A 72,089-nucleotide genomic window follows, 5' to 3' on the forward strand; every position below is an offset into this window, starting at 1 on the left:
AAAACATCCTAAAAATTCCCAAATTTAGGATAAAAATGTACAGGCAACTAAATAAACTAAAATGAATCTAGAGGTAAAATATGAAGAAGGGGCAGTTTATCTTGTTTTATTTACCACTGGAACAGTAAATGAAACAATTGAAGGTTGCTAAATAATGTCTTGGTCTTTTTCTCCCTGCTCCATGATCACTGTCAATATTGGGGAAGGCATTGAACGTCCTTTGTCACAGTGTAGTTAAGTACTTTTAGCTGGGCTTACATGAATTCCACCTGAAATCATTCTTTAAATGTCCTTTTAATGTCTTGGTTCTATAATACATCATCTTGGTAGACATCAAACTATCGAAGTACAAAACGTTAAATTACAAGCATTTCCTGAGCAAAAAAAAAAAAAAAAAATGAATAGTGGCCACTGTACATAAGGAGAGAAGGATTAATTCTCAGCCAAAGGGACAAGCACCCTCTAGCACAAAAAAAAAATATTTAAGGAGAGAGAACATATATGCAGTTTGTAAAACTCAGTGGGGGGTTTATCTATCTATGCAGAAAGGTGGGTTACTCTCTCTGCTCCATCTTCACTTTGGGTGGTTTTAAAAAGGTCCGAGCCTTCTTTTCTTTTTTCTTCCCTTTCGTGTGGGCTTGAAAGTTTCTCCAACTGTCTACACGTCCATCACGACTTTCCTAGAAGAGAAAACAGGTGAGTTGGGACAAAGACAGATGCCATGAAAATATATCAAAGTTCAGACCTACATATCTGGACCCCATTCATATCAGTAGAATTGGATCTGAAAAATAATACACACATCGATAAGATAAGGGTATGTTAAGCCTCAGTAAGCATGACACTTAATAAATCTATGTGACAGAACCTTACGCCAAAGAGCTGTTTTTAAGCTCGATTTCTGATGACCAAAGTTCACAATGATGTCCTGTAACCTGAGCAGTTGAGATACAATTACGTTGGTTGGAAATATATCCATGCAACAATAAATATCAATCACCACTAAATATTTTCTATTGTTTTAATAGACTGGTCAAAGATCAGCACAAATGGTCAACTCAGTATTTATGTACTGCCATAATAATGCATGAGATGTCACCAAGAAAATCACTGAGCAGTGAACCAAGAACAAAGCATTGTGGGTGCATGTTCAATCCACATGCCGACATTAATGAAGTTTATATCCCACAACCAATACTTTGATTTATGCATACTAGGACAATGTAAAAATAGAGTATCTGTTTGAGGCTTGGTTTCCATTGGGGTTTTTTTGGCTAAAAACGCCTATAAAAACGCCAATAGCGCCACCTGGCATTTTTTTGTGAAAAACGCATGCAGCCAGATGTTAGCTGTAATTCAATAGGAAATCGCAAAATGCCATTTCCACTTGGCGTTTTTCTGTTTGGCGTTTTTTCAGTCCTCTTTGGCGTTTTTCTGCTTTTTTGGGCTCTGTGGCAGTTTTTCAAAATCGCAGCATGTTGACACTCTGGCGTTTTTTGCAAGAAATCTTGGCTTTTTTTCTCCAATAGAAGTCTATGGGAGAGAAAAAACGCCATGAAAAAGCCATGTGGGTTTATTGCCTTGGCGTTTTTTATGGCGTTTTTTCCACAGTTACAATGCAGAGGATGGACCCAGTATCTGTGTGTCCTACGAGAAATAGGCTGAAAACAAACACTTTCACACAAAACAAAGTCCTGGACTGGTTCATATTGAATTTTACACCATTTGGAACAAACATGCCATTACAAACAAACATACGCGACCGGATCCTGCGTGCCAAAAGCAACAGCAAACAATTTGCACCATCATTTGGGGCCAATCTTCCCAGAGGAGCAGACATTCGAAATAAAGCATGCCTTACAAAGCACAGAAAAGAGACAAAAGGGTCTACCAAGTAAATGACATCAGGAGAGGGCAGATACTTGCCATTTATCCTAATCCCTTTTAGCTGGGTGAAACATCTAACTTGTAAAGGCTGGAAAAACTGCCCAAGGTCAAAAAAAGCAATTTCCACAGAAAGGCTAAAACGCCAGAAAAAACTGCAGAAAAAACGCCAAAACGCAGGTAAATGCAGCGGCAGTTTTCTTGGCAGTTTTCCTGGCGTTTTTCATCAAGAAAAAAACGCCGGACAAAAACCCAAGTGGAAACCTAGCCTTAAGGTGTCATCGTATTTGCTCGATTATAAGACAAGGTTTTTTCAGAGCAAATACTAGGGCTGCAACTAACGATTATTTTCATAATTGATTAGTTGGCCGATTATTTTTTCGATTAATCGGATTAAAAAAAAAAAGTTTATTAAATTATTAAATTATTTTAACCCCTTAGTTCCCCTATAGACCACAAAGAAACCCCTGCCGCTGCCTGGACTCCCCCCTGGACTCCCCCCTGGCACCAGAAGCCGGCATCGCAGGCTTTCTGCTGCCCGATCTCCCATAACAGCTTCCGGCATGGAAGCCGGTAAGCTGTTACGGTTGAAAGTGCCCGATCGCGCAGTTGCAAACGCGCGATCGGGCATTCCCTTCCGGGTTACGTCACTGCTGACGTAACCCGGAAGGTCATCGGAGGACAGGATATCCCCTGCGGGGATATCCTGCCCTCCGATGAGGCACAGAGATGCTGCGATCTCTATGCAGGTCTGTGAGGACCTGCATAGAGATCACAGTGTGATCGGTGCAGGGGGATCGCGGGGAGGGAAGTGAGAAACCATCTCTCTCACTCCCCCTCCCGTCCTGTAACGGAAAAGCTGGAAAAAAAAAGTTAATTAATTTAAAAAAATATATATTAAATAAATCATTAAAATAATAATATAAATAATACAAAAAAAAATTATAATGTGAGCTGTGATGTCATTGTGACATCACTGGCATGTTCAGGAGGTCCCTAGGAGGACCTCTAACCATTTCTGTGTAAAAATAATATATAAAAAATAAAAAAAAATGTAAAAAAATTTAAATAAAAAAAAAATTACAAAAAAATATATAAAAAAAGATAATAAAAAAATTATTAAAAAAACCTTACTTCCCATTGCCCTAGCATAACATCTAGCCAGTATAACCCTTCTGCCCCCGTTCACAACCCCCAAACCTGTTAAGCCATAGGCATAAAAATTATACAAAATTGTACACCTAATAGTATGCTCACTGGTGCTGGGAAAGTCTGGAAAATCTATATAAATTAGGTATTTCTGAAATCAGGACACCTGAATTAATAAACTTGGAGGGGATTTTCCATCACTTTACCTAATTTTGTGAGGATTCAGAGGGAAAATGTAAAAAAAAAATAGTTTAATTTTCTAATCTTCGCTAGTTTTTACTAAATTTCTCATTCTAAATTTTCAGCTAATTATCAAACTATGGTATCAAACGAAAGCTCTATCTCTCCTTGAAAAAACAATATATAGTTTATATGGGTACACTATTCACAGGAAAAGAGAAATCATCGCTAAACCGACATACCCCAAAAATGGCAAAATTGCTCTGGGCTTTGAGGTACCAAAAACCCCTGGGATTGAAGGGGTTAAATAAATGAAAAATTTACAAACAGGATGTTAAAAACAAACAGCAGCCAGTACATGCTAGAACCTGGGCGTGATAGGAATCTGATTACAGGCTCCCTATGCCATGCTATCCCCCCCCCCACACACACATCCATGCCATCACACAGACTCATTAACAAACATTCATCCACTCGTTTTTTTTTATTTAGGCATTTTGCCGATAATGCCCTTTTCGGCCACCAATATATCGGTGCATCCCTAGTTTTTATTAAATATGAAAAATAGTTTACATGTGAATATTTACGGGTGAAAATTTTTCCTATAGGGTAGTCTTATATTCAGGCTTTTTTTTTTCTAAATGAATATTCAAATATTCATCTTGTAATTGAGCAAATACGGTATATATATATATATATATATATATATATATATATATATATATATATATTTTTTTTATATATATATAGCGATGGGTAAAATCTTCATTTATATTGTAATATACAGTATATACATATATAGAGTGTTTTTCTGCTATGTTGTTCACTGACTTATGTAATAATGCAGTCCCAGACTGTTCCCTACAATTCCTATACATTTGTTATTTAGTTCTCTTAAAGCATTTGAAGGAGAAGGTCATGCTACAGTGTCTCCATATAAAGGATACCTCAAAGTTTTTCTGCCACTCTCTGTCCCGTTTCGCTTTCTCTTGTGCTTCAATTTCCTCTTCTCTCTGCCTTTTCCTGAAAAAAAAAACGTAATAATACTGTACACTAGCATTAACACAGTCATAAGATAAAACAGCACAGCATGGCGAAAGGTTTACTGAAATTATATTTGGGGAAAGCTCATTTTCACATAGTCTATAAGACTTTTCTATAATGCTCACTCAAACTCGTACAGCTCAGATACAAACCTTTCATGCATTTCTTTTGCCTCCCGCTCTTTCCGTTTGATTTCCAGCTCTGCAAAGAGTTTCATGGTTTGTTTGTACACAGCCTGTTTGAACTGTGGGCATAAACAAATTTAGGTTTATACCTATAATCTACATATAGAACCACTTTATGTCCCAGACACTAACAATGAATAAATTAAAAAAATCTAATAAAGGAAGATGTATATAATACCCACTTACAATCTTCAGCTGATGGCGGTATCTCATAAAAGGAAAACAATAGAAAACTTATATATAATGGTATTGAAAAATGAGAGACTCTTACAATATATAGAGCAGTCACTGCTCTAATGTGCAGGCTCAGGACAACTCTCAGCAATCAAGTCAGGTATACCACAAATATCCACAATATGTTCGATGAGAAAAGCAGAGGACTGGGGTTAGGAAAAAATTATAAAGTAGCAGCAAAATATCCACTCTGCTCTATATATTGTAAGAGACTTAAATTGTAATACCATTATATGTGATATTTACTACACTATGGGCTTTCTATTGTTTTTTGTTTTCTTTTTATGAGATAGTGTCATCAACTGAAAATTGTAAATGGGAAGCATTATATACATCTTTCTTTATTAGATGTGTGCTTATACGGTTATTATTGTAAGTTTGTTTGTGAGGCAACTGTGGAAATCTCGCCTCTTTCTGTTGCAGCGGCACTCGGATGATTTTATTTTGACAGTGAGTATATATTAGCACTGGAATACCACACAAATATTCTGCACTTATTAGGACCCATTTTCTCTTATACTAACAATGAATGGCCTTGTTGGATTGACTACCAGTTTTTTGTTCTTTTAGCAAGATCCCACTTAGATTTATAACACTCATGGACTATAACAAAAAATCCTAAAGCAAATCCAACCCATGACCCATAAGCTTCTAGATGTACAAGAGTTTTAAGCAAATAGATGTAAATAAGGATACAGTTAATGTGAGGACCTACATTCAAACCCCTTCACTCTACTGAAACAGCTCTAACAAAAGTCTCCAATAACTTGCTCTCTGCCAAAGCAAAAGGTCACTTCTCTATTCTAATACTACTGGATCTCTCTGCTGCTTTCGATACTGTTGATCACCACCTTCTTCTAGACTCACTTGCTTCTATAGACATTCAAGATACAGCTCTCTCCTGGATCTCCTCATATCTGTCTAACCATTCCTTCTCTGGCAAGACATCATCGCCCCTTCCACTATCGGTTGGTGTCCCCCAAGGTTCAGTCCTTGGCCTTCTGCTGTTCTCTCTTTATACTTCCTCTCTTGGCAAACTAATCAACTCATTTGGCCTACAGTATCATCTATATGCAGATGATACCCAAATCTACCTGTCTTCTCCTGATCTCTCTCCATCTCTCATGTCCCGTATTACCAATTGCTTGTCTGCTATTTCTTCATGGATGTCACAACGCTACCTGAAACTTAATCTTTCTAAAACTGAACTCATTATCTTCCCTCCCTCCATCTCCACTCCACTACCTGAATTCTCTATCACCATTAACACCACAACTATCTCTCCTACTAACCAGGCCCGATGCCTTGGGGTCATCCTTGACTCAAACCTCTCCTTCATCCATCACATTCAGTCCCTCGCCAGATCCTGCCGCTTGCATCTAAAAAACATCTCTAGTATCCGGCCATTCTTCACCCAAGAATCCACAAAAACTCTGGTTCATTCACTTATCATTTCCCGTCTTGACTACTGCAACACTGCTTGGCACTCCATTGTCTCGACTCTCTCCTCTATAGTCTATCCTAAATGCCGCTGCTAGGCTCATCTTTCGTCCACGTCGCTCATCTTCTGCTTCCCCCCTCTGTGAAACCCTCCACTGGCTCCCAATTACCTTTAGAATTAAATTTAAGATCCTGGTGCTGACATATAAGGCCTTCCATAATACTGCTCCTCCATACATTTCTGACCTCATTAGCAAATACTCTCTTACTCGATCCCTACGTTCTTCCCATGGGCTAAGACTCTCCTCCTCACTTATCACCTCTTCCTTTTCCCGTCTACAAGATTTCACTCGAGCTGCCCCTTATCTCTGGAATCTACTCCCAAGGAACCTTCAGCATTCACCCTCCCTCCCGATATTCAAGAAACATCTATAAACTCACTTCTTCAGAGAAGCCGCACCATCTTAACCGCTAGAACTTCCTTGTCATTGATACAACCCCCACACTACCTCTCACCCTTTCTCCATGCCTTATGTTTGTCACCCCATTTCCCTCTAGATTGTAAGCTTGGGAGCGGGGCTCTCTCCACCAAATGTATCGGTTTGTCTTAGTCTGTCAATTCTTGTCTTGTCATATACCTTGAATTTATGGATTATATTAAGCGCTGCGTAAACTGTTGACTCTATATAAATAAAAGATAATAATAATGATTTATTAAAGAGATGGTAAAATGTTTTTTATCTTAAGAAACATGATTAAGGCAACCATACACACTTGCAAATGCATTATAAAGAAACCTCATTTTTCTCCTCCCCTGGCTGCCTCTACTGAAAGCAGGAACCCTACCTAAAGGGACACTCCATTCTGGAAAATGCCCTGTGCGCCAATTGCATTGTCTCTGTCCCCATCCCCTTGGTTTGCAGGAGATGTTTTTGGGCAAGGATCTCCTACTGCCTGAAACCATGTGGTACACTCACCACCAGTCCGATCCAGTGCTAGCTCATTAATGGTTCTGGGGGTCTATTAAACAGCCAGTCAGCGGTCCACAGAGGAAACATTGCTCTGCATGTCTGAAGGTCGGTGCTTTCATATCCATGTATAATGAATACATAGTAAAGTACTTAAAATGTACTTTAATATGTATTTGTTGGTGAGGGTGGCATGAGACATTAGACTCTCCCTTTATGTGCAAAGCCTGCACTTGCTATTCAAAATCAATGAACGCTTCAAAAACTAATACCAGGTATGCTAGCTGAATGCTGTGATAGTCTGGCATTGCTCCAATTGATTGAAACAAGACATCCCCTCCAGTTACTTCAATGGGAGCACTATAGGGCATGAGCAAACAGCGCACCCAAGTGAATCCCCTGCTTTCACATTAGAGGCAGTCAATGACAGGAGTAAATTCTGGTTTAGCCGACGCCTAGTTTTAATGACTGTGAAAAAAAATCATTCATATAACACTTACCACTTCTTGGTCATCTTCCTCAACTACTAATGGCTTCCCTTCTTTTTTTAACTGCTTCTTCTTTTCTTTGACCTGAAGAACAAAAGCAATGAGAACTATCCTAAATACTATAGATTGAGAGACAGTTGGGAAGTGAAAAGCCAGCTCAGACTTCATTTATTCTTATCAGACTACACCACTATTTATTAAATAGAAAAATACAAGATCAAAGCCATTTTGCCTTTCGTGTCTGATCATAGAAAATGTCCTTGTTGTAGACGAGTTATAATTGGGCGGGGGACAAAAACCTGGAACAATGGGAAAACTCATCATCTACAAATCATCTACAAATAGGGATGAAGACTATTTGCAAGGTATGTATGGGCTTAAAACTCAAATACAACAAATCAGATTTTAGTTTCTTATTTTTCTTTCTTTTGGGGATTACATTAACATATAACAGCAGCTGTTGATAACGATGCATTGCTACTCACAATATGTTCAACATACTCCTGTCCAGCCTGGATTACATCTAGCGCCCTCTTCTTCTGCTCTGGGTCCAATAAACGTTTGTATGCCTTGTCTACAGCTATAGTTTAAAAGATGGGATTAGATAATACATTTAAATGAATTAAATACACAATAAACATTTGTTTTTTTGTGGATGATGTAGAATCAAATTACCTTCAAATGCTTTCTGGGCTCTGTCTGGGTCATCTTGATTTTTATCTGGATGGACAAGGATTGATAGCTGTAGGGTGAAACAAAATGGCCAATATTAAAAAAAAAAACAGCTCAGTCTTTTAATTGTCTTTTTTCTGGAAATGAATACATGTACAGCGTATGTAAGAGAGGGTCAACAAATTTGGTCTATATCTAGGAGCCAGACAAAAAAGTTAGGACCCATCTTTTTTTCTTCTTCTCAATCATGTTTTTATTTTGCTGGCGTACAAGGTTTGTCGAGCATGGCCATACATTAACATGCATTTACACACTCTAACACAGTAACAGACACATGCCAATATCTTATGCTCACAAACACCAACACCTCACAGTAACACACACACATTAACATTTTATGCTCATTATTGTACATTACTGTAAGAAATACCACCATAAACCACATACAAACAGTATACAGCATATACACACAGACTCTAGTACTATACATTTACACACACATACTGACACTACAGTATACATACACTGAATCTAGCACTATACATATAGACACAAGCACACGGACACTACTGTATACATACACTGATTCCAGCACTATACACAAACACACTGATTCTGACAGTATAGCATACACACACATTTACATACAATGCTACTAATTCTCCTTTGCCCTCCCAGTCACACCGCTGCCTTACATCAGGGCTCGACAAACAGTGGGCACCAGGTCGCCATGGTGACTAGAAATCACTTTATGGCACCCACGGTTTTGCAGGGCTGCCATCATGAACCCAGTACCCTATGCTTTCCTGGGGGCATGGTGTAGCGGGTGCCGCAAGGCTCCCAGCTGGGTCACATAATGCACGTTAGTTAAGGCAAGCAGAGAGATGTGTAAACAGCCATTCTATCATATTTTAAAATATCTATGCTTTTAGAGACAGCTTGTTATGAACTGTCATTGTCCATTTAACATGTAATATTGCGATAGTTCATTGTTTCTATGTATCGTAGTCTACACATAAATGTCTTCTAACTATGACTGAAGGGGTCAGACAAGAGGTACACAAAGCAACTTTGTTAGGAGCCATATGTGGACTACGCTGAAGGACTGGTTCTTTAGTGCTACTGATCGGAATATAGTGGATTTTCATGGTGAACATGAAGTTGATCAATTACATATTACATGTATAACATGATGTAACTACCAAACTAGCATCAGATTCTAGGACACAAAAGAACTACAACTCAAGCAATGAAGAAGTTGTCTCTAACAATTAAAAAAATTACGAACGAGGCTCAATTTTGACAAGATTTAACATTTACTTCTGGAATGGAATGACCCTAATAAGTTTTAGCTTAGGTTTCAGTGAACAGTTAGATGAAACATTTCTTGTTATCAACTAAGTACAAAACTAAGACAGTTTTCCAATCTTTAATCACAGATTATTAAACAATGTTTCAGATTATATATACCTGTCGAAATCTCTTTTTGATTTCCTCATCTGTAGCTTCAGGGTCTATTTGCAGAACCTAAAAAAAAAACATACTGCTAATGACTAGAGGTGATATTACTTAACAGGTACCAGGTACATAATACATATTTTATTTATAAATGTAACAGTTGACTCAGGCCGCGTAGGGACCTCCGACACATGAGTATTTCAGTTTTTTTTTTTTTAGAGGATCCCTATTACAAGGCTTTTGAGACCAGGGTCCACCGTGCAATATGTTATCATCAAAATACATAGATATAATAATAATAGAGTGTTATTTCACTAAATGCGGACTACCCAGTTGTCCAAACAAAACATGGACAAATACTATGGAGAATACAACAAGGCCATCAAATAATAACTTGAATAAAATGTGCATATCATATTTTTTGTATTTTAAAAAAAAATACAATATTTTAAAGAAATGTAATTAATTAAGCAGGTGTTGACATTGTAAATAGAACTGTGTTTTAACCACAAACAAATACCAAACTAGACCCGATAACTATTACCCTAAAGGGTACACTATAAAACACTGAAATAGAGGGAATGAGCATGAAATAGAGGGTTATATATAAGGACAATTTTACCTCAAATGGGTTTAAGTTGAAATATGATGAACCAGGCCTGAGAAGTCTTTCTATCTGCTGCTTTGGAGTAAAGACCGAGTCACGCTTCTCAATTTGCTTAACCTGTGAAGGACACAAAATGTATTTTATATTCGGTAAAACAGTTAAGCAGATTTAAAGGAAATGTCCTTTTGTAGCAACTGCAAGACTGTAGAAATATCAGATGTGAGAAAAGAAAGGTTTAGAGCCTACAGTGTAGATCAGGGCCCAACCCTTGGGCAGGGGCCAGCAGGTCTCCTGCCCCAGACCCACCATTCTGTTGCTCCCTTCCTCACACTCGTGGTTTCTGCAGTTCTAAGTGAAGTGAAGCAAAGCGAAGCGCTGGCATACCTCAGCACTCTGCTTCTCTCAGACCAGCTGAGAATACAAGCATAGGGGAACTGCTGCCTCGTAAGGGTAAAGGGGCCCAGTAAATCCTTCTTGCACTGGGCACTGCAAATCCGAGAGCAATCTTAGCATTGATCTAGTAGCAATATAACTGCTTGACCAAAACTTGGTTACTAGGACTGGGTGCATTGCACGTGGAGCATCCCCCTCAGCACACGCCTTGCAGGTTTTGAGAGAGCAGGGATGCCGGGCCTCTTGTTTTGCTGGGCCCAGCGCACCCAGTACTACAACATTAGGGGAGTGCAGCCCCTAATGGTAGCCCTGGCCAGTATTCCCTGAATCCTGCAAAATCCTAGGTACCAGGAATTATTTCTTGTCGATATGTTGGCCTTCGGTTTAACGAGGCCTAATATTCACACACAAACTATATGACCAATAGTAAGGTTACCCACCAAAACATTCTCACTGTCCTCTTGTCTGCCATGATCATTCTTTGTTATGTAAGTGCATTTTTTTGTCATTACCACAATGCCTATATAGCATTAAACATGTTTTTGCACAGCATTTTTATTATCTGTGGTAAGTTGTTTTTTTTTCTATCCACTGTGTGCATCTCCTTAACGTACACCCTATTCCAAAACCATGGGTATTAACATAGCGTTGATTCCCGTTCACTCTTCTGGGAAGACTTTCCACATGATTTGGAGTGTTCCAGTTGGAATTTTTGACCATTTATCAGTAGAGCATTTTAGAGGTCAGGCATTCCAATTCAGAGAGAGGGACTTTTGCAAGAAATGCTGCTAGCTAGCCAATTACAACACCATACCCAATTTATATAAAATATTGTCTGTGTATGTTGAGAAGACTCTGCTGGCACACCAGACACCATGCCAAACTGACTTATCATTCCAGTCTCTGTCCAGTTGAGGTAATGAAAGGTGGTAGCAATGGCAGAAAACATGCTTACTTGACTAGTCAGAAACGATAAGGAGTCACTTACTGACATTACTTTAAAAAGTTTGTGCTTACTGCAGTAATTATGCCTTACAAGTTTCTTTTTCACTGTGTTTACAGGGTTTCTTTATAATTTTAACAATTGATGAGAATAATCTCTTGTGCATTCAAAATGTCAGAAACAGCATAGCTTTCAAGTGGTGTAATATAATGACCTACATATAAATCTGTGCAGCATAACCAGCAGTCTGTGGATTCTCAAGCTCCTGCCAGCAAGTGTATTTAGTCTTTTAAAAATAATAGAATATGGGAATAATCTCCTGAGTGTGTCTTTTTGTAAGAATGACTTGGTACATAACAGTCTGTGTGGCCAGTGAAGGAGTCGCTTCAGCTGCCTACCATTGCCAGTCCGCTTACCACTGTGCCAACCAGCTGATCTCGCAATGGATCAGTGGGCAGCAAGCTGCCACTTCAATTACCCCCCAAACCAAGGTCTGCAAAAATGATACCTAACAGCCATATTAGTTTTGTTTTAAAAAAAAAATCAGAGAAGTAAGATGGCGGCCAACAGTGCAGTGCCACCACCATGGGGTACACTTTACCAACCACACATTACATAGTGTGGGACACTTTGTCCCACCAAAGTGTGTTACGTTATTGGATCAGTGTTAAATGTAATTATGAATTTGCATTTTCTTTCTGATATCACTGTGCTAACAGAACCCCAGCTCACAATCTAAATGTCTTCTGTGATTGTATGTATGTTACTCTTTAAATGTATGAACAATACCAGTTTCAGATGTACAATAAACCTGAAGACTCCTTATTTGTCTTAAAATCTTGCCATCTAAGGCTATTCAGTTAGCCACTAAATGTATTCTGGCACAGAAAGAAACTAGTAGTAGTAGTAGTAGTAGTAGTATTGAGTAGTGTTTAAAGGTCTAAGGAACTATGGCTTGTGAAACTGCAGAAAAGTGGTACAATGCCATGGAGCCTAGAAAAATATGTCTGGGTATTGCTTGTTAACTGCAGGTCTACTGTTAGTCATGATACTGAACCCACATTTGGGGTGGGAATAAATTATTTATATATATAATACTTAGTATGCCCCTATACTATATATTGTCTTTTATGCTACTAAACTACTAAGTGTGAGCAAATGTGTCATTATAAAGATCACCGTTCCGGATGTTGTAAACCTAAACGAAGAAGGGGGGAGAATACTGATTCTATTCTTCTTTTTAGCCCTAATCAACCATATGAAGCTGTATGGGCACTACAAGTCCAGTGCCCTCCATCATAATACCCAAGACAGAACGAATTCAGCCAAACGTATAGCTTCAGCCCCGCGTATTCAAACATCGAATGCATGAGTCTTTATTAGCCCGTCCTCTCGAAGACGGTTTCCCGTCACACATCGTATAACAGCCCGGACAACCGGGTCTCCAGCCCACCAAACACATGCCAACAATAGCTGCACAATTCTCATTCTAACCCCTTCATGATGACGTCACCTCGCTGTAAAACGTCGAGAACGATTCCTCCACCGGATCAGCAGAACCACCAGCGCTGGGAGCCGCCATTTTTCCGCTGCGCGACGTCGTACGTACGTCAGCACGTAATCGCACGCAGGCAGCAAGCACACAGGGGGAGGGAGTGGAATCGCTCGTAATGACGTAACGTAGATGGAGTGACTGCTTGGCTGCTAAACAGCGCCATCTGTCGTTAGTGTGGCGGTATGGCGATCGCCAGTGAAATACAACACACTTATTATACAGTGATTTAGATGTGTGTGTGCATGAATCAGTAATTTGATTTGTGTAGTTGAGCTCCTCATAGAATTAAATTTGAACGATTTGACCATTTTTTCGCACTGTAAACATTTTTCATTTTAGGTTTGGCTAGCTTATATTTGATTCATGCTATAGGTTTTCCATATTTTATTACCATCTTTGGTTGATTTAAACCTTTAAATGCTGTCGTTTATATTGAGTGAAATTATTATAAGATGCTTACACTTTATATAGTGTTAAAACCTAGTATTGGGGCTTTTTTTTGGGGGGGGGGGCCTGCTTTTCAAAAATACCGAAGTTGAGTTAAAGAGGAACTACCATAAAACTGTTTTGTTACTAAACACTTTTTTAATTATATATTGTGCTGCTTTCTTTTTCAATAATTGTAGTTTCTGTATAATATAATGTTTTTCAGACAACTGCAAATTAGCCAATCGTACGTGTTCTAGATATCTTATCTTACTAGGTGTAAAAATATACATATATACATATAATTTTTTTTTTTCAAAAATATCCCATCATATGTAGCCCTATACAACGTTTTAAACACATCCTTCCTATGCCCTACAGCACTCCCTATTTACCTAAAATAAATACAAAAAATACACTTTGCTGACATCTGTTTTAGGGAAGAAAATAATATGGGGTACTTGAATTGGGGCAGCTAAACGAACTTGGGGGATATTGCTGAACATAAAATAGTGTTTATGATTTGATGAGTTTTCAAAAATATATGGCTTGATGGGGGTAAATTGAATTGGTCAGCTTCCAGGATGTCCAATGTACTTATTACTATAACTTGTTAAAAAAGCAAAAATAAAAACATTGTGTACTAAACTCAGGACAAGTATTATATATTATACTTTACCTTATCCGCTTAACCTAGTGATACTGTGCCATTGCTGCTGTGTTTTTATTTTTTTTAGCTATGAAGAATTAAAGAATATTTTATGATGAGCTCATTTATGTCCTTGGAAATGTGAGCCCTGCGCGGTACTGCTTTTTTAATCCCACTCCCGGCCAATTTAGCCCACCTCCTTACCTGAACTGCAGATTTCCCGCGCAGTCCCGCAAGGCTGCCCTCGAGTTGCTCTCTCACAGCATCTCTTCTCTTGCTTCCCCCAGGAACAAGGCGGAGTCACGTGAAGTGACGTCACATCACGTGACTCCGTTTTGTTCCTGGGTGGAGCAAGAGAGGAGACACCGTAAGGGAGCAGCGAGAAGGCAGCCTTGCGGGACTGCGCGGGATTACCAGGACCCGCAGGTACAGTGCCTGACCGCCCGATCCCGCCCGCAACCCCAGCAAGACCGCCCGTGCCCACAACTTTCTTGGCGGGTCCCGCGGGACCCGCCTTCCAGTACAGTCCTCTAAATTACGTACCTGCAATACTGCTAAGCCTCATTTACATACGGAGTTACACTACTTTTTGTAAAAAAAATCTCTTTTTCCCCTATGTGGATGTGCGCCCCATTTGGAAGAGTTACAAAGAAAACTAATAAGAAAAAAGGGGCTCACAAAGACAAAACTGATAACTAACGCCAACAGAAACAGGCTTTAGTTTACCATTGTGTTTTAGGTTCTTGTCTTTTTCTTTTAATTTACTAATATGTTGCTTTTACTGACTATTCTTGGGTTTTCGGAAAGTTTTGTGTTATTCCACATTGCTTGGAATCAGCAGACATTTTTCCTTAGTCCTTAAATGAAACAAATGGTAATCTCTGTTAACCTAAACAAATACATGTGTTGCACACCATTCCTTTGTAATAGAGAGGCTGTGCTTTATTAAGTATCGATTTACCGTGTTTATCAGGTTGAAGTGAAAGAATGATTTGTTAATTAACATGCTCATGGACTAACCTGACAATCTGCTGTAAACTCTAAAGTCTGTTCTCACTCTGGTTTAGGGTGACCACATGTCCCGGATTGCCTGGGACAGTCCCACAATAGGACTTCATATCCCGCGGTCCAAGCAGGCTCAATCCAGGACAATTTATTGTCCCGAACTAGACGTTCCCCAAAAATTCAGGAAAGGAACTTAAGCAAAAATAAATGCCTGCAAAATAAAAAGGAAATCCAGGTATTCATCCTGATACGTGCAAAAATGTGAAAAGGTAGAACAAAAACATCAATCTCCTATGTTCCTGCTGAATTTGAGGTTGTGGCAGAGCAGTAAGTTGGGTTGTTTTGTGCTTTCGGGGGGATATAACATTTTTTGATATTCAGGGTTAGTTTTATCTTCAAAAGCATGAGGTGCACCTTCTTGGTTCATCTATAAAAGTAAAGTTGAAAGCGTCTTGCACCATGGTGGAATTTGAATCCAAAATATCAACTAGGTCCACATGAAAAACTTAAACACTGTCTTCTGCAGCTCACTCATCTTCATTCTATTGTTTGTTTATAATCTGGAAAATAAAAACAAGCTTTCCTGCTTTATTAATTTATTGAGTCCAAAGAAAGTTGAGAAATCTTCAATCATGTTCCTTTCATCACAGTACTTCTCATTTCATTCGGGCCACCAGGCCATGCATTGTTGCATTGCTTACATTTTGGACACCTACCTGCTTTACAAATAGGTAGAGTAACTTCTTTAAAAGTTGGATTAATCGAATTAGTTCATGAAAAAAAATTTTTTCATTACTCCATGCTGAATAACCTTTGAACTATAATGTATCTTCAAAACAAAACTAATTTTAGATATTTCCTCCAAAAGCATTCCATTTAATTACATTTGATTAGAATCAAAAATATCAGCGATAAATAAAAAGTGATTAAAAAAATAAGAAATCATCGATTTTAATCCACCCTGCACTCTCATGATTTGGGAGTTTCTTGTGACAACGTAATACTCACATACCACAGGTATTGGGACCTCCTCTTAATTATTGAATTCAGGTATTTCAGACACCATTGCCACAGGCGTATAAAATCAAGCACCTAGCCATGCAATCTGCATTTACAAACTTTTGTAAAAAACAAAACGGGTCCTTCTGAAGAGCACAGCTAATGGGATGCCACCTTTGCAATAAGTTGGTTCGTGAAATTTCAAACCGTAGGGTTTCAAATCCTCAGGTGATGCATGAGTTGAATACAAATCAAGACATGTTGTTCTCCCACATATGCAGTCAGAAAACAAAGAAGGTGAAACAGTAAAGAAGACGTTATGTTTGTCACCCCATTTCCCTCTAGATTGTAAGCTTGCGAGCTGGGCCCTCTCCACCTAATGTATCAGTTTGTCTTAGTCTGTCAATTCTTGTCTTGTCATACCCCTTGAATTTATGTATTGTATTAAGAGCTGCGTAAACTGTTGGCGCTATATAAATAAAAGATAATAATAATAATAAGACGTGAAAAGTGTTTTCTTTTTTTATTTTGGTTACTCCAACTTTAAGAGGTGCCAGTGTGGAATCAGTTGTATTGAAAACTCCAATCTATCCCTAATCAGATTCCTTGTCTAGTTTATGAAAAAGTGAGGTTGTAAGGAGTTGAATTGAAATACGAAAGTACTGTGAACAGCAAAGCGATATAAAAAATCCAAGTTTCAAAACCGTAAGGTACATGTTCCAAATTTTGACTCTGCAATTTCCATGAACCCGACGCATGTGGGGTATTGCTGTACTCGGGGGTGCTGCTGAATACAAATCATGAGTTGTCTTGCAACATGGGACAAAAACCTACTGAAATACTGCATTTGTGGGGGCAGATTGGTGCATAAAAGTTGAATAAAGTGTAAAATTTTGTATTGTCAACTTTAAAAAACGTATACTCTTGTTTACCGGTTTGGGGGCAACTACCAGCATCTAACATTTTTGAAAATCTATTGATGGAAACGATGATGTGCATCTTTCATATTTAGCCTTGTAACCCCCAAAATATATGAAAATACTAGGCATACAAGGTGTTCAGAAAATCAAGACAAAAATGTAAATACATTCTGTTTTATTAGGTGAAAAACATGGCTATTTTCCATATCTTTATTTTAAAAGAAAGCTTGTCCTAGAAAAAAAAAAATAATTTAGATATCAAGATATAGCAAAACCACGAAAATTGCTCTAGTTCTTTTGGGAAAAAAATTGTAAAATAACCATGGTCCTTGAGGTGTTAACCCTTTACAGACCAGACTTTTTTGCACCCTTGGTGACCGAGGCTGTTTTAACATAGTTGCAGTTCTTGTGTGGTTGTAATTTTCTTCTTTTGCTTAATGTACCCTCACAAGTTATTGTTACATACCCTATTCCATGGAGGAGATTGTGACCTCCATCCGGCTCCTGTCAATCACTGCCACCATCGCGGAAGCGAGGGAGACTCTTCAATTCCTACCAAGCTCACCCACAGCAGCCACCGAGGACAGACCCCCCCCATTCAGCACACAGCAGCTGTTACAGCCACCACGGAGAAGAGGGAGACCCCATTCAGCACACAGCAGCTGAGGAGAGGGGGACCCCAATCCAACTCTCTGCAACCGCTGCGTGTTAGATGGAGACCTTCCTCTGGAGGGACCTTTTACTCCTACACTTTATAGCAGCAGGTTAAGGTCTTGGAACTTGCCATGTCACAGTCACGATAGCTGCAGTAAGCAGACATTTTGGCACCAAAACTAATTAGTCGGTGTTAATTAACCCTCAAACCCCATAAACAGCCCCAGAGCTCACTGGGACATTGCCCTCTGATGGTTGTGCCTACACTATTAGTGCATTGGCCTCAAGTGTGCGTTCCGTAATTGGATTCCTGTTGACCCTGGCTTGCTATGTGGTTAGCCTGATCTCAGCTAGACTTTGCTATATTCTTGTTGCCCTACCTTGCGCTGTACAAAAGGGGGTTTTCTTCAGGTCCAATTTTGTTGATCATATCCTCTAATTTCTTATAAAAACAAAAATGCAAAATTGAAAATAAAGCACCTTTTCTCACTTTGAAAACTTAATTATATACAAAAGTAAATGAAAAAACCTAGTTTAGAAATACCCAATGGTTTTATATACCGTATTTGCTCGAATATAAGATGACCCCCCAAAATCGAAATATTTATTTAGGAAAAAAAGAAAAAGCCTGAATATAAGACTACCCTAACAGCAATCAAACTCCTATCCAGCCAAGGCAGCCAGTACATGCTGGAACCTGGGGATGATAGGAGTTTGAGTACAGCCTCCCTATGCCATGCTACCACCCCCTTACACATCCATGCTATCACACACACACTCATTCATTCCACTAATCACACATACTTCACACATTAATCACAAAAACCCTCCCCCACCCCCTTACATGAACTGCAGATCTCTCACTCGAAGACTTCTGCAGGGGCCCGGCTGTGCGAGCAGCTTCTCTGGCCCCGCCCACAGAGGAGGGAGGGGGGAGGTAGAGTTATGTGACACTTTGCTAGCCTCCTGCTGCTAATAGAAGAGACGCTGCTCCGGACCAAAGCACCAGTAAGCAGTCTGGCCCCAGCAGACTTTTTTTTAGGTCTAATTAGAAGACGACCTCGATTATAAGACGAGGGGTATTTTTCAGAGCATTTGTCTTATAATCAAGCAAATACGGTAATTTATAAAAATAAGTAGCATTTAGCATTTTGGTATTTACTATTTCTTACCACCATCAAACCATACATTTTTGAAAACTAGATACCCCAAAGTATTTCAGATGCTTGTGTTTTAACACTTCACACGCACTTATTTTACTACAACCCTTTGTTAAGCTTTGCGACATTAATTTATCTTATGTTTTTTCCCCCACTTCAGGTATAAGCTCCTGGTATGTCACTTCAATGTGTTAATCGCCTGAGTACAGTGATGCCACCCACACAGATGGATTTGTCAGGTTATTTGCGTAATAAAAGGCCACATTTTTGACATATGCAATTCATTTGTTTTGACACCTGGCCCTTCTACGCCATGTCCTACTTGGGACATCTTTGAAGCCAGTGTAATTTACGATCAAACCTATATATTTTTTTAAAACTAGATATGCCAGGATATTCAAAATGGTTTTTTTAATACTTGCCATGCGCTAATTCTAACACCAGCCTTGTGGGAGTAGCCAAACTCTTGTATCAGAAGCCTACAGAAGATGGCTCTTTATGTATATTGAATACAAGGCGACAAAAACTTTCCAGTACAACAGTTTCGAAAAAGCATTTATCTGATTCAAGTAACAAAATATTGAAGTTAAGCAAGTGGGTGAGGTTAATACTTAGCGTGCAAAAAATGGCTTCTGAAGCCAACAGAAAGCAAAACTGAGCTCTGTCATGGATGACAAAAAAATTGCATAAAAATGGCACACCGTTGTGCTGAAGTATATGATATAATGCAATAATCATACACTCAGATCAAACAGCCTTTGATTGAACATGTGGTTTAAACAGTTGTATTTCCCAACGTGAACTCCGAAGGATAAAAGTGATCACCTCAAGTGACAACAGCTTTCACGTGAATTTAGCAAAATTATTTATAGCTCGTGCTTATCAGGATATTTTTGTTTGTTGTATCTGTATGTATCTGGTAGTGATGCAACATGGTTTGATGTAACCCCTGCACCCCACTTACTCTGCACTGACATTGTGCAGCTCCCAGATACAGAGCCTACCAAATACACTGCACTGAAATACCTTAAGTAAACTTCAACAAAAAAAAGGAAAAAATCTTAAAATGAACAGTACAGTGCTACAAATTGTCCTGTCAAAGTCCTGCTTGCCTGGACAGCGATGCATGTTCCTGCATGAAAATTGAAGCATGCAATTCTTCAGTTATTGGAGTGATAAGATGAATCTTATTTTCCTTCTTGCCCAGCTGCTTCTACTGAAACCAGGAAGCATTGGTATGATAACTTTGTACAGAAGTCATCGAAGAAGCAACCAAGCGCATGAATGCTTAGATTTCAGATAGCATACAAATGATTGGCTGCTCTTACTATCATTACTGAAATGGGACTCTTACAGAGAATGTGGAAGCAGTAGAGGTAGCTGGAGTTACATGAGTAAATAATGACTGCACTGTTTTGCATGCCTTAAAATGCTAAAGGGAATTCCAATATGCATTTAACATGAATAGTACCAGAGAGATTATTTAAGCCAGCCTTAGAGTTAATGATTAAGCCCTGAAGTACTAAGCACAGAAACCAAATATGCAAATCTGTAAGAAAAGATAATGGTTTCAAATAGCACTACCTTTCTTTACAAGAAGCCTAAACATTTTCAAGCCTATATATAGCCTGATAGTTTGCCTTTGTGTGTTTTTACCTGATGTCCCATCAAATGTTAGTTCCGCAAGGAGCAAAAAATGCATAAACAAATAAAGGCCACAAGCAGAGATTCCAAAGTTCTGTAATTTTCAAAATAAAGATCACACATCGTTTATAGACATTCTACACAAAGTACAAAAAATAATTGCTAAATCAGAAGCATCCACAGGGCCGATATGCCCCTTTCCCATTGCCCTCTGACTATATCATTTGGCAATGGAAAAGGGGATTCTTAATTATACACATACGGTTAAACAAGTGTGCTTGGAAAAAATTGCGTTTGTAATATACACAAAAAGGGGGTCTCTTATGTCTGTTGTAAATATACACCGTTTAACTATTACATTTGTATATTCAAACAAGAAAGAATAAGGTGGACAATATGTTACAGCAACTTACAAGTGAGACAATGCAAAACAAAAACATCATCATCTGTACAGGAAGAAATAACTAACGGGATCTCCAGTTGTATAGAGGGCTGCGTGATTTCCTAGAATCAGCCGCTAAATCGCGGTCAGCTAAATTTAAAAGATTTCTGTGCTAATCAGGAGCAAATTCATTAACAATTATCCAATTCATTAAAGGAAATAAAATAGATTTGAAGCACAAACTAAAAAGAGAAAGAAAAAAAAACTTGTTTTGTCTTGTCCAGCTGAAATTACAATTTACAATTTACAACATCACAACCAATGTATCTGCAGAAGAATCCTGGAAATGCACAGTTTGGCCTAAAGTTTTTTTTTTTGTTGTTTTTTTTTTTCTTTTCGTTTTTTGACATTTCGTATCTCTTACCAAAAAGGAAGGGGGTTATGTCAATTTTCAAACTCACATTTACATTACTGAGGTTTTACAAATGTACAATTTTACAGTCAAAAGGGTTTATGTCCACTAACTGCAGGATACATCTGTATTTAACATCAAAAAAACTAAAAGAAAATACTACAAAGTTTTATATATATGCAAATATCTATATCAAGTATACACTACATATTTATACAAAGCGAAAAAAAAGGGTACAGGGGGTTAGAATTAAGGTGGACATGCTAAAGTAAATCTCCTTTGAAATCAAAATTACAGTCGTAAAAATGGCAGTCTTACATCTGCCTAATTCTTCCCAATTTCCGCACAATAAAACAGAATCTGCTCAAAGAATAAACAAAAATTCATGTATAGATACGTACAGAGAGAAATGGAGAACTCTGGTCAAACATATGTTTAAAAATAAACTAAGGGAGGGAAAATGTTTTTTCGCTTAAAAATTCATTAACCTTCTGGACTTTGTAGCAAGCAAATTTATTCACAAGGGCTTTGAGGGCACACACTAACGAGCGTATGCGTTCAGCAAAGGGTAGGGCATGTACAAGATATGTACAGGTAATTCTATACAGAAATATGGTGGGGTTAAGTTGATCTTTAAAACAAAAAAATGTTGGGTGTAATAAAATTAAAGACATTTACAGAGATTGAATGTCAGAGCTACATCCTGGATCTCCCACATGGTGGGCAAAGAGGGGAGATACAGTGGTTACAGGAAGATCTCTAGATGATTCCATTCGATGGCCCACACATTGGACCCAGATCCATGCCGTTCTTCATGTAGTACTTCTCCAACTTGGCAAGGATGTGTTTGCCATAGGTATATTTGCGTAGCGTAGCGATGTGTGGTCGGATCTATAAAAGAACAAACATGAGAACCTTGCAATGTCATCTAGACAGTTAATATCACTCCCAATTATCCCAGACTGGTAAATGCCCGAAACATGCCACCATAAAACCCGCTGCTTAATAAAGCAACCCAGAAACAACTTTATTAAATGAAACGACCATTTCTAGATAATTGTGCCACTTCTTGCAATGACAAGAGTTGAGTTTGTACCCAGGGAAAACACAAGCCTTCGGGGAATGACATTTAAATTTTATTATTATAAAAAAAGTCACCCATGAGGCTATGCAGCTCACCTTGTGCATAACAATCTTGCGCTGAGCAGGTTCTGCCACATCGATCATTTTCTGTACTACATAGTTGGCATACTGGTCCTTCATCATGGTGTATAAGGCACTGTGAGGCCCATCATTCATTGTGCAAACCTCATCTATCAGCATAGCTCGCTCTGTGCGAGATGCATGGGTCACGCACTTCTCCACAACATTACTGCAGGCCAAAGAACAGGGGAAAATTATACCACACAATAATTCAAACTTTTAAAGGGAAAAAATGTTAGTAACTTATAACTTTCAAGTATGTTTGATTACATAATAAATCCTTGGTCTACAAAGTGTTTACTGGTTAGCCATTATATAACTTTTTAATTAAACAAAAAGGTTTTTTTATATATAGTGTAGGAAACTACACCTGGCGGGATGCTTTGGAACCCAAATATACAGAGTGTATATATCTAATACTGTATTCATATCTGTAGTTACTATTATGCATCTCAAACAAAACAATGTCACAAAACACCTAAACAATATTCCTGTATTGCACACATATCAGTAACTCCATCATAACTCCAATTGTCTCCTCTACTACCACCGGAGGATTTTGGTCAGTAACAGTGTCTCATGAGAAATAATCTCAATTAAATTCTTGAACAGGGCATACCTGGCAAATTTGTGCTGGCTCAGAACCAGAACATTACCCCGAATCTCAGCAACAATTTTACTCTTGTCTTCTGGTCGGCCATGTTCCAAAACATGCTGAATGACATAGTTCCCGTACTGATCCTGTGAAGAATATTATATTTCCTGAATTGCCTCACTAATTGATTTGCGCACAAAGATGAGCAGTGCTTGCTTTTCATAACAAAAACAACAATTATAACAAAGGAAATAGAAAGTGCTGCACAACAATTTTATAGATTTCTAAAATACATGGCACCACCACAGGCAGAGGACAATGAGATGAAAAGCTAGAAAGCTAAAGCTAGTACCCAGACATGCTCCTCAGTAATGCATTCGTATAAAATGGACAGCTTACATATGTCCTATAAGATAGTCGATATCTTGGGAGGTTTTCCCTGCCCAAATGCTACACTGACAATCCTTTATGGCAATGCAAATTAAGTCCTGTTTATCTAAGAAAGTTCTTCCAGTGGTCGGAGGGTCTCTCTAGGTGATAAAGGGACACTCTAGCCATCATATGCACGACAGACACATGGTCCTTTTGCAAATGCATGCCCAACCCATACCTTTTTTTTTTTATGTGCAGGAGATGTGCTCAGCCTGCTCATGCTATACTTAGCTCCGGTGTGCTCCAGTGCTGGCTCAGCAAACACATCATTGGATTTCAAGAAGGCAATCAGTGACAAGAATTAGAGAAGGGTAGCTGCAGGGCAACAGCTTCTACGCCAGGTGCCCCCCCCCACACACATAATCGTAAATGTATATTAAAGTAATCAGAAAATACTTTAATACACATACTTTAGTGGTTCTTTTCCTATAAGGCTGAGCGGTTCTACCGTTTATCACAAGCTAGCATGATAAACAGTTGTGTGTATATCCTGTAGACTAGGCAACGATATCAGAAGTAGAGCATATACACACTAGCTACTCCACTTACCTCCTGTATTTGATCACACCCCACCACTGGGGTGACTACCTAATGCAGAGAGTTTCTTCTTACCTCATCTAAAACTCCCCAAAGGTTTGCTTTAACGTTTAAGCTCCTGAGCCTGACCTTTGGTCAGCCCTCCACTCTCGCTGTGAAACATTCTCACGCACAAGGTACGCAAATCCTAGTTTAGGATAAGTTAGACATTGTGTTGTTCTGTATACTCCTTACTAGAACTACTCAGCACTGCAGAATCTTTTGGCCCATAACAGAGTGAGGACACTAGATCTTACAAGATCACAAAAGGTCAGGTAAGGTCAAAGGAAACTTCAGAATAAAAAAAACATGCAAGATGCAGCAGCATGGGTTTTGGAAAGTAAACTTCCAGAATAATGCTATTAGAGATCTACTTCTGATACCTGTACAAGCTGTTCGGTATGCTGGTGTAACTCCTCCAAAATAGGCAGTGTCTGCTCTGGAAGGCAGTGTTCCAGGATCCGCTGGATGACTCGACACCCATACGGGTGTGTAGAGAGGGCAAACACCTAACAAAACAACAAAAAACCCTTGTTACAGCTTTACAGTTTTTCTCTCTCTCAAGATCAGGGTGTAAATTACTTCATCCTACACTGCCCATCCCCCTTTGTGCACTTTTCACATACCGCAGCATATGGGTTTGCTTACCTGGCTCTTGAAGGCATCAATGATGAACTGCAGAGACTGAGGCTGTACACATTCTATGCATTTCTGTACCACGTGATTCCCGTTCTGGTCCTTCACACATTTCAGAACGTGACCATCCAGCTCCCGGACCATCTCATTCTGCCAAAAGTGAGGTAGAGGAAAAAGTGCAGAAAAAGTAAATTAGAGCCTAAATCGATTTTTTTTTCATAGAAAAAATATTTACATATTGCTTCTGTACAGAACACAAATTTATTTTAATGAAAACTTATGAAAATCCATTATGAACATCTTGAAACAATATACATTGTCAAACACACCGGATACAGAAGCAAAAAAGAAATGGCCACTTACAATGACCTGTTGATCAGGTGGGATGAACTCAAGTGCCTTTTGAATCACTCGACACCCGTACATCTGCAATGCCAGAGAAAGTACATGCCCACGAATCCGCTCTGCTAGGGCCAGCTTTTGGTCTAGGCTGCCAAACTGTAAAGAGATTCATACAAAATACAAGTTTTCAGTTGAATGGTTTGTCCATTCTTACAGTGAATTTTATAAATACATAAGCCTTGAAGTCAAACATTAAGAAAAACAGGACTGGAGTGCTCTTTTTAAGGTCTATTTTAGGTTTAATGAATATTGGAGTCTATACAGCATTGACTCCAGTGCATCTATCACACGCATGAGTGTAGGCTTTATTTAGTTATTAGAATAAGAGAGTGAGACTTCTGTCTCATTTAATCCCTCCAGTCGCCGAAGTCTATATACCAAAAGCAAGGCTATAATGCAGTATATATTTATCACACGTGTTGAAGAGAATTCCCACTGAAATCGATAAATATAATGGTTGCCAATCACATGTACAGTAACTTGGCACTGATGTTTAGCCACCATACCTGGGATTGGTGGCTGCTTTAGTGAATTCAGTAATTATGCTACAGAGCATGTGCGAGATGTTTACATACTAATGCTTCCTGCTTTCAGAAGAGGCATCCAGGAGAGAAGTGAAATGAGAAGTTTCACTCCGACATTTAACAGTGTACGCTCGAATTTGCATGCAGTAAAATGCACTAGAGCCCATGCAAAACGGACTCTAACATGAAAGAAAGAAAGAAAAAAAACCACTAAACAAACCACCCAGGGCCTAGATGGCATATGCCCTATGCACACATCCCTTCATTCTGCACTGAATTGTAGAAAATATATAAAACTGTAAAGCGAGTCAAGACCAACCTCAAAAAATTTCTGTATAACGTAGTTCCCAAAAACATCAACCATGAGCTGGTAGGCTGCCTGCAAGATCTCGTTGAAAACCAGCTGCCTCTCCGCCGGAGTTGCCCGTTCCAGCTTTAGTTGAATAAACCTATGGGGGTGATCACAAACACAACTACTAAGGAGACGTACAACTGGTCGTGTTCACCGTCAGGTGAAGTGGGCATTGAGAACGCATTTGCCAAGTAGCTGTTAATGTAAATTATATACGACAAAGGCAAACAAAAAGAAATACTGTGTGAACGATTCTCGCAGAAGAATATATCATGCGAAAAATCTGTCAAACATTTTTACTTAAGGCTAAAGCAATGCATGGCTAACACAGAAGCACTAACTGATGAGGGGGACCAGAAACTGACATTCATAAGCAAGGCTCGAACAAAGCGTTGGTATTGAGAGAGAAAAATAAAAAATTACCTGGAGCCATGCTGGTCTTGAGAAAATTCCATAATATGGCCAGCAATTTCACGTAGCTGAAGGTTGGGGTAACGGTTGTTACGAAAGTCCTCGAGCAATCTGCTTCGACCTGAAGGCATTACATCAGACATGCCATAGCGAAGGCGAGTGGATGGAAAGAGAGTGTTGCTCGGACTAAACAAGCTTGATGCACTACTGGCGCTGCGATACTTTGCCTCGGCCCCCGGTGCAGCAGAGATATAGCGCCCACTGCCATTCGTTAAGCCCCCTGTAATAAAATAGAAGGTGTATGTCAGTATTTTTAAAAAGTGGTAAAGAGGGTTAACAATGGAGGGTGGAAGGGATAGGACAATAGTATGTCTACTAATGCTCCTTACCAAGGTTAAGACTGGAGGACGAACCATGGGAGGACAGTGAAGGTGGTGGTGTTTGGGAGTGACTAGGCCCTTGGCTGGGTAAGGGCATACCCACTGGGCCTGGGGAGGAAGAGAAGCCAAGGCCATTGTAGAAGCTGTGACCAATAGGAGTCAAGCTACTGGAAGTCCTCTTGTACAGATCACTGCTGCCTGTCAAGGAATCACGCCGAGATCCGCTACCACTGTTGGAATTGGCAACTAGAAGAAAACAAAAAATAAAAAAATCACTACTTAACCCTGACACCAGGAAAGCATGATCTTATCAGAAAACAAGCAGTAGGGTGTATATTTTTCATTTGAGGTCATATATGATATTTACACATTTTGCATGAAATGTTAAATACCTCCCTGAACAGCTATTGAGTATGGTAAAAGGGGAATAAAAGAAATGCTATTGCATGAAAACAGCATCAATTTCTGTTCAAATTAGCAAATGATATTGAGGCAAATAAATCCCCCTATGCTGTAACAGGTAGATGTGTTATACATCTGAGAAAAATACTGGTTAAACCTCTTAAACACTGGACAACTCAACTAGAACTCTTTGAAAAAGCCTTTATAAAGGCGAAATGCGTAGTGTGCTACTTTATACTATTTTATTCTGTAAAGTATAAATAACCTTTTTACATTGCTCCAGGGACCATTTTTTTATTATCAATAACACCTGCTGTTCAAATATCCTTGGTGGGGATCATACCACCTACACGTGTAGCAAAGAGCAACCTTCAAATTGCTCTTAACCACGATTTTAACCACACCTGAGTACCACACCATTGCTGCTATTTCATCCTTAGGCGAGGATTGTATCGCCCATACGTGCATTTTGGAGCTAGGATAGCTCCAAAAAAAGAGTACCACATTTTTATCTCTTTTTATATATATCTGCAGTACAAACACACTACACCGTTGTTCTGCTTTTCTTTTTTTCTACTTTATATTGTTGAAGCACAACCACTTTGTGAATTTCTACTATTAACTAACAATCAGCATGATTTTCACTGATATCAATTGTATAGAAGAGTTCAGTTATGGCACTAGCTATTACTATAACAATCTACAGAGGTTAACTTGTACCCCATTCGCTCTAAAATGGAAACCAAACACGATATACATTACATAATCTCAATAAACCACTTTTCTTTGCTTGCATTCAGTGTTAATCTCACCTGCAGTCCCAAAGCCGCCAAGAGCCGAACTGAGTGTGGCACCCAAAGAACCACTACTGCCAAACCCTAATGAACTGTTTGCTGGCTGGCCGGAGCTCTGGGAGAACAAAGAGCTGCTTTGGGAATTGTTGGTCAATGAGTTGTTGCCGTAGAAGGAGCTTGATGCCAGATTCTGATTTCCTTGTGGCTGTGGCTGCCCCTGTGGTTGCTGGGAACTCAACTGTCGAAAAGGTCCATTGTTAGTGCCCCCTGGACCATTGGCTGAGGCGGCAGCTGCAACAGCTATAGAGAAATAACATTAATGAGCATAAAAAAGCACAAAAGGGAAAGCCCCATGGGAAAACATTTTCAATTTAGCATAAAATACAGTTCACACTGATACAGGTTTAGCACCGACAAAAACCTTTCACCTCATTTTGTTTCAACATCCTTTATCTACACATTAGAGGTTGCAATACTTATACTTTATGGTAATGAAGGCCATTCCTCCACAGATTTTTATACGTCTGTCGTTAGTCTGGGTGGGTGATTATGACTGAGTATAGTGTTCGCAAGCACTATAATAAGGAGTTAGGGTGTTTGACTACTAGATCGGGCAAAAAAAAAAAAATGCATAGTATTTTTGAAAACCTATTTTTAATCTAATACCAGTTATACAAGATACACACAGATTCTAAATGTACGATTTTAAGTTGGCCAAATATTACTTGCGCTATTCTAGCTTACCTGCTTGAGCTGCAGACGGGCTAATTATAACGGGCGCAGGGGCTACAAGTCTGACAGGACCCCCCAGTCCGTTTCTAGCACCAGTGTTCACAACAAGGGCCCCTGTTTGGTCATAGTAAGCAGCAGGAGCCAGCATAGGGTAACCTAAAAAAAAAAAAGCATTAGAAACAAGGCATTATATATTTTCACTTTCTTGTACTAGAATGACAAAAAAAAAAAGTTCACTTGTCACCAGACTTCACTTTTCTAAATACAAATGTTTATTGGTTAATTACATTCAACCATTTATTCATTTTATGGCATGAAGCCACTTAGGTACGACGAGACTGTTTTGTGTTACTTTAAGTGGTAAATAGGGGGTACACACCTGGCATGCCAGCAGCGAGTCCTTGTCCAAAGGCAAGTGCAGAGTTTACGGCTGCTGCAGCTACCAGCTGGTCGTTTTGTTGACCTTGCTGGCTCTGGTTCGGAGTTAGTGGTCGCTGGCTCCCCCCAGCACGTAGAACCTAAGTAGCAGGTGAGATCATGGACATTAAACACATATGCAAGGACAGGTTTCAGAGCATGAGAGGAATATCTGGATGCATACAGCATATCAAAAAATGTAAGCGAACAATGAATAAGAAAAAATAACTCCACCAGGAAACAAGAGATTGCACATGTAATTTATTTGTGCTCTCTTATGGTTTGGGAAGATATTTTGTCTAAAAAGATAAAGCTTTTTCTACATATGACCTGTGATTATATGCTAACCACCAAGTATAAGTTTATATGGTTTGGAGCAGGGCTTTCAGTTATTCAAATGTAAACAAAATCATCTATAATCTCACAAGCACGAGCAACTTTAAAGGCTCAAATAACAAAATTACTTTCATTATTTCAAACATGACCTGCACAATTAACATGTACCTGGGTCTGCTCATGTCTCTCCTCAAGGTATACATGGTATATCAACACTAAGCACTAATTTGCTATACCACTGCAATTTGTATAACTTGCTTCTTAAATATTACTACAGACATGGTGTATGATTACCAAGTAATAGGCGTCAGGGTGGGTAGAGAACACTCACCTGCTGCTGCCCCTGCTGGTTCTGGGGGTTGTTTTGCTGAGAAGCAGAGTTGCTGGCTGCTGCAGCAGCTGCCGCCTGTTGCTGGAAGAGGTTGGCTGGGTAAACTCCCCACGGGGTCACACCGTAGTACTGGTGAGGGACAACTGCTGGACCTGCACAGGTAGAAGTGACCATTATATTACTAATAGTAAATGCAAAAATATCGTATGAGGCGCCAGATATGTGTTCAGTAATGTGAACCTGACGTTTTAACAATGGGAAGTAGGGTTACTTACCAAGTGTTGCCGCTGCAGCAAGACCTGCAGCATATGGGTCTGTCCCAGGAGGTGCAGCACTGATGATGTAGGGATTTGGGACGAAGGCAGCTGGAGCTAAACCTGCTGAAAACATACCTGTCAGTGAAAGCAGAATTCAGTACATTGCCAACAGACCCACATGCTTTACGACCCCATAGGAGGGTATTCAACTAAATGTTTGATGGGATAACTGACAAGTCCTAGCTACCAAGGTTATATTTTAGGGATCGACAAACCCCACCAGGTCACAGTAGTGCATAGAATGTTAGCGTGTGTGTGCGCGTTTCTGTAAGGTGTTCCTGTTTTTGAGCATGAGATGGTAACGTGTGTCTGTTACTGCGTGGTGTTGAGTGTTTAAATGTATGGCAAGGGCTGACAAACCCCGGGCACCAGGAAAATAAAAAACATGATTGGGTTAGAAAAAAAAGCTGACTCCTACCCAAATGTCAACCCATGTTTACTGTTAAATTATTTGCTCTATAAGAAAGCAAAGTAACCAGATGTCTATTGTTTAAGGGAAGAAGAACAAAATTAAAATCCAACTAAATCACACAATCCAGATAGGGTCTCTCCAGCATTGCACTCAGTCTCACCTATGTGCGGTTGATGTGCTGCTGCTAGGGCGTACTGTTGTTGTTGCGCAGCTGTCAGCTGCTGAACTGCCAGGGCATTCGGTCTTTGGAACAACTGGAAAGCACATGGAATGGTCAGTTATAGACAACATATACAGACACAAGAGGTGCTGAGCCTCTTCAACCAGATGTGCGACATAAGCAAAACTAAAGCTCACCTGCTGCTGAGAATTGTAGTCGAAAAGGCCTACAGGGGTAGCCCCCGAATCCACAGGCACTTGGTTGCCTTGGTAATCAAACTGTAGGGGTTCCATACCAACATGCTCCATAGGGTCCAGCTGTACACTCTGAGACTCCATGCTACTAAAATCCTCCACTGGTTTTGTTCCATTACTGTTGGAAAGCTGGGCAAGACCTTCTGAACCATTTTGGTTCGGCCCAAGAAGGTCCACCTCATTTGCAGAGTTCTGGCAGTTTCCTGGGGTACGACTGCAAGCGATAATAAGTATTAGTCTTAGAAGGGGTTGATTGCAAAAGTTGTGCACAGCTTAGAGGGAACATTGTTACCCATAACTCTTGGAGGCACTTCAAATAAAGTAGCGATGCCCAATTACATTTTTAACTAAATGTTAACAGACTGTAACAAAGTCACATAACACGTGCAGTTCAAAGTTTGACACCCCCCCCCCCCATCAATAAGTCACAATAATTGTCTCAATAATTGTGCACGATTTGAACCACAGCGTAAAAGTGTTCAATCTCTTTGGGGAGTCAAAAATGCATATCTGTCTTAATTAAAGTTTTATGCTACTCTTTAGTATTCCCTCCCTTCAAATATTTTATTAGCAAAACAGAATCTATCACCGTCAGAGAGACCAATACATTTGACTTCAGAACAATTTTTCCCCCAAACAATTTACAAGAAAGTACAGTTCTAAATCTATGAAACCGGGCTTTGACACACCCTACAGCAGAGATCACAAACTATGTCCCCTGACCATCCTGCTTAGACGACAGTTGCATGTTTCCAAGGCAGTGCCCATGAAGTTTTGAAAAAGCATAAATAAGTAAATGCCGGCTTCCAAGCCAAATCACACTTTGCCCTTTTCTCAATTCAGTGGCAATAAATGTGGATGAACATTCCAATGATACCTCTGCATATTGAGAAGGGTTACTAAGAATCATTACAGTATTTCATTCTTCCTGGAACACACTTTCAAACCTCACCTGAAATCTTTCACATCGGCATCTATACCATTCTGGACGGGTAGCCCATTGGCTTTGTCCATACTATCCCCTTCTTCTTTAAGATCTCCCAGCTTGTCCCCTTCATAGACACCTTTGTTTTTCTTGTCACCCTTGTCATTCTCATCTCCTTCTGAATCCCTTGGACCCTAAAAGCAGAGAAACATTATTTTGAATACACAGGGTCAGATTTCTTCAGGAATGTCAAACCCCAATTACACTTTGTTTTGATCTTATCAAGGGAGTTCTGGGTGCCCTTCAAGTTAACTATTTATAATTAGGCTAAGGCGAAGCAGTGTTAAGGAACTCAGAGTGTTCATATTTTAGGAAAGCCATGGATGCGATGCTTTGCTGGGAAATAGAGAAACAGCTTGCTGTTCTAATCCCAGTGGGGGAAGAACGGGATTTAAAACATTAACGAGAAAATTCTGTGTCTTTAGTGAGCATCACTTTACTGGTTTCACACAAGGCAAGCAGTGCGAATGTGTGTGTATGTAACTAAACACAAACTAGATCTCTCACTCTCTGCATTTACACCCAGTTTCCTTTATTTATTTATAAGGATTCTGCTTCAGGCCTATAATAAATATGCACCAAAACAAGCTGTCAGATTTGTGGAAATGACCTGCTTTATGCCAATGTAATAGGAACCCTATTGATCGTTTTATGTAGTATAAATTGCCAATATCTATGTGCTACCACATGTGAACGTACACAAAACTCATTTTAGGTGAAATTTAATGTTACATACAAATACACTAGAACGGTATAATTTCACTGAAAATGTTGATACTTGATAACCATGGGGTGTATTTCAATGTTTCTAGCTACTAGCAATTAGAGTCAGGAATAAACAATATGGCTCCACAGTCAGCTGAATCTGGCAGCCTACAGGAATCAGTGACATGATAATGCAGCTTCTGACTGGGTGACATTGCAGCCATTTTTGTTTTTACCTGCATTTTTCTATATCTTGGCAATCGAAGGGCTCCCCCCCTTGTTTGTATTAAGGGAGAGGCACTTACGAATCCTCCTTTCCTCAGGCAGGAGTCTCCGGGAGAAGAGCTGAGCACATACTCCACCATGCTGACTCCCAAGCCACCGCTCTCGGAACGAGGGGAGAGAACAGAGTTCACCTCACTGCCGACGTGGAATCCTTGGCCTGGCCGCCTCTGGACCATGATGGGCTGGGAAACCGAATGGTCTGTCATCGTATTTGGTGAGAACAAACAGAAAAGGAATGAACACTTAATAAGCAAAGGCACCATTTGTAAGAAGGTACACATTTCACACAATTCCTGGGTCATTTAGTCGTTGCAAAATAAGCATTACACTATACTGATCATTCAGACTTCCAGTGCTCTGACAGACTAATGGCTCTAGTAATCCTCCACAGAACTTATCCCCCTTAACATATACCGCCTATAGATGACCATTACAACGCAACGCATCTTATTGTTTCTGCACTGGCATTTAACATTGTCAGGGCACAGGTGCCGCTGCCCCCCCCCAATTACATAGCAAAATGTACCCTTAATGCTGGCAGCAGTACTTCCAATCTTCCCTAAGCCCTATTCCCATTTATATCATATGTTTTATGATCAGGTGATCTCAACATATCAACAATTCAGCTGTAAAATGATTGTTTGCTCAATAATATATTAACAATTTAACTGCCAAAATAGAAAAAACAAAAAAAAAAACGCACGAAATACTATTCACAATTGAATGAGGCTTCTCACCTGATGCACCCCACGCACTGTCACGCCACTGGTCAGACAGGAAAATGCCCTTTGGTGCATCTTTATTGGAGTCATCACTCTCCCAAAACTTTTTGCCAGGCAACAGTTGCTGGATAGAGAGAAAAAGGGCATTTTAATAAGGTAGCAAGGAGTGCATCTCTCCAATCTATTCGAGCACTAAATGCACTACTGCACAGATTATGTACACGTTACAGCAAAAGCAAGCAATAGCTAACAAACTAAACTTTGCATTGTTATGACTGCAATCTCATTTACTAGAGTTGTAAGACACCACAATTCTGCACATAGCTAGGGCTTTCAGGCACCTTTTATGGCTTGAATATAAAATGCATTTCAAGCCAAGTGTTTAGGAATGACCCCAGGAAATATTTAATACTTTAAACACTTGCATCTTGTTAGAGAAGGGTTCAGTTTTTAAGGCATTATCATGGGAAAGTGATACCCGTTTTTTCCATTTATGCTGCCAAATGGTGGCAGCCCTGGGGACTGCCTCGCATTCACGATACAAGGTCTTTCAATGCATTGCAAGGTATCCTGGAACAGGCAAAGGCACACAGCGATTCTTTTCGCACTACTGCCCCGAATGGAACTTAGGAAATCAGTATGCAAATGATCATCTTATCTTTATCATTTGCTAGCCATTTGTTCACAATGTATGGTCCAATCTAAAAACGTATCACTAGGTTCAATAACTGCAACCGCCTCTACAAACACTGAATACAATGACAATAACACTGAATACTAAAAGCAAGCTTTACCTAGCTCAACAAATTCTATAAAATTCTACAGTAGTTAATTCCCACCGCTTACCAAAATGAAAATACAGATTTAAAAAGGGAAAGAGAAACACTTGGGTCTATCCACCTAAGGAAGATTTACCAAAGGTTCACGGGAGAACTGTGATTCTAAAATATTCACTTGTCTAGTTACACAAGAAGGGCTGAGAACGCCCTGTGTAATTCAACATGTAAGAATACTTGAAATCACTTTTTTGCTGATTTAACTACATATGATACAGGGTGAGCCATACTATTTCTGCAGAAACTCACTGGGATAGCCCATGATAATTTATAGTCCGGTCAAGGGGCTAAAACTACTGCCAATTTTATCTTTAGTTAATAAAATACTTAGTGTTCCAACTGTACGGCAGAAAAGAATGATTTCAACACCAATGGTTGAAATTAACATACTCACTTCACCCATAGCTCGCCCTTCCAGAGCAAGAGCTTGAAAATCATGATTTAATTCATCCATTGAGCGCACCTACACAACAGAAGGACAAAAGAGAATTACTTCATACATTTTTAAAGTGAAATTGGGCAAATTTAAAATGTACAAATAAAGACACGTTCTAAATATAAACTAATAATGTTGGTTATTGCTGTTTTACGGCAAATAAGAACCATGCGGCCTATCTAGTCCACCCAGTTTTCCTGATGTAGAGGCTCACACCTTAATCTGTCCTTGATCTTGTCTCAGAACAGCTCTATGCCTATCACATACATGTTTCATTTGTTTTCCTTCTGTTATACTATTATAGTTACAGCTCTTCCTGGATGCCAGGAAGAGTGCTCTACTAGTGAGTATATGTGACATCTGCTAGACCTGGCCACTGACAACACAGTTTCCAAAATGACAATCCTGCGGCTCATACATCCTGAAAACATCTTTAAATTGGGGAATACGAGTAAGTGTTTTGGACTAACTTGATGCTCAGCATGGATGTTGTCTCCAGTGGGCCAGCGGTGCTTGCTATTGTTGTATCCACCTCCTCCACTGCCACCGCTCCCAAGTTGCTCTCCGTGTTGCCTTTGGAAAAAATAATCTACCATCGCATCATCCTGCGAACGGCCAGCCACTCCCATTGCACTACCCACAGGGCTTGCATGGGGGCCAGTGGCTAGGTTAGAATGGTTAGGGGGTGGTGGCTGCTGTTGGCCCACCGGTCCAGTGGTGAGGACCACGGGCATGTTGTGGTTAAGTGTGCCTTCTTGATACTGTTTGAGGTGGGGGCTGAAGGAGTCCTGCCAGAGAACTGTTTTCCTCTTCAAGACACATGCAACGCTCATTCCACCAACACCTAAAGAGAGAAAACAAACACTGGTTGACTTACATGGGGCAAAAAGTAACGCAGAAGGCAGTTATAAACAAATCCGTATGACAAGCTGGATACATAGACATTGTAGATATACATTCATGCACACTGTGCCCACCCACTATATTCTGTTCTATTGCAGGATTAACATGCATATATTCAACAGAAGTTATCATTTGAATATTTAAAACCTATAGGTTCTTCAAAGAGGCACTCAACCCTGTGGTGCCCACCTTGCAAACGCACTAGTGGCCATTTAATAACACGACTTCCCTTTAAATTCAGTCTTACGTTTCTGGTGGTATAACATTTTACATTTCAAATAATTCACTCAAGCATTCCCTCTGCCAAAAAAGTTAAATCACACCATACAAAAGTCCTGCAACTATTCTAAAATGTTACATTGTGAAATTTAACTTCAAGTAGGGTTAACGGTTAGATCTCTCTCCATGCATGTCTTACTTCAGTAATCCAAAGCCCTGATAAATCTCTGGCTGACGTACATTGGATAGAGTGGCTTGGATAAAAAGGAGGAGATATTTTTATTACAAACCCACCGACAAGTTTACGTTGGCTTGTAAGAAAGCGGCCAAACATGACTGAGCCCAACTTAAGTAGAATGCATATTGCTTAACGTGCAGACCAGGCAGAACATTTAAATGCACTCCATGCCTGCCACCGTATGCAGACCAAAGCTAGTCAGAACATCAGAAAAATGTATTGGAATTACATATAAAATGTAACTTTTAATAGTTCATTCACTTAAAACAAAACAATTAAATTCCCAAACAAAAGTAATCACAGTAATTGACAGATGCCGGCAAAGGTTACATTTCATATATGATATCAGATAGTACGTCTAATTAGACTACACTGGTCTTGTGATAATTATCCTTCCTATTTAGTCTCAACACTCGATCCATGGCCCAATTTCTGAACATCTGTCCTACAATATCCCCGGTCCAAACTGTGCTCGCGTAAGCAGTTACTGAAAACATGCAGTCTTGGAGCAACTAAGACTGAGGTTGAAAAACGTTGCTGTGGGACTCTGCATTGGAGAGAAATATTGAATCGCTGGATTTTATTCACAACGCACGGCAGAAAATAAGCTCATATGCATATATGATTTAGTATTCAAGTTATACCGATAGGAGAATTAAGGAAAAGGCCATGGGCGCTAGAAATCCCTTCATTTTGTACATCTTTAAAAATAAAATACAGTAGACATGCCGTGTGCACTATACATAGCATGTGTGTCCATGGGCGTAGAATGTTAGCATGTGTTATTGGTTGTGAGCATAAAAAGTTATGTTGTTGTATAACAAAACCTGACAAATCACTTCCTGGCGCCCAGGAAGCCCCCCCCCGAATGGCTAATGGGATGGCGAGCCAGATGCGCTCGTGTCATGTGACCCCGCGGTGGTAGAGAGACAGCAGCAGGCAGCTTGCACACAGTGCACGCAGGTCTTCACGAGGTAAGAGGGAGCACTGTATGCGTGTACTAATCTATAAGATGATTATATATTTAAGCGCTAACAGTCGGCTGCAGAGCATATAAGAGTTTAAACAAGTCCAGATACACGTACCAATAAATATTTATTATGAATATGGTTGACATGTCGTAACCTTGAAATAATTTAATCTTTGGCAGGTACACTAAAACACAAAGATGAACAGTGGATAAGCACACCCGCTTGAGTGTTTATGGCGTAAGATGTCATGGACGGTTTACTCCGGTACTGTACAAAGCGGTGCAGAACCAAAGAAAGGTGTTTTATGTTGTATTGCCCTAAAACATCCCACAGACCGGGGAGTAATATACGACAATAAAAACAAGTTTCTGGTTGGCTCCTAGATCCAAACGAAATCTGTCAACCCCTGCTTCTAATATAGAGCCTTTTTATACATTTACCATTTTCTGCACCAATTGCAAAACATTAAAAGGTTAGAAGGCCGTTATATGGACAGCCATTACAGCAGAGGAAGGTGGACTTGCATGTTGGGATACACCATATCCGCAGAGGAGGAAGGAGACGTCCATCTTTTATTAGAAATATATTATAAACACAGATGTTCCTGTGGTGAAAAAACATACAAAGTACATGCATGTACATATTCTAACATACGTACAATGGCTTAACAGTAATGTATGAAAGTGGGTTACAGACCTGACATTCTTGAATTGTTACTGCCCAATCCTAACATGGATAAGGTCTTCATTTTCTTTTAAAGGATGGTAATTTAAACACTAATTTGTTGACTTCACTAGGATAAAGAACAAGTTTTCCTTTACAGCCTAACATATCTCTCATGTGACATTCTAGGCTAATGCTTTATCTGGCTTCTCATACAATTGTTTTGTAAGGAGCCCCTTTAAGCAACAATTAAATTTTGACTTATTGTAATTCATCTGAAATACCTACATACCAAAAGCCTCTCCATACTGTGCAGAGATTACTACATAGCGAATGCATGTATGAGCTTGGATGACGGCACTAAGCGTGCAAAGCATATACATTATACATTTCCTGGAAATATAAAGTGATACAGTACATTTGAGAGTGTTTGAACAATAATGAAGGCCAGGAAAACCCTGACCACACACTGCATAGCATTCAACCAGCTGGGGACTGCCCCTCATGCACAATAGGTGTCCCGAAAGGCTTGACTGGAGCCACGGATCACAACAGCCGGGGTACCAGTATTTGCCCAAAAGATAAGAGGTGGAAGGGTGGCAAGGAGAACACACCGAAGAAGCAGAGGAAATGTGAGGTGTGCTCTGGAAACAGATCTGTGCAGGCAACCAGCATATTCTACTTTTCTTTGACCAAGAGCCATAAATTCATTGTTTAATTTAAAAAAAAATAAAAAAATAGCCTAAATTTGTGGAGAAACTCACAATTTTTCTGTAGCAGTGCTTTACAATACCAGACGTCAGACACCCAATACGTGAAGCCACATCTGCATTATACGGGTTTTCAGATGAATGGCTTGCGTGAGGGGTGTAGGACAGCATTTGCGGCATCCACGTTTAAAAACTTACATTGCACCCTATTTTGCATTTGACTTAATCGGTTCCTACATCAGCGTTCAACAAATTCGGTTTGGATCTAGGAGCCAGCTTATTGGGACAATACAACATAAACCACCTTGAGTGCTGCACCACTTTGTACCATATACTAGTTAACCCCTTCATGACAAGGTGTATTTCACACCATAAAGACTCAAGCTTCTATGTTTAACCATAAGTCATACACTTACACCTTACAGTAACACACACACACACACACACTAACATCCTACACTCATGTACACACATGCTAACACCATACATTACTACACACTATATACTGACATACACACATGCCAATTCCATACTGTAATATACACAACACCATACAATATCGCTATGCTTGTCATGCACACACTATCCAGCATACATATAGATATATATATATAAAAACACTAACTGAATCTGGCACTACAATACAATAGACATTGTGACTATGGCACTATATGTTTACACACAAACACACAGATTGACATTACAAAATACCCACACACTCAGATGCCAGAACAATACATATACATGCTGATTGGCACTACAGTATACACAAATACACTATTCCCCCCACCCTCACCTCAGAGACCTGCCATGCCATGTCTATCTTTTGCCATTTTAAATCTGGCAGCCAGGGCCGGCCCAAGACAAAATGCCGCCTGGGGCGAATTTTAAAATGCCCCCCCCCTCGTCTACCCTTCCTCTGCCTCCGTCCCTGCCCCCCCCCATTATCTACCCTTCCTCTCCCTCCCTCCCTATTATCTACCCTACCACCCCCCCTCTCGGTGCCGGCTTGTAATGCTGAGCGCCGCAAATGAGGTAATCTTCCGGCACTCAGCATTAGAAGCCGGCACCGAGACCGAACAGGGAGACTCGCCGCAGAGGAGAGAGAGAGAGGGGCGCTGAGCGGGTACTGACAGCTTGGTAAGCGAAAACCACTCGGCGCCCCTTTCTCTCTCTTTCGTGGCGGCAAAGTGCCGCCCCTTCAAAAGTGCCGCCTGGAGCGGTTGCCCCACTCGGATCCATTGTCGGGCCGGCCCTGCTGGCAGCCCATGCTTTTATGTGGCAGCGCGGTGAAGCGGGTGCCGTGAGGCTCCCAGCAGGGTCATGTAATGGTGCTGGCTTCACATTTGTATAACCTTGACCAGTTTTGTATCCCCTTGTCACACAAAACCCTGACAGCCACGGCGACTTGTGCGTGGGATATGTCGAGCAATGCCATACACACTTCACGCTTTTGCTAAAATCTGATTTTTTTTTTACAAATGTGACTAATATTGGGCGTCTGACACCAGCACAAGTGTGGCAAACACTGGATTTACTCCAGGTTATTTACACACTGAAGCAGGAGCTAAGGAACAAAACTTAGCACATTTTCATGCTCTTTTACGTCACCTACTCGGTTAGGGGTGGAGTTCCCTTTAAGGCTGGCAAAAAATGCATTATGTTTTGAATTTCATATTTATACAAAGCGTACAATTTATACAGTGCTTCTTACAGTAGATACGTTCAAAGGCTATAACAAAGCTAACGTTTAAAGACAAATACATCACGTAACAAGGTCCCTGCTCAAAAGATAACAATCTGGAGGATCACACAGGAAATGTGTCAACAGGTGTGTGAAAATGTTATATAAATATTTGTCACAAAAAAAAAAAAAGCTTATGTGGGGTTTCCTATATTTCATTCTCGTTCACCATTACACTTAAGCATATTTTTTCTGATTTAGTTCTTGTTTTTAAATGAACGTGTGTAATTTTCTTCAGCCATGTAATTTATCCTCCTTCTTACCCATTCCGATGAGGTTATCACCACCTTTTAGGATTACTGTTTTGCTGACCCACCCTTTTACATCCACTTAAACTTGATAAAGGGAGGCCGACACTCTTCAAAAGCACCTCCTAAAAGCTGGAGGTTAAAGTTATTTCCACAAACCATAATACATTTTTTTGTAATAAAAACTGGTCTACATTTGCAGCATCACATTATTTGACAATGCAAGTGGAAAAAGTCTTGTAGTGGTTTGAGTACATTAGGAAAAAAAAAAATACCAGGGCACTGATAGTTAATGAATAACCCCCACTGTTCCGAGGCAGCACCCACACAATTTCTCACTCAGATTACCTAAAACAGTGGTTCTGAAAGCCGAACTTTTACTTCTTCCAATGTAATGGGACAGTGTATATCTAATAATCATACACACACACACAGGAGCAGCCCTGGGTTGAATGGAGAAGAGAAGATGGACACAAAAGGTATTTGTATACAAATGGCTGCATGTGCTGCCTAATTTGGCAACATGCATCAGCCAATTAGTTTCAAGATCAATTATCTGTATTGAGGAACAAAAAAAGACTATAGGTAGTTTTGATAAATTGAGTTCTGGAATACTTGGGGAGAAAGGTCCATCAATGGACTGCGTTAAGGAGGAGTGTTCAACGCCCACATAGTCTCTGGACAGTGCTTTACAGGTTGCTCTGACACAAAACGTTAGATGTTTAATATTTCATTGGCATGCAATCAAACAAAAAAAAGGATTAATCCTTTGCATCGCTAAAGACTTCACACTGATCCACACCGTCATTAAAAAAAGGAACGAAGGGACTGCCTCTCAAGCAAAGTAAACCTGTGGCCTATTCAATTTGTGCCTCTCAAATGGGGACTAACAGACTAACCACCCTCAGCCAAAGCGATGAAATACCAAGCACACTGATTGCTACCGGCCACGCCAACAAAAACGTGAGAAGTGAAACCTACTGGCCACACCGATGTACATGCTAACACCATTCTCAGTTACATCAACATACAATCACACACTACACTCAGGTAATACAAACACATTTCGCTATGAGCATTTCCAGCACTAACATGACAGTCAAACCAAAAGAATATGTTCACCAATTGTGTTCATGACCGAGAGACGGGTGGTATATACAGTAAAAGCCTGAAAATTGACTAATTTGGGGACTAGCTTTACAAAGCTCAACACCTCAAAAAAAAATTAATCCGCATCTCATTACATCATAGGAAGCTAGCTTTTGAATGAAATGAATGATAATGCATTGTTTATAGAAGTCACATATCCAATCAACCCCTTCCATGTCTTAGTGGAGAAAAAAGCAGACGAAGGCTATTCATGAGGGAACAGAATATAAGAAAATCTAAAAAGTATATTCTGCCAAAGTAAACTACAATATGCTACATTTCCTACATAGTACCGTCCACTTAAAAGGGACAGATTACAGTCCCCGACAGCACCACTAGAAAGCATATTTAAGTATATTTTCAAGAGGGACACCATGTAGCCATCATAAATTAAAGTGTACAAGATGGCTGGAGCATTCTGTGAAGCAGAACAAAATAAGCAATTACCCATTGCCACATCACACACTAAAACTTACATTTTTGTCTAGTCAACTCCTTGATGAACGCTGCAGGTGCGTGGATAGAGACCCCACTGATTTCAGGTAGCCAGACAGTGGCAAGGGTCAGTAAACCATGGAGGGGGGGGGCAGTTGCTACTTCATATAAGTGCCTTTTTTTTCTTTAAATAATGCGTATCAAAGTATTTTAATAGACATTCGTTTTTAATTGGACTGTTCCTTTAATCTACAAACACACATTGTTACTAATTCAGCATACGTAACACTTTTCTAAAACAAAACACCTTTCACTACAAAACAAAACCAAAGAGACCCTGACTTAACGAGTTTCACGTAATTCGGGGAGGTTTTATTTTACGCTGTACCTTACGTACAAGTTTGTTTCATTAATGCCGTCGAATTTAGGCACACAAAGGAGAATTGTTTACATAAGTGTGGATCTACATATGTTGGAGCTACGCAAGTCAAGTTTTGGACATTAGTGTTTACCTAACAGCTAAAAGATTTATGTACTGAGCAGCATTTCCAAGTTTAATAGCTGGCAGCTACTGACGATAGGCATTTGCAAAGCATTCTCCTTTAGCTGCATGGTTCAGTATACAATCTTGTTAGCAGTGATTGTGTTGACCGGGTGCTGCTCTAGGCGCGAGTAATGCCCCAGCCACGTCCTTTATACTGAGCACTGGGATATGACATTGTGGCTTGCTACATTTGGAAGACATGCAGCACAGAGCAAGTTCAATATGGAGGCCATGCCGACTAGACACTGTGCTCAACGTGTTACTCTTATCACCCAAAAGGGCCATCTCCTCATCTGCTGGAAGACAATAGTTGACCAAACTCTGCATCTACTGAAGAGTGCCAAGGCTAAGCAGCATTCTTCCAGAGGTTATCATATACACAAAAAATATCTCCACTAACTATCCAATTTGTTATTGCAGCCTGTGCATTTTTGTGTAGAAGTTACAAACCAAGAGGCAAATCTGGCTACCAGAAGAGGTGCAACATAGCTCATCGGGGCACAAACTATTAGCCAGATCTAAATACCCAGGAGCCATTGCGTACCCACCTAAAATGTCTCAAGCCATGTATTGAGTCTGGATTTTGTAGCCATTGTGTATTCACTGTCACCCAAAGCATCACGTGGATTGCACCAGTAACTTCAGTAATAGAGACAGTGTTGTTGAAGTAAAAAATCTAAATGTATGACAAAGATGTCATTGTTGCAAACTGATGTTTATACACCAAAACCATGAAAACACAAGAACTTCGATGCTTTAGAATCAACTTGCTGTACAACCTGTAGATGCCTCAACCAACGCACTATCCTTACGAGACACCAGTGTTTTAGAACGTAACCTGACAAGCACAGGTGGAAAACTGATCTACCTGTGCCTCCATGAAGAGATTTTTAACATACTGTACCGGTGATTAGCCTCAGAAATGACGGGGGGGGGGGCTATGGCGCAAGGATTATGTTTTTATAAACAGTCATATGAACAGTGTTTCTTTAACTGTGATGCCTGAAAGCTCAGTTCAAAGGCATACAGGGCAGCGTACGCTTTCATAATGTGGCTCCAACTCATAGGAACCTCGAGAACTTTCCCAACCATTTAACACCCTGTAACTGATATATTAAAACATCATAAATAAAACATCCCTTGTGTGATGAAAACATCAGAACCTCTATGTGCACGCTACCGGGGACCTCTGCACCCCTAAAGACTATTTATATGCTAGGTCTGTCTAGTGGTAGTAAGACTTCACATACAGCCTAATATTCCTTTCACTCCAGTTCCCGTACTCTAACGTAAAACAGGATCCGTACAGCATAAACCATGGAATCGCTTCCTCTAGCTACATACTCGAGAACTGCTTATACAGGGGAAAGTATGTAATGTGGGGTACCATATACATAAAAAGGTGCTAACACAGAACAGTAGGAGAAAAGCTGCTTGGCTCGTAGGATTTGTCCACAGTCACAATGGAATTTGGACTCTGATTACCTCACTTACTAGGTCCATCAGCCAAAAACAAAGAACAAATACACCAGCTCAGTCTTACTCACCACAGCGATCTAAGTAACACAGAAATGGAGTACAATAAAAAGGAATAGTAGAATCAAGTATAACTGCATATATTTAAACACAAGGTAAGAGGCACAAGCCCGTAGAGGTCTCCAAATAAGTTAGCGTTCGGGAGCACAATTTTGTAGCTACATAAAGAAAAAAAGTTACTAACCTACATCATGTTTAGAGTAAAGCACCATATATGTTTGAGACAGTTCTTCACACACACTATGGCTAAGTAGACTAGTGGAAAAGTAACATTTGCACTGATGGGTAAATCTCAGGGATTCCGAGCTGGGTAAGCATATGCTCTCCACTTCCTCCATATTGTAATTACCCACATCCTCTTGGAAAAGAATTGTAACAGTTGCACGTTGATCAAGAATTTTTTAAAATGGAGCGATGGCATAAAGATTCAGGTATTATAAGAGAACCCTCAATACACTGCAGTACTATTTCCTTGACCCCCCCCCCCAAACCTTTGTCACAGTGACAAACGTATAGATTTACCATTGCCAGAGACATGTTGGTATTGATGAAGTTACTAGCACCCAGCATTAGACAGGTGTAACTAAGGCACTACTGGGGGATGTCAAGTTCCTATAATAAAAAAAAAACAAAACATAAAAACAATCAACAAAACCTAGACAAACAAACACTATATTTGATATGATTTTAAGTTTGATACATATTTACACTCGCATACAAGCGTTACTAAACATACAAAAAGATATACACTGTAGCAAAACAATCACACAACGCAGTTGAAAAGATTGGGAGCTTTGCCTGGAAGGGAGAAGATAAAAAGTGTAGGAACCCAGAAGTGCCCGTCCATTCCGCAGACAATAGCCCTTGCATGCACTCTTAAAGTACTTGTGGATATATCCTGCAGCAGATAAAGCATAATAGGAGCAAAAGATCAAATAACTTTGTGTGTTGACACAAAAGTTTAGACAAGCAAAAGGCGAAGCACAGCTATTTTAGAGAACCGTGATTCCCACGTAAACCTTTAATGTGCCATGTACGGCTACCCGGTGCATTCATATACCCTCAGAATAACACGACATCAAGACTCACACACAAGCTCACCCTTTATAAATAACCCGATCCCGGGACTAACACACACAGAAGCGCGACAGACGGCTACACGTAACACACCGCCAGAAAGAAAGGGTGACAAAGGGTTAGCCCATTTCACATCTTCCTGGAAGTACAAGAAGGCGACCTGTGTGACAGACCTCCATCTACACAGCCACACAGGAAACCCGAGCTGTGTATAAGATGAGTGGCCGCTTTATCCGATTAAAGACACGCTCCTGCCGCGTACACACAACATACATTGCTGTGTATACACATCCTGCGAGCCACTTGTAGTGTTGCGGCCTCCACAGGAGGTGATCCCATAATGCAAGCCTGTGACCCTATACAACACAACACACAAAGCTTCCCAGACTGGACCCCCCCCCAAAAAAAAGACCTGCCGCCCCATAATCGGTAAACGCGGCCCCGAACGTAAAAATAAGAGCGCTTAACGTGGTGTACATGCAAAAAAACTCGCCCCTACCTACAGCTCCGGTAACAATAGAGGCCTCAAAACATGGGCAGGGGGAGGACCCAGCGCACGGGACCGGCCCCTTTTTTTAACGCCCTTCTCCCCCTCTGTAAGCGGCTGACCCCCAAAATATTAGCAGATTAGGAGTGCTTGATCTCTCGCGTATCTTCTGGTGCCGGTTTGGCGCATATACTTACGGGCGGAGCGGGAGGATGGAGTCGGATTGGGTCGATGTTTCTCTCAGCCCCCGGAGCCGTCTCTCTACCGCTGTCTCTCACTCCGACAACATGGCGGCGCACTGGGGGAACTTGGAGCTGCCGCGGTGGATCATGGGAGGCTGAGGGAGGGCTGAAAGCTGTGTTACCTTGGCAACCCCGAGGCCTGCTGGGAAACCAGGCCAAAGGAAATCTGTGTATATCGTTTGGGAATGAGCATGGGCCATTAGCATCTATAGAATGTATACCTAGAATGTGTATGTTTGTAAATAAAAATAAACAATCACTGATCTATACCACTGATTTTTGGAGTTGTCAATATATTACATATTAATATATTATATAACAAGAATAAATAGCCCAGAATGCTGTTTATGACAAAGATCGCCTTTTGTTTCTGGCAGAATAGCTTTTTATTACAACGGGGTTCTAGAAATAAAATAAAAACACAGGTGCCAACCCCTTCCTGCCTCATGCCACACAGGTTCCCATATGGACACCTGGAATGTTGGGGAGTGTTATAGAACTGTCATTAATGGAATATTCTTTATGCAGGCTGAGGGTCAGACTGTAACAGTCTCCTTGGGATTAGGTTGTTCCTAGTAGCTAACAAAGCTTCCTTAACACATTAGGCCACAGCCATCTTCAATGTCACTCTCCAAAATCCATACAAAATTGAATGGTAGGAAGGACCTTCTACTCCACAGCGTCTTTCATTTACCAGTGTTCCCAACAAAGCATGTGCAAAAGGATGCTGTCAGAACAAATATAGGGAACCCTTCTCCACCCTGATGCCTGTTGGGCAGTATCCTTACCGGGAAACTGTCTGAGTTTGTTCTGCGGCACCAAGAAGCCCTGGAATCTGCTCTATATTGTCCTTGTCTTCGATTAGCTTTTTGATCAACATAGTGGACCATAAACCCAGTTTAACTCACTACAGTTTGTATTCCCTCACAAACATTCAAGTAAAATGAGGATTTAACAGTATTTAGCCACTTTAAAGGCTCCTCTAGAGTGGGAGCAAGAAGAAGCAGGACATGTACTACCCCGCTACATCAGTGAGAAAATAATAAACTTCATTGAGAGCCACGATAGAGAGTAATAAATCTCCGCTTTCTCATTATCTTCCCATTCTCTTTATCTCTCCCTAAATCTTTCTTTTGAGTTTTTTTACCATTTATTCTATATCTTTAGAATATATCTTTACATTCCCCCAGCTCTCCTCTCTTTTATTATCTTCCCCTTCTCTCAATTTCTCCCCTATAGCTATCCATAGCCATCCATTTTTTACCATTTATTCCATCTTTCTTTCCCCTCTCTCCCCATCACTTACCTTCCTGAAGTCTTCTCCATACAGGACTCTCATCGCGTGGCTTTCGGCCTCATTGCAGAGCACGGGTATATAACGTCATATCCCGGTGCTCAGGATTAATCACCAGCATCCTGAGAGACCAAGGAAAGTACTTTGCGATGCTGCTGCTAGATAACGCTGAGCAGCAGCAAGGAACTGGTTAGGGGGATCTATGATCTGTCCAACTGGCCCTGCTCCTCTAATGGCACCTGCATTGGTGTACACAAATCCGCTCCAACACCATACACTTACACCATCTGCTTCTGGAAGTTAGGGAGATAAAGAGCTAAAGCTGGGTGTTGGGACTTAACCTTTTTATCCCTACTCCTAGAGCAATTGCCCCTCCTCTGGTCCGCCAACGGTTGAAGGTCTGGTTACCTCTGCAGATCTTATGCGGGTCACACCGTGATGTGTGGCGGGTCACATGTTGGACATCCCTGCTTTAGTGAATAACAATACAGAATTTGTGAATGCTTTAAGGCAAGTATTTGGCCAGCCAGGAAGAATGCATACTGTCTCCAGGCTCTTTCCCATTCCCATTCCCCGTCAAACTATGCTATTGAATTCAGAACCCTTGCTGCAGAAGTCAGCTGAAACAATGAGGCCTTACTAGTGGCCTTTTCTAATGGATTGTCAAATTGCTCACAGAAGCAGGGAAACTCCAGTGCCTAGGTAAGATTGGGTTACCTAATATCAAATACATTTATTTGTCTGTTCCAGTGACTTTCATCTATGTGGGAGAGACTCATGGTACTGCTCTCTGGCGTGGCTGGGGACTTTATTGACCATTCTTTTTTTTTTTCTTAAATATTCTCTACCTTTAGTCAACAAGAACTACCCTCTGTTCATTGAAGCTATTGTTGGACATCCCTTGTGCCTCTGTAACTTTAGAGACCGTTTTCCTGAAGACTATTGTAGCAGTTCTTTATGTGGTGTTTCTGTCTCTAAAAGTCATTTTCTCCCCTTCTGCACCGTAGTACTAGAATATACCTGGCTTTCTCAGTCTATTGATTAGAAAACAGCCAAAGCAACATCATGGTGATGTGGATGTATTGAAGGCTCATCTCTCTCCCCATCTCCTACACCTATATCATGTCTCTGTGGATTACAATAAGGGCCTAGTCCCTATCCTTTCTGGATATTTTGGCCAAAAAGATAAATTATCTCGTCATACGTATTACGATAGCCCTATTGATCGTTTGCCCAAAACTGTTCCTCCATGTGGTAAAGTATATTGCCTTTCTACCACAAAGACTGCTGCTACAGAGAACTATATTAAAACAAGAAAAGCTGGACAAATATACGTCGCCCTATATCCCCTGCAGGAGCAGTCTTATTCTTTGCGATTAAGAAAGACGGCATTCTACGTACATGTATTGATTAAAGGGGGCCCAAACGTATAAGCATTGAAAATACTTACCCTATCCTGCTTATCCTCAAATTATTCAACAGACTTTGAGGCTCCCAGGTCTTCACAAAACTTGACCTATGTGGAGCATACAATTTAACCCAAATTTGGCAAGGGGATGAATGGAAGACTCTTTTAATACTCACTTAGGACATTAAGAATATACTGTTATGCCTTTTGGACTGTGTAATGCTCCTGCCATCTTCCAGGAACTTGTCAACAATTGTTTTCGTGAATGCTTACAATTCAACCTAGACGATATTCATATCCAGTCTTCCGACCTCGCAACTCACCAGTACCAGGTAAAACTAGTATTGCAAACCTTCCGAACATATGCAAAATCATAAAAGTGTGACTTTGAAGCCCTGAAGCTTATGTTTCCTGGATATGAGGTTAGTGCTGCAGGGTTTGATATGGATCTTGACAAATTCAAAGCTGTCTTTTAATGGCCCTGCTAAGGGAGTACCGTGATGTGTGCTTCCTACGTCTAGTGCCTTGCCGTTACAAATCTCTGTACTCCAGTCGCCAGCTGCATATAAGTGGCCTGATTCGTCACTCCCTGTAGGCTTGGCCATAGGATGGCTCCACAGTGTGCTACCCACTATATAAGGAACTCTCGATTAGAAGACTATACAGATAGCGAAAGTACATCACTTTCCAGATAAGGTTCTACCTTCACTTCTCCTCCAGCCATTTCCACTTTAAGTTATCGGTGAGGATTACTCACAAGGTCTCACTTTTTAAGTGACTTGTTTCCATTTGACCTGTGGTCCCTAAGGGGTGTAAAATGATGGACTGCTTTTGTCAAGAACCTGTGTCACACCTGTGGCCTGTCAGACAATTAAGGGCTTATATAACCTCGGTTGCTCCTATGCTCCCTTGTTTTGCCCTGTTTACCTCGCCTAATTGATTATCCAGATTTTAAACTTTGGCTCGGGCTGTGACTGTTCTTTGGATCATCCTTTGGTACCTTGCATTGTTGTACCTGTGTATGACCTTGGCTTGTCTGACCATGACTGTCAGTCATCTCTGCCAGCCTCCGCTGCCAGCTGCTAGACCTTCGTCTGCCATTGGCCTTCTGATGTCTACTGGTTCCGCAGCCCACTGTTGTCTGACAGCAGTCTGTTCCTTGAGTTGGCACCTTGAAAGAAACCTAAACCTGTTGCAGACTGCTTTTTGCAACCAGGCACTTATATACTGGCCTGCCCTATGCAGGGTTGGATACTACACTTGTACATTCGTATTCGGGTGAACATGAAAACGAACTAGAAGGGTGCGTTTTCGTTGTTTAGCCCGAATATCGAACATACAAACATGGCGGCGGCAAAACGTATACTAAGACGAAGAAGCATAACATGAAGAATCTTTGTGTTTGTCTTCGTTCACTTATCTCCCTGGTCCCTTCCCCATCTAGCCTACCTTATCTACCCAGCATCGCAGAGGTTAACGGGAGCGGAAATCCATAGATTCGCCGTCAGGAGTTAAAGGGCCGTGCGAGCGACTCTATTGGTCGCCTGCAGGGGCCTCCTCTGGCATCAACCAATTGAGTGGAAATCCGTAATGGGAGCGGAAAATCCGTAGGTTCTATTGGTCGTTTGTAGGGACCTTTAACTCTTGGAGCAGGGAGACCAGTGGTCTCCCCCGGCCAAGTTGCAGCACCAGGTTTTTAAAAGTCTGTGCGAGCGACTCTATTGGTCACCGGCAGGGGGCTCGTCTGCCATCAACTAATGGCAGAGGAGCTCCCTGCAGGTGACCAAAAGAGTCGCTCATACAGACCTTTAACTCTTGGAGTGGGAAGACAGGCCAAGTTTCCTGTCAGGAGTTAAAAGGCCGTGCAAGCAACTCTACTGGTCGCCTGCAGGGGCCTCCTCTGGCATCGACCAGTAGACCCTTTTCGTTTTTTGTAAAAGGGGTTAATGTACACGAATATTCGCCCGTTCCTGTGTTCGGGATCCTGTGTATAAAGATTTTTTTCCCTACGAAGACGAACACAAAGAGTTCTACTGGATACCCCTACTGCTCCACCATCACCTGTAGCGGGTGACTCCTGAATAAACAGTGGTGGGGAGACTTGCCTTCTCCTACTCCTCCTTCAGCTTCTGGCTGGGCTTCATGCTGCAGTGAAAGTGCCCAGCAATATTATGGCACTTTCCAATCAGTTTCGACAGCCTACTTCGCCTGTCAGTTGGAATAGCTGCCCTTACCACCAGATTCACAAAAATGGCCCATTTCATCCCTGCAAAACATTTGCCCACTGCAGACGAAACAGCTGCCTTTTTTGTGAAAGAGATATTCCGACTCCATGGATTACCAGAGAATATAGTGTCTGACAGAGGGACACAGTTCACATCGAGATTTTGGAAAGCATTTTGCGAAGAGTTGCACATACAAAGTTTCTTATCTACTGCCTTCCATCCACAGAGTAACGGACAAACCGAACGTATGAACCAGACATTGGAATAATACCTCTATTGCTTCACCTCTCATCTTCAAGACGGTTGGTGTCAACTCCTACCACTAGCGGAATTCGCCTACAGCAACCACATCCATTCATCTACACAGACGTCCCCCTGCTTTTACAGTTATGGTTTTCATCCGTCCATGCTTCCTGGTTCTCCTATCCCCGGTTCGGTTCCTTCGTTAACTACACAAATTTCGAAAATAGTCAATAGCTATAAAGCAACAGTTGGGTAAGCACTGTAACGTTGCCCCCATTTACAAACCTGGTGACAAAGTGTGGCTGTCAACTAGCCATCTCAAATTAAGTTGTCCCTCTAAAAAGCTGGGACCCAAATTCGTGGGTCCATACAAGATCACACGATTAATCTCACCAGTGGCTGTTGAATTGTCACTACTCTCTTCAATGAGGATTCACCCGGTGTTCCACGTATCTCTTTTAAAACCGTGGAACGAGAACCCTTTTCCAGGTAGACACCCGGATCCCCCTGCTCCTATTGTCATTGATAACTCCGATGAATATGAAGTAGAACAGATACTTGATTCCAGGAGATACAGGGGTCGTCTCCAATATCTCATAAAGTTGAAGGGATACGAGGTAAACGGAAATTCCTGGGAAGATGCTAGGGAGGTACATGCCGACGAGTTGTTGCTGGACTTTCACTCTCTTCATCCTCAAAAAAACGGTCCCATGAGAGCCCGGAGGTCTCTCCTTAGGGGGGAGCCCATCATGGACTGGGACGTCGGGGTCCCGGACCGCAAAGCAGCCTATCTCCCGAGTGCCCGCTGCTCGGTAGCGGTCCTTCCCAGGGCTGTGCTTCTGAGTGCCCGCGTCCAGTGGTCACTCGTGGCATGGTCCCTTCAATATCTTCTTTCCAAAGGGTGGGTGGTACACGTGCGCTCGCACCACGCCCTCCTTTCTATTCAAAACCTCTGTGGAGGCGACGTGACACGCATAGCGTTACGTCATCAGCTGGGGGTAGAGCTTGGGAGCGCGGCAGGTTTAAAAACTGAGCACTTACTTCCATTCAGTGCTCGGTTATTCTACACTACTTGTTGCTGATTTGTGCTTGTTCCCGACTACTCTGAATTCTCCATTCCTGACCCGGCTTTCCTGACCATTTTATTATATTGTGTTGCTGATATTTGCCTGTTCCTGACGATGTTGATCTCTCCATTCCTGACCCTGCTTGTTTTGACCATTCTAATCTTGGGACTGTGTTTATTACCTGTACCTATCGCAGCAAACACTGCATACTGGGTTCCTCACTTGAACTCCATGTTACATACGTTACAATATGACACAACTTTCACCTTGCAGTGTGCCTTGCAGTGAATTGTCACTTCCGACCTCAACTTCCATGCTCCCTAACACTATGTGCCAAAGAGTTTTGCATCAGTGTCAGTCATTGTGCACACTGCCAGGGAGTACCAAAACAGAGGTCTGAAGTGACAGACCTAGTGCTCCCACTATAGCATAGAAGAAATAGAGAGAAAAAAGGAGAAAGGTAAGAGAATGGGAAAAACAGGGATAGATGATGGGAAGAAAAAAAGGGGGAGGATGAGGGGTAGGGCTTAGTGCATTGTGAGGGAGGGTAGATGATGTGGAGAAAGGGGTGCTGTAAGGGCAAATGTGAACCAGTATGTTTGTATGAATGACAAGCGTCAATGTGTGTGTATGGGCAAATGGTTATACAGGCAGTTTATATGTGTATGTTTGGGCAGTGTATATGTGTGTGTTTGGGCAGTCTATATAGGCAGGTTAGTGTATATGTGTGTATATGGGCAAGTGTGTTTAAGGGCAGTGTATATGTGTGTGTGGATGGGCAGGTGTATGTGTAAGAGCAGTGAGCTGTACCTGCAATGTCAAGTGTGCATGTGTTACTTAGTTGACCTCTATGTTTCCATGTGGTTCTCATTTTATCTATACACATAATACAGGGTTTGCATGTGCTACTCAGTTGATCTCTGTTTCCATGTGGTTCACATTTCGTCTATACCCACGATGCAGGGTCTGCATGTATAATTCAGTTGGTCTGTTTATTCACAAGGCAGTCCTATTTTATGACACGGCAAAGATATTTCCATATTTTGACATATACAATTTTTTGGACTGTTGCAATACAGCTTAGAAACATATTTTGAACATTAAAGGGTTATTAGGACTGTAATAATTGTTTTGCAAATTTTTAGCTCTAATTAGGGGAGCTACATGCTTATTTGCCTATTCATTAACTATGATGAAAGTGATTTCTGTGTTTTAATGAACATTTTTTAGTAATTCACCAAAGTAAACTTAAAAATGTTAATTTTTTTATAGTTAAAATATTATTTAGCATTATTTGGACTATACCGATGCTCACGATGTCATGGGCCACAATAATATTAAGAACTGCATTTTCATATGCATCTTTTTATGACTTATTTGTTCTTCCAATATAGTTTCTATATGCATGGTTTGTCCCTATTCTGAACAGAGACATGAACCATGTGGACAATAATGGCACCATAAAATATGGGGCTGGTATTCAGTTATTACTGGGACTGGTTTTTATTTAGCCAGGCCGTGGTCCTTTCCCCTTGTAAATACTGCTTAGCCAGAGTGAAAAAGTAAGGAAAACCCCACAGGTTGTTGTACCCATTAATCACAGCCATAACTATTTATAAGACCATCTCCTCACCGTTGGCTACTTCTACCTATTAGTCATTTATATATACCCTCCTACATTTGTATGTACCTTCTCATTTTACTTCATGAAAGAGTGCCTAAATGGGTGGTAATGGCACCAAAATCGCTTGTAATAGTAGCAAAACATGCATTTGCCATTTGTTTTTTTTGTTTTTTTTAATTGAGGACCCGCCAATAATAATGTATGGAAACAGGGGGTCGCAGGTATAGATCAACAAAACACTTACCACTCAGTCCATATCAAAAAAAGTCTGGGGCAGGCAGAACAGGATCACAAAGTGTCTCCACAGCCGCAGCTTCTTAACAATCAGGATAATCTAGGTAGCAAGCCGAAGGTCAAAAGCTGGAAGGTCAAGAAGGAGAATTAGGGCAACTGTGGCAACAAGCATTTCCTTGGGGCCCGCTGCATGCTCCCTAGCATGCAATCACTCCCTCCGCTCCCACACAAAAAATATTTGCCACACTTGACTGCAGATTAGGGGAAGACTGTGAGAGTCAGTGCAGTCTTCCCTCCTTCTGACACTACCGTGACATTGAGAGGTCCTCTCCCCCGCAATCATCCCCAGAGCCCCTTTTCCCCTCATACACTAAACCACACCTCTCTTTTACTTACTCCCTGTATTTCAGGTATAGATAAAAAAGAACAGCACATGTAATCAGCACTCACATGTATAGATCAACTGAATAAGACATAAAACCCTATATTTGCAGGTATATAATAATAATGTAAGGAAACAGGGGATCGCAGGTATAGATCAACAAAACACACAAACACAGCATTGCAGGTATAGATCAACTGGAAATCATTAGATCAACTGGAAATCAATGTAAGCTCAGCACTGAAGGTATAGTTCAAATAAACAACACATAGAAACTGCAGGTATTGATCAACTGAATAAGACATAAAAACCCTGTATTTGCAGGTATACAAAAATAACATAGCATAGCATAGCAGATATGGATCAACAGAATAACACACAAACCCAGCTTTGCAGGTATAGATCGATTGGAATTCACATAACAACTGATCATTAAAGGTATAGATAAAAACCCCTAAATTACAGGCATAGATGACAGGTTTCAAACCCTAAAGCCAGCCCTGGCGGCCACACTGCCCACCTGAACCTGACCAGCACCTAGGACTTGCAAACTTTGACCTACAATAAGCCCGGCGGCTGGAGTACGTTCTTAGATCGAGCAAGGTAGACACATCCAGGATTGCTCAGATCACCCTATAGGATGCGGGACGTGGCTCCTATTTTCATTGGTCGCTAAGTCCGAGCCCCCATATATGGTGTGTCGGGTAGCTCCCTACCTGATTGGCCGAGAGTTTAAAGGGACGGCCATGAATACAAATACCCGCCCCCTCTAAAGTGATTGGTCGCCCCCTTACCATAGCCTGCAGTGATTGATGCCAGGGGTGCTGGCACCAAATTCAATTAAAGTTTCCATTGTGTTACAGTTAATCCCGTTAAAGCCCCTTTGTGTGAGCTGTGTTTTCAAGATAAATGTACTGTATAAATATACTGTTGTTGGGACTAATAAAGCATTCGTCTGCTGAAACAAGAAAGGATTGGTTGTGTCTCTGTATACTAAGTCCTATCTATTCTATCGTGATTATTGGGGAACTGAACGAAGAACTAACAAATTAACAGCCAAGAGTAGCTATAGCTCTTGGGGAACCGTTACAGAGGTACTTGCTCGAATGTTCTTCTGTGCCGATCCATATATTAACGGACGACAAAAATCGTATTTTGTCGGAGGCTAACTTGTCGCTTAACTCTTAGGCAAGCTAGACGGGCCTTGTTCCTTTCCGGATTCAATTACATTGTGCCTTATTTACCAGAAACATACAAGCCGATACTCGGTCACTCCAATTCTGAGCCTCAAAAGAGGACAGCCATAATTCCTCTGGACCATATTCTGGCACTGCAAGGTGCACTTCCTCTTTGTCCCTGCGTTTTGCTTCCTGCAAAAGTGCATTCCTTTGTTCCTGCGTATGACCTGGCTTTATCTGACTACCCTCCTGGCTCCTGATTCTTGATTCCTGCCATTTGTACCCTGACTTCTGATCTCTGTACTCCTGACTCCAGCTCGTCTGACTACCAGCTTTGGTTCCTGACCAGGCTTGTTAACTGGTGTACGATTTTGGATCATGATTCTGCTATTATTATTATTTTTAATGAAGTATTTTCATACGTTATATTACTGTCTCTGTCTGGTTCTTGTTCGTAACAGTACCCCAGTGAATGAAGGTGAAATCCAGCTCACTGTGTGATCCCAAATGAACTCCACAGCCATCGTCATTATCTCTGAGTGCTGGGATATGACACCTCTACCGGCGCCAGGTACTATATTCTATGGAGGCTATGCCTAGTTGGCCTGACTATGCCACTATAACAGCATCTTAAATCCAGTGGTGTGATTATGCTAAGTGTTATGTCCCAGCACACAACCCCACAATGTACCTTCAGAAGGGACTGCACTTTTTGGCACTACATTTTCTTCATACTATGCGTCAGAATATGACATCATATCTCAGCACTGTCCTTAGAAGCACATTATTTTAGTTACAGCAAAAACTTGGTTTTTGTCATTGGTTGCTTTTTAGAAGTATACTTTAAAGGGACACTGTTATAGTTTTCTGCACCTTGCAAATGCTCCAGCACTGGCTCGCACAAGAGTTTTAGAGGGTCTAATGAGACACCCCCCATTGATTTCAGTCCTGCCTCTGACTAACTGCATGAAGCAGCCCAAAGTGCCATGAAAACTGGAATATGGAGAGGAGCAGTGCACTGCAACTCCGCAGGTTAAAAATGCATCTTATACTACTTAAAAAGTTCTTTAGTATGCATTTTCATTGGTAGGTCTGTATGGGATTGTAAACCTTTCCTTAAAGAGAGCTTTGGACTATTGTGAGATGTACTCAGGTACCATCTAGTGGCAGGATGAGGTTAGTACAATAAGGAAGGATTGTGTTTTTCTGATGAATAGATTTTCTTGGGGATAACCCTTAACCATACCTTCCAACATTTAAAATTGCCACAAACGGACACCCTTCATTTAGTGGTTTTGGTGAAAGGTATGGCTAGCATTTGCTGCATCTTATCAATCTTCTGTGTTTGACTTTTGACCTTGTACTCTGACCTTTTTCTAGTGTTTGTCCTTTGGTTCCCCGCTGATCGTGATATTCTGGTTTCTGACCTTTGGCTTGGACCGCTACTATTCTTGGGATCATCCTTTGTACTGTGCATTGGTCAGCATCCACTACCGCCTGCTGGTCTGCTGCTGACTGCTGGTCTGCTGCTTTCTGGCAGCATCCCTGCCAGAGGGGTTCCAGCTATGCTTCTGCCTTGTGCCCTGCCAGAGGGCCTCCAGCCATGCTCCGCTGTGTGTCGTGCCAAAGGGCTTCCAGCTGTGTTCCCTGCCAGAAGGCTTCTAGCTGTGCTCCTGCCGTGTGCCCTGCAAGGGGGCTTCCAGCCGTGCTCCTACTGTGTGTTCTGCCACTAGGCTCTCCTGCCTTGTGCCCTGCCAGTGTGCTTCAAGTTTGCCTCCAGTATGGCCTCCATCCTGCCTGCACGAACCTTTATACCCCAAGTTAATATCCTGCTTGTGCCCAGATCACATATAGATGGCACCCAAGAGGAAGACTAGGGATAAAGTGGAGAGCAGCCCTGAACTGGATCCATCCTCAGTCTGCCATAGGCCGTGCTCTGAATCCAAGCCTGCCCCTGTATTGAGACTTCTACCTCTTACAACTATTTTCTTTCTTCAGGACAGATGAGCAGTGTATATCCAGGTCCAATTCCCCTCCCACTTCCAAACTATGTAATGCTATCTGTAATGCCCACTTTCTTAGGTACACCTTGCTAGTAACGGGTTGGACCCCCTTTTGCCTTCAGAACTGCCTTCATTGTTCATGACATACTCTCTACAAGGTGCTGGAAACATTCCTGAGATTTGGTCCATATGGACATGATGGCATCAAGCAGTTGCTGCAGATTTGTTGGTTGCACATTCATCATGCGAATCTCCTGTTCCACCACATCCCACAGGTGCTCTATTGGATTGAGATCTGTCATGTTCAAGAAACCTGTTTGAGATGATGTAAGCTTTGTGACATTGTGTATTATCCTACTGGAAGTAGATGGGTACACTGTGGTCATAAAGGAATGGACATGGTCAGCAACAATACTCAGGTAGGCTGTCACATTTTAACGATGCTCAGTTGGTACAAAGGGACCCAAAGTGTGCCAAGAAAATGTCCCCCACACCATTACACCACCACCACCAGCCTGAACGGTTGATACAATGCAGGGTGGATCCATGCTTTTTTGTTGTTTACACCAAAGTCTGACCCTGCCATCTGAATGCGCAGCTGGAATTGAGACTCATCAGACCATGCTTACACACACTTATGCATGTATTCATTCATTCACTCATTCATAACTGGATATCATCCTCTGACACTACCTCTTCTGCTGCCCCCTACGTTAGTGGCCTGCACTTCAGCCACAGTACTAGGCCTGGCGAAAGAAAGGATGGTGGTGCAGGCCTCCTCGTCTCCCCTAATTACACCTTTCAACATATATAACGAGTCTCCCCTCCGCATTCAAAACTTTAAAAACTTAAATAATACTGCTGCTTCTCCATACATTTTTGCCCTCATAATAAAATGCTTGATCATTACATTCATCCCGTGTGTTAAGGCCTCCTCACTCTTTCCCCACCTACAAGACTTCACTTGTGCTGCCAATACCTCTGTAACTCACTCCTACCCAACCTCCAGCTTTCCCCCGCCTTCTCGATATTCAAGAAACATTTCAAAACCCACTTCTTTCGAGAAGCATAATTTATCTGGCAGTAAAACAATCCCACACTCATCAATGACTCTATACTAGAGCCCTGCGCGGGACTTTTTTTAATCCCGCTCCCGCTAATTTTGTGACCATTACCAACATATGTATCCAATCCCGCCTACTCCCGCCACATATGTGTTCAACCGCGCCCGCCCGCTCCAGCAACATATGTGGTCAATCACGCCCACCCCCTTACCTGAACTGCAGATTTCCCGCACAGTCCCGCAAGGCTTCCTTCACGTTGCTCCCTCCTTCTCTAGTTCCGTCCAGGAACCCAGCGGAGTCACGGGAAGTGACATAAAATCACGTGACTCCGCTGGGTTCCTGGGCGGAACAAGAGAAGAGCCGCTGTGAGAAAGCAACACGAAGGCAGCCTTGCAGGAGTGCGCAGAATTACCGGGACCCCCAGGTACATTGTCTGACCGCCCGCTCCCGCCTGCAACTCCAGAAAAACCGCCTGCGCCTGCAAGTTTGTTGGCATCCCAATGCAGTCCTCTACTCTATACCTTTCCTTTCTCTATAAATGTATACATAAATACTGTATATATTTCTCTATACCTTATTCCTTCTAGAGAGTAAGCTTGCGAGCAGGTACCTTATGTCTTGGTTTGTCTTAATCTGTTAATTCTAGTTTTGTTATACCCCTTGAATATATGTAAGAAGAGCATAAATTGTTGCCACTATACAAATAAGACATAATAATGATAATAATAACAACTTAAAGGTCAACAGCATAAACCACAAGCGTGCATGGATGTATGCTACTCTTTAACAGCAGGTGGCTAAATGCTAAAAGTGTAGGGTTGGCGCTGTTTGGCACGAGCCCTCCATTGTGCATGACAACCAGCCTGATTATTTGAGTTAAAAATGACACTACTTTTTATACATATACACCTAGGTATCAGTTTTGACAACGGACTCCTTAATGGATTATTAACACTTATGATATTAATTTCTGTAGTTTGTTGTCCACTCTAATTTATGCTCTCACAGACCACACTTCTGCATCACCCCTTTAGTATGAGCAGGTAGGAGGAAAATGAGACAGATGTCTCTACAGAGTCTGTAGGCTTGAAAAATAACATTAAGAAGCTTAGGTACCTGTGGTCTCCAGCAGTGATTGGCATGAAAGTCATACTATAGGCAGGTTCCTAATACGATAACACTGTAAGGACATAGTTAGGAAACTCTCTTTAGTACCACATCTGGTATTTGGTTGATGACCTTACAGCACACAAGATGTTTTTGAAATCACTTTGCAGAAAACTGCACGAGAGGAACAGAACCCAGTTTATGTGCATACAACAGAAGCAACCATCTTCATGTTGAAAAGATTTGTATGATGACCCCCCCCATTATGTCTCTCATTTTTTATACTTGCATATAAGACACACAAATGAGAAAAAATCCGAACACTTTAATTCAAATATACAAAAAGCAACATTATCTGAGGTACAGTGTAAAAAATCCCTTACACATTTCTGCACAGAGTAGGGAGTTTGTCCCCTTTTTAGGAAACTTGTTGGTAATGAGTACTGAAGCTCTCAAAACAGAAGCCTTGCCAGCCATATCCTCACACTCCATGCCACAACGTATACACAGAACAGAGTCACAGCTCCATGTTCCGCTATGTCATGTATACATTATTACACCCTTTCACACTAGCTACTATATCATAAACAGCTCAGGTACAGCATTGCCAGTGGCAGTGCCTGTGTCCCTGACACAAATCAATACACAGAGGCATAGTCCGGGTAATAATGCTGACTCCCCGCGCACATACTTCTACACTATGTGATATTTATATACAAGTAGAGTAAAAGGTGGCAACAATGTCCATTCTCTCTCACACAAGAGTAGGCAGCAACAGACATGTGGCAGACATTTTTGTGAATGCCCCTAGGTTCCAGTGATTCTACAACACTTGTCACAGACACGGCAGCCTGTCTGCTCTTACACTCAATGGCATGTACACACTTCGATTGCAGCGTCAACCTATTAGTCAAGCATGCATTGCTTCATCAAAACATGCCACCAGTGCAGCACAGGCAGACATTTTCTCATAAATACTATGACCCTATTACATGTATACATCACTACAGTAAAGGTTGTAATGTTAACAACCCCCTTACAGATCCACTACAGCATTATGATATATGTACATAGGTGGTAGTGCAAATCTTTTTTCTTGCCAGCATAGACTCATACGTGCAACACGGGCACATACACTTTTGCACAGTCAACCACTTCATTTACACACACATACACACACAGACTGATAAAGCATGCTACCCAGGACCATCCTTTGGCATTATGGGCCACAGGCAACCTTCTTCTTTTACGAAATATGCCAATGTGCATTAAGAATACGGCTAAAATCTCAACTTCATCCTCATGCAAATGTAAAACGTCATTCCTAATACAATACAAAATAGGTGAAAATGAATACATTCAGTTTGTAAACTGATTATACTCTATTGCTCTGCTGCAAACATCTATAGAAACTTCATACATGTATTAAAATGTGTTTTTCCTGAACTGTCCTTTAACATTGGTGCAACATTGGCACTGTGTGATCACATGTAAAACTTGGAACGTCATTAAGGCTAAGTAATGAACCTTCTGATCCATGGAATTGTATACCTAGCAGTATATGTTGTGTTTAGTATATAGAAACGAAAAAGAAAGTAATACAATTAAAATAACCTTACTAAATGCCCTCACTAAACTTCCTTATCCTTTCAGTGTGCTGCTACACTAAGTCCACTACATCTTTCTAAAGTCTGGCTCATCCTGTGATATCATGTAACATATGTCAGTAGGAGGGGGACTGGAATGAAGTTTATTTGAAGATAACTTTCCATTGAAGCCTTTGTTCTTATAGCAGCTGTGCCTTATATATATGAGATCATATACACTGATACTGCAGTTTCCTGACTTCCAGCACATAATTGAGAGATCTGCAAAGTCATAGTGATGGATGTGATTATGAGAACGTTGGGTCTCATATATGGCCATATTTATCAAATATATAGAAATATTGTACCAATAATAACTGTGTTTTTTGGATTTTGTAAGTAGGCTATTGACTTTTAAAGGAATCTCATTAACAATGTATAGATCAAAGGTGACAAGTTCAACCAAAGTTATTTTCTCCTGCTGTGGGCTATGGTACAGCCTACACATAGTTACTGAGAACAAATATTATGTTTAATGTGTTAATATATTTAACTTTTTAAAAAGTATCTCAATGCCAGCCCAACTACTTTCAAGGCATTTCAATCACTGATCAGGATTAAGAGTTTATGATGATGATGTCTTTTTTTGTCTGTTCTAGGAGGAACAAAAGTGAGGTTGGATTGATTGCAGAGGATCTCTGCTGGGTGAAGCATCAGCGGATATGTCTAACCAGGCCTGAAAAATATAAAGAAAATTGTTTTAGTTAGTGACTGAATTGTTGGTGTCAAATTTAATTAAGGGCAGAGACTGGAATAAACCCTATATGAAAGGGGAGGCGCATGCTGAATAGACACCGGTAACAAATTTACTTTCATAATTTAAGAATACACATTAATGGTACTCATGTCTCAGGAAGGCTAAGAATGGTAAACCTAGCTTCATCTTTTAAAATTGCTTATTTTAACATCCTCATAATGGCAGACAATGGGAATGGAAGCATAACCCAGTGATTGGTCAGCATGGAAAAGTTGTGTTAGAACCTACTTGTACAATGGCTGCAGCTGAAGGTGTGAGGTCTTCATAGGTGCCTGATATCCATAGGAATCATAGGAGCCAATGAAATCAACTGTAGATGAAAGGAGCATAAGTCACATTTGTAAAGTTAAAATAATGCTAACCAGCCAATAATTGTTTAAAATATTATTATACAAACAAGAAATCTACCATTGCTTAATGATAAACCTACAAGCAAATGCATCAATAACTATGCCAAGATAACAAGTGTATAACAAAGCAGGCTTTCTCAATGTCATCTAATTAAACTTATATATATAGGTATATTTAGGTGCAATGAAGGCCATGAATATACTCAAGACTATCAGTTCTGAGGCTACCAGTTGCTCTAGTGGAAACCTTGCCATAAAGAAGGAACCAACATTTTTGCAAGCCATAGGAAACTACAGGGAATGTCCTTAAGATCTATCATCCGACAAAAACAATTAATATGTAAAAGCTCTTTCCTAAAGGTGTTGTAGTCCACTTTTACATCATTACTAGACAGAATGTACTTACAGCTGTCTTCCTCGTCCATTAATACTTTACTGACGTAACAGGCATAGACAAAACCAAACAGCTGAAAAAGAAACATTATTTAAGTAAAATACGAAGCGTAAGCAACAGAGGTGAGGATAGATAGTAGGAGTGATGGGAGAGGAAGAACGGTGGGAGGAGGACAGAGCAGGCGAGAAAAAGGGATAAAGATATCACATCATTCCTATGTTTGCATATACAAATAATATACTATACATGGTCAAATTTGTTAAATATTGAAATGCTGGCTTTGTTGAATAGTATAAGTAACCTAGGTTTTAACAAATTCCACCTTTTCCTTCTAAAACAATTTTCTGAATGTCATTTAGCTTTCAAGAACTCAATTTTAAACTAGTTGTTAACGCATGCCTCAATAGTTTTATTTCCCAATATTTATAACCCCCAAAAAAGTATAGCATGCCTTAAGTCTTCCCACATCCCATATCCATGAAGACTCTTTATGTGTCTACCCATCTGGAGATATTTGTAGGTCTCCACACTCACCGCTAGAAAGATCTGCAGGGCACTGCTTAGAGCCTCTATATATGGATAGTCTAGGAGACACCCAGTCACTGTTACCATATGGTGATCTGCTAGTGACAAAGGGGGGCCACGGACAGGGGTCACCAGGCAGCCTGGCCCATTCTCCATCCACCAGGATCGGTGCAGGGAGGTGTTAAAGTTCATGATCAGGTCCCTGTGCTGGGGACACGCCAAGCATAAGAATTATTTGTCAGTTTGGAGAAGTAATGATAGGGTGTGTGGCATGAGGTGTAGATGAAAACCCTATGTCTGGCCATGCACCATGGGATGGTTTAACAGTTTCATGAAACACAAATATGACAAGAAGAGTCATGGGGTAAGTGATCACAACTCTAGGACATGACTTAATGGGCATTAAAACAAAACACACCAGGTCAGGATGGAGATACAGCCAGTATGTGTTAGGTCAGTGCAGCAATAGTAGACCATGTGAATAGCTGGGGCTATACAGTACAGAAGGGCCAGTAGTACAGAGCAGAGGCAGAGTAATGACCCAGGGAGTGGTTACACAAATAGCAGGATGACAGGTGAGTAACTAAACTATAATTATTTCAGAAGAAAATGAGAGGAAAAGCAGAGGCAATACAATGTTTTGGAAGGAACAATACATGCACAACAGAAGGAGCAGCTTAGAGAACATTGGTGCAATTGAGGGTCAACATAGATGCAGTGGTTAGAGATACAGTAACTTATCTGTTAGAAGGAAAGGATCAAGAGAAAGCCCACAGATTTAATATGGATGTACAGTCACTAAGCCAAGTAACATGTAATGTAATGTGATGGCAGCATGAGCGCTATTGGTAGCATGCAGTTGATATGGAGTCAGTATCAGATATTCGAGATAACTTCTTACCTGGGACAAATGTCCTACTTCCAAGTAAAAACATATAATGAACGAGTTCCAGGCCACCCATAATGCCAACCACACGGAATACTGCACAGTACATAGGGAGAAGAGACTGAGATTATTAAACATAAATGTGACATAATTTGAATTTATAGAAGTTGTGGATAATTTAACTTTTTTCATAATAACTGAAATAAAGGGATGGCTTACCATTATAAGATACCTAGATCTATAATGTAGAGTACCAAATATTCCCAAGATGACAACCATAATATGCAGAAAGTTGGCAAGTATTGGAGCCCATTGGTAGCCCAGGAAGTCAAAGATTTGTCTTTGCAGAGCAGCTGCCTGGAATACATAAAATCCCAATTTTAGTGGTAGTCTCATGGGAAAGAAACATGACTGAAAAACATTTAAAGGATCCATTCTTCCAAGCAATTTAACAACGGTGCAGCTGTACACTTCAAAAACTGCCCTACCGCAATTATAAATCATTTACAGGGTCATTTTCCTAGGGACTAAAAAGAAATATATTGATTTATTGAAGATATATGTTTCTGGAAGACACATTTTAACTGTGTGAGGATGTGCATATGTCCTCATGATCTGTCATACTATAACATGGGAGTGCTACTTGGTAGAGAGTAGGGTTACAAATATTCAAATTTGAATTTTTTTTTTTAAATAATCAGGATGCATTGTGAAATTTGTTGAGTTTGTATAGATTGGCAAAGCAAAGGATCAAGTAAGTAGGGACAAAAAAAGTAAAAATAGACTCAGTTTTCAGACATAACTATACCAAATTAAATCATGTTCTTTAGCATGGTTAGATTAGGGAAAAGAAAAAATGTCGGTGCGCTAAGCTAGTCACAGGCTCAAATAATACAAATGTATAATACGAGGCCTACCAAACAGGTGTAAGCATGCTGCAAATACAATGTGTCGGCTGTACAATGTATACAAAAAACAAAAACTGTCTGCGCTTCTTACCCTAATAAAGTTGGCAACAAATATATAAACATAACCTCTCATTTATTTTATGTTTATATATTTGTTGCCAACTTTATTAGGGTAAGAAGCACAGACAGTTTTTGTTTTTTGTATGCATGGTTAGATTAACCAGATTTATAAAAAGAAAAACTTTTTTTGGGTAAATCAATATTTATTTATTTTTTTTAAAAACAGGGTACAAAACGAAAAAAAGGAAGGGGGTTTATGGAAAACAATACAGAGTAAGGCAGGAAGCCCATATGCATACAATGACACAATAATGATGGTATGAGCAATAACATCCCTGGAGCAAAATGTAAGCTATTGGAAAATTTTAATGAAGAATAACATCTCTTTTAAAAATGTGGGTGCTAGAGAGGCATGCAGGGCTATTACAAAGTTATGAACAGATATACTGTATCCTCTGGCACTCAAAGTTTTAATTGCGTAATCTGGTTGCATTAAACGAACAAGCATGATTAGGGAGCAGGAAATGTATTTATTATGTCTGCTTAGATTAAAATACAAAGGTTTTGCAACCAGATCTCAAGGTATTACTAATACTGAAAAGGGTGTAACTAGAGTTGAATGAGATCCAGCTCCAAATAATCATCCATGCTGTTTATTATGTACACACAGAGCCCCCGTAAGAGATGTGTGGGCATTCCGGCCTCCCTCTTCTCAGGACTTCTTTCCCTTTGCTATTCTCCAACTAGGTTTTCTTCATTGAGCTCTCCATACCAACCTTTTCTCCTCTCTCCGTTCATCAGTTGGCCATCTGGATCAAGCTCTCATTCTCCAATAGACACCACCTTGCTACATTCCCCTCTCAAAGTCTAAAATCCCCTTTTCTGTATCCATCATAGTCTCTCATTCCTCCATCAAACATCATTACCTTCATTTTGCTTCAACTTGAGTTTCCATTAGACATGTGCAAATTGGCCAAACACAATTCCCACAAATGTTTTGGTTTGTTTTTTTGTTGAACAAATTACGTTCCCTGCCCATTTGGCTTGGACAAAAATGGGGGGGGGGGGGGCATTTCTAACTCAGGAACTAAATTATTTGCCTAGTGCCCTCATTCAGTCTGATTCTCTCTCATGCTCTCTAAATGTTACCCTAGCTTCTCTGCGTACCACTTTCTCTGTCTTCTCATTCTTCATCTTCTCCCGTTTATCTTCTTCTGTATTTCGGCAGACATTACCTGGCACGAACTTCCACCAAAATGACAGTGCTTACGGTAACGTCCTCTCCTCTAAATCCTCCAATCACAGAAAACACCGCAATTTTGGAAGAAGTTCACCTGTGGGCAAAATGGCGTCGCTTCCAGTGACGTCCTCTCCTCGATTGCAGCCATTTTGGTGGAAGGTTGCGCCAGGTTATGTTTGTGGAGATGCAGATGAAGATGAAACAGAGAAGATAGAAGATGAAGAGCATTGGACATTGGTGGTGTCCATTTTGCATATGCATGGTAGGATTCTGCAGAATCCTACCATGCTCCCTATCAAACTCCTGCAGAATGTTGAAGACAATGGCATGATTACGAAGAAACAAAGTTTAACCAAGACAGGGTGAGTCAAGTGAGCATTTGTCCCAGCAAACGTTCTGGAGAGACTCGCTTGGAGTTATTGGAATGTTTCTAAGAACATGTTTTGTGGGATATCACACCCTGGTTTCTATTGATAGCCTAATTCATATGGAAAAGGTCCATTCCATCACAGTCACCCAACATGACACCAAACGTAATGTCCTGACAAAAATCATGAAAACTTTTAGTTTCTACAAGAACAGGCTGAAAATCCGTATTTCATTTACCAATGAGTAACGCATGAATTACTGAAGATCAACTGTAAGGATGATGAAAATGCCAAATAAGAGAATTCTAATAGAAGGAAAATATCCAAATAGATTTTTATCACCATTTAAGTGATACTTATGCTTTTTATTCACAGGATGATTACATATGATTTTTTTTTTTGTATATTTAAGAGAGACAAAACACAGAAGCTCTATTATAATATATGTATATTTATATACATTTTCACAGTTAAAATAATAATCTGCAGATGATAAAACATTTTTAGCTCTACGTGTATGTTATATTTTTTTACATTTGCCAAAGATATGCATTTGATAGTCCAAACATGGGCATTACAGACATAATGATTGAATGATATCTTGGACAAAGTAGACATCTACCCTTGGGTTACCTGGAAGGTGCCATAGGGGTAAATGAGGGTTAGCTTAAGCCTGACAATGGATTTGGGAACAGCATGGGATTTATTTGGACCTAATATTGTGGGAGGTAACAAGTACTGCTGGGTGTTGGAGTATTATACCTACTTTTGAACATGTTAATATTCCTACATTAACGTCTTAGTGCCAATTTCTCTGTTGTAGTCCATGTCTATGGTGAGAATTTTATGAATGTAGTTAGAGTATATCCTAGCAAATATTATTGATGCTTGCTAAGAACTACGGTAACTTTCTAAACTCAGAGAGGGCAAACATACCAAAACTTGGTCCTTTGTGGTTTAACCATTCAATTTCCATAGGAAGAAATAAAATAATGATAATTTATTAACAACCAATAAATAAGACAGGCCTTATTAAAATAACAGCATTATTTATAATCCACCCACAAAGTTCTCATCATAGCCCAGTAATGTGAACTTCACAAAGGTCTCCCAATGAATTAGAAAAATCAAGAAAATAATTTACATTTGCCCATATTTTATTAAGCTTTAAGAGCATATATTAAATAAAATTAGCTAAATGAAAGACAAGGATGACTAAATATGATGTTTTGATTAAATGATTTCATATATAACATATTATACTTTACTTTTGTAAAGTATATGGTTGTGGTTTCCATAGGAATGTTCAGGAATGTAGTTAATGTGGAGACACCCTATTCATGTCAGGGGTCAGGCAATCAGATGGATTGGGGCCTGGGAAAAAGAAGCTAAAGGTCAGAAGTGGCCTGAGAATGTCAGTGTTACACAGCATGAGTTCATGGGCTCTCCCATCACATGTAGAGGGACCTGACCAATAACCCTGAGTTTAAATGGTTTCTAAAATAATGGGAAGGCCTATGGGAAGCATCGCCATTACACAAGGGGTCAGAATACTTTACGCACCGCGTGGTAATAATATAAAATATTAATTCTAATTACGCTCTTGTGGCTCACGTCTTATTGTACTGAGCAGTTATTTCACGTAGAGCAGGCTTAGCGTTATGAATGCATTTCACAATGAGGTTAGTGAGGATTAGTAGGCACTGGCACTACAGCTTTTATGGACCATAAATAGCGCGGTCCACGGCAGGTGGACTGCCAGTAACTGCTTGCCCTTGGTGCGGGTGGAGTGCCAGTGAATATCTCCTACTAGTACAGGCTGATTGCCAATGATGGCCTGCCCATGGTATAGATAGGGTGCCAATAGTGGATGGCTTTCAGGCTTGCCCCTGGCGCACATGGGGTACCATTGATGCAGCTCCAGTTAGCCGGAGCTCTTGGGACGTTTATGATTGTCCCAGGTGGTGTGTAATGTGCTGAACACACATTGTCATCAATGTGAAATGGGGTTGTGCGCATAAATTACATTCCTGTCTCAAGCAACTTCATTAAATTAGGTGCAATAAGCAAACACCACAAAGCTGCACACATTCAGAGCACTAATTCAAAATTATGGCATTCACATGAATTGTTTTTACAAAAAAAAAAATGTTTACTCCTTTCACATTTGGCAAAATTCTATTCAATCGCCCCTAATTCTTTTCAAATCCTGATACAAGACATATAACCGGCTTTGTATATTGTTTAAGAAGTGTCTCACCACTAAGACGTGTACCACTGAGGGGGCTTATTTTACCTAACCCTGCATTGGAGACTAGGCTCATTATTATTATTATTATTATTATTATTCAAATTGCCTTTGTTGTCCAGAAAGTTTATGGTATCTGAGGAAACTTAATGTATTTGAGACATATATATATACCGTATATTTATATATATATATACATATGTAGATATACTGTGTATATATTTCTTATTGTATGTAATACAGGCGTTTGAAGGTGGACTGCTCCACAGAGCTCACACTTTACATAAATATATACATTAGGAGAGACTGACTGTACATACAGGTCAGCCTAAATTGGTTAAAGAGCTGGCAATCTATGCAATTATTACTGATACCACGAAAAGGGCCACTTATTTGCAAATCATGGTAGCATAATAGGCTGGCAGCTTTTAAAGTGATAAATGATCCAAGTCTGCACTGCTCTCAGGATACCATCAAATCGATAGGGCTTTTACTCACCAGCTGCAGGCAACAGATTCCAACCAAGGTACACCGTCCACTGCATTTACCCATCCTGATCGAATCTAGTCGCAAACGCAGCCGATCTTGGTGAATATTAATCCTGATTTTATGATGAAAGCCTTAAAATATGTCAGCTTCTCAGCCCAGCATGATGTACATGACTCCTTCCGTAAAGAAAAGGCCTGGAGTGGCTTAGATGACCATCATCAAGGATGCAAATCTACATCTTATGAGGATAGGAGGAGCATTCACCCTGGTGTCCCCTTTGTGTTGGTCTATTGTGCGGTTTGTGTACTAGTGTGTGGGAGGGGGGATAGGAGTGGCAGGCGGAGAGTACAAGCCACACACACACACACCCTATAAGGATTCAGCCTCCCCTCCTGTTGTGTAGTAGGGAGCCTGCTATTCACTGCTTCAGTCAGTCCCTGGGTGTGGAGAGGGGTGGGTGTCATTGGAAGGGGAGAATGTACACTAGAAATCACTCTTCCCCTCCTCCTTTTTTTCTCCAGGACCCTCCAGGGTATGAGTGCCAGCTGCAAAACCTCTATTGTTACTGTGCAGAAGAAAAGCGGATTTGTCCCGATTGCCTGTTCAATACAAGCCTAGCAATCCCACCCCTCTTAACCTCATCCATAGCGGGGGCCATCAGATGACAATAGGGTTAGATTTTTCATCAGCCCAATTTAATTAAGATATGTTTATATAGAAAAGAATAGAGGAGTGCATGTCCCTTTGTCCCTTTAGGCTTCCCCTTTGATTAGACTATCGTAGGGCTCAAACTGGGGTGATAAATGGACCTCAGATTTTTACAAGATCTTCACGTTAGAATCCTAAGCCCCGCAATCTACACCTATGTTCCAAGAGCATTTCCCAAGGATTTCGCAACCGACACCATTTGTCCCTATTTGGTTAGACGCTATGTCTTACTATATCCTTAAACCAGATAATCTTACTTGATATATCTTCACCTTTCCCATCAAGTCATTTTTTTTAAAGCTGATGTGTATTGTTCTTCTTTTGTAGTCGGTCAAATTAGTCTGTTACCAAGGAATAACCCAGAGAGCACCGATCTGCATCCGGTCACAGACTGAAATTAGTAACAAATATGATTCAAAGACCGACTGCCAATGAACATTCTGTTTGTAAATAAACAAATATAACATATGACATTGGGATAACAGTACAATGTGGAATGCGTTTTGTCTTGCTCTAAACAAATAATGATGGTGCTACTTCCCAAAGTAAGGTTACATCCACAGTGGTCCCAATCTTTGTCCGTAGATGTAGCCAGAAGTTGGGTTGGAGCTGGGGTTCACAATTTTGACATGCAAAACACAGTAGACTTCAATTAATGACCAAGCACCCGGGGTTACATTTGTGTACATTGTATTTATTTAAAATATATGCATACTAGTTTTGAAGGTCGAATAAGAGTGAGTCATGGGTCTAAATATCTAAAATGTAATTTCATTAAACCAAGGGTTGACTTCTATAATCAAGTTCATAAATATGTGTGGAGCGTATGCAAATATAACTCAAGCACACACTGAGCTTAAGTTGACAGTTTTGTGTAAGTATCTTGGTGACATAGAGTTTCATTGCCATGTATGTGTATCACCATTTGTTGTTACTGGGCCATTGTCTATAATTTTAAGAATGATCGTGATTAAAGCAAAGTAATGGATGGGATACTCATTGTGTTATTAGCACTTTGCAGGATCACATGTTTATTAGAAATGTAGTCAAGATCTTGCAGAGCCTGATCCTGCCGCTTGCACCTAAAAAACCTTTCTCGCATCCGCCCATTCCTCACTCAAGAATCCACAAAAACTCTGGTTCATTCACTTCATTTCCCGCCTTGACTACTGCAACACTCTTCTGGTTGGCATTCCACCGTGTCGACTCTCTCCTCTACAGTCTGTCATAGTCTGTCATAAATGCTGCTGCTAGGCTTATCTTTCTTGCACGCTGCTCCTCTTCTGCTTCCCCACTCTGTGAAACCCTCCACTGACACCCAATTAAATTTAAAATCCTGGTACTAACATATAAGGCCCTCCATAACAGTGCTCCTCCATACATTTCTGCCCTCACAAGCAAATACTCTCCTAATCAATCCTTACGTTCT

The 72,089-nt window shown here is 40.6% G+C and overlaps 3 protein-coding genes across 9 annotated transcripts; all 3 read right to left on the reverse strand.

Annotated features, from left to right (window-relative positions):
* Positions 1-275: 275 nt before the first annotated feature.
* On the reverse strand, positions 276-13,254 carry DNAJC8 (DnaJ heat shock protein family (Hsp40) member C8). Its single transcript, XM_053454427.1, has 9 exons — positions 13,159-13,254; positions 10,325-10,426; positions 9,715-9,771; positions 8,248-8,314; positions 8,058-8,152; positions 7,585-7,656; positions 4,410-4,501; positions 4,161-4,236; positions 276-680 (listed from the first exon to the last, which is right to left on the reverse strand). The coding sequence occupies exons 1-9, from the start codon at positions 13,225-13,227 to the stop codon at positions 555-557; spliced, it is 756 nt and encodes a 251-aa protein (XP_053310402.1). The 5' UTR covers positions 13,228-13,254; the 3' UTR covers positions 276-554.
* Positions 13,255-20,737: 7,483 nt separating this feature from the next.
* On the reverse strand, positions 20,738-46,324 carry PUM1 (pumilio RNA binding family member 1). Of its 6 annotated transcripts, none has more exons than XM_053454434.1 (22): positions 46,208-46,324; positions 35,557-35,930; positions 35,045-35,113; positions 33,830-33,938; positions 33,113-33,291; positions 32,070-32,236; positions 31,061-31,331; positions 30,864-30,957; positions 30,250-30,351; positions 29,975-30,126; positions 29,270-29,408; positions 28,903-29,046; positions 28,177-28,458; positions 26,972-27,208; positions 26,595-26,862; positions 26,139-26,268; positions 25,257-25,391; positions 24,906-25,043; positions 24,641-24,766; positions 23,274-23,395; positions 22,631-22,823; positions 20,738-22,342 (listed from the first exon to the last, which is right to left on the reverse strand). In XM_053454434.1, exons 2-22 carry the CDS (start codon positions 35,917-35,919, stop codon positions 22,211-22,213), a joined length of 3,552 nt encoding a protein of 1,183 aa, XP_053310409.1. In that variant the 5' UTR covers positions 35,920-35,930; positions 46,208-46,324; the 3' UTR covers positions 20,738-22,210. The 6 variants fall into 6 exon arrangements, with proteins under 6 accessions (XP_053310409.1, XP_053310408.1, XP_053310406.1 ...); XM_053454433.1 differs by having other exon boundaries at positions 30,250-30,354; XM_053454431.1 differs by having other exon boundaries at positions 30,250-30,366.
* Positions 46,325-60,386: 14,062 nt separating this feature from the next.
* NKAIN1 (sodium/potassium transporting ATPase interacting 1) lies at positions 60,387-70,259 on the reverse strand. 2 transcript variants are annotated; one of them, XM_053454435.1, is made up of 7 exons: positions 69,962-70,252; positions 64,859-64,996; positions 64,655-64,735; positions 63,763-63,960; positions 63,241-63,301; positions 62,713-62,794; positions 60,387-62,403 (listed from the first exon to the last, which is right to left on the reverse strand). In XM_053454435.1, the coding sequence occupies exons 1-7, from the start codon at positions 70,013-70,015 to the stop codon at positions 62,394-62,396; spliced, it is 624 nt and encodes a 207-aa protein (XP_053310410.1). In that variant the 5' UTR covers positions 70,016-70,252; the 3' UTR covers positions 60,387-62,393. The 2 variants fall into 2 exon arrangements, with proteins under 2 accessions (XP_053310410.1, XP_053310411.1); XM_053454436.1 differs by lacking the exon at positions 63,763-63,960 and having other exon boundaries at positions 69,962-70,259.
* Positions 70,260-72,089: the final 1,830 nt, after the last annotated feature.

The sequence above is a fragment of the Spea bombifrons genome, chromosome 2 (genome assembly GCF_027358695.1).
Source record: "Spea bombifrons isolate aSpeBom1 chromosome 2, aSpeBom1.2.pri, whole genome shotgun sequence".
NCBI classification, from domain to species: domain Eukaryota; kingdom Metazoa; phylum Chordata; class Amphibia; order Anura; family Pelobatidae; genus Spea; species Spea bombifrons.

Excerpts from the sequence above, each read along its gene's own strand:
- DNAJC8 (XM_053454427.1), bottom strand. The coding sequence starts at position 13,227 with ATGGCGGCTCCCAGCGCTGGTGGTTCTGCTGATCCGGTGGAGGAATCG. Across the intron at positions 10,427-13,158 it reads TCTCGACGTTTTACAGCGAG|GTTAAGCAAATTGAGAAGCG; the intron begins GTGACGTCATCA and ends TGTCCTTCACAG. Across the intron at positions 7,657-8,057 it reads AGGAGTATGTTGAACATATT|GTCAAAGAAAAGAAGAAGCA; the intron begins GTGAGTAGCAAT and ends TTTGTTCTTCAG.
- PUM1 (XM_053454428.1), bottom strand. The coding sequence starts at position 35,919 with ATGAGCGTTGCATGTGTCTTGAAGAGGAAAACAGTTCTCTGGCAGGAC. Across the intron at positions 29,409-29,974 it reads ACCAGCAGGGGCAGCAGCAG|GTTCTACGTGCTGGGGGGAG; the intron begins GTGAGTGTTCTC and ends CCTGCTACTTAG. Across the intron at positions 22,824-23,273 it reads AGCCAGCACAAATTTGCCAG|TAATGTTGTGGAGAAGTGCG; the intron begins GTATGCCCTGTT and ends TTTGGCCTGCAG.
- NKAIN1 (XM_053454435.1), bottom strand. The coding sequence starts at position 70,015 with ATGGGTAAATGCAGTGGACGGTGTACCTTGGTTGGAATCTGTTGCCTG. Across the intron at positions 64,736-64,858 it reads GATCTAGGTATCTTATAATG|TATTCCGTGTGGTTGGCATT; the intron begins GTAAGCCATCCC and ends TGTACTGTGCAG. Across the intron at positions 62,795-63,240 it reads AATGGACGAGGAAGACAGCT|TTGATTTCATTGGCTCCTAT; the intron begins GTAAGTACATTC and ends TTTCATCTACAG.